This window comes from Bidens hawaiensis, unplaced genomic scaffold (genome assembly GCF_021521415.1).
Source record: "Bidens hawaiensis isolate Kalapana, Puna unplaced genomic scaffold, B.hawaiensis_p1.1 tig00020146_1, whole genome shotgun sequence".
In the NCBI taxonomy this organism is placed as follows: domain Eukaryota; kingdom Viridiplantae; phylum Streptophyta; class Magnoliopsida; order Asterales; family Asteraceae; genus Bidens; species Bidens hawaiensis.
The window spans coordinates 337,944-401,447 of NW_027493068.1; the positions used below are offsets into that span (position 1 = coordinate 337,944).

General features: G+C 34.5%; 4 protein-coding genes across 4 annotated transcripts; 2 read left to right on the forward strand and 2 right to left on the reverse strand.

Annotated features, from left to right (window-relative positions):
- The first annotated feature begins 20,136 nt into the window (after positions 1 to 20,136).
- On the forward strand, positions 20,137 to 23,707 carry LOC143559967 (exosome complex component RRP4 homolog). The gene is made up of 7 exons (XM_077048380.1): positions 20,137 to 20,276; positions 20,343 to 20,444; positions 20,538 to 20,583; positions 20,668 to 20,757; positions 21,563 to 21,628; positions 22,564 to 22,632; positions 23,188 to 23,707. The coding sequence occupies exons 1-7, from the start codon at positions 20,137 to 20,139 to the stop codon at positions 23,641 to 23,643; spliced, it is 969 nt and encodes a 322-aa protein (XP_076904495.1). The 3' UTR covers positions 23,644 to 23,707.
- A 2,648-nt stretch (positions 23,708 to 26,355) lies between these two features.
- LOC143559966 (transcription termination factor MTERF4, chloroplastic-like) lies at positions 26,356 to 28,212 on the forward strand. The gene is made up of 2 exons (XM_077048379.1): positions 26,356 to 27,576; positions 28,149 to 28,212. The coding sequence occupies exon 1, from the start codon at positions 26,359 to 26,361 to the stop codon at positions 27,532 to 27,534; it is 1,176 nt and encodes a 391-aa protein (XP_076904494.1). The 5' UTR covers positions 26,356 to 26,358; the 3' UTR covers positions 27,535 to 27,576; positions 28,149 to 28,212.
- A 584-nt stretch (positions 28,213 to 28,796) lies between these two features.
- On the reverse strand, positions 28,797 to 31,567 carry LOC143559976 (protein RESISTANCE TO PHYTOPHTHORA 1, chloroplastic-like). The gene is made up of 4 exons (XM_077048389.1): positions 31,328 to 31,567; positions 29,882 to 30,092; positions 29,101 to 29,270; positions 28,797 to 28,937 (listed from the first exon to the last, which is right to left on the reverse strand). The coding sequence occupies exons 1-4, from the start codon at positions 31,565 to 31,567 to the stop codon at positions 28,911 to 28,913; spliced, it is 648 nt and encodes a 215-aa protein (XP_076904504.1). The 3' UTR covers positions 28,797 to 28,910.
- Positions 31,568 to 34,689: 3,122 nt separating this feature from the next.
- On the reverse strand, positions 34,690 to 59,508 carry LOC143559968 (piezo-type mechanosensitive ion channel homolog). The gene is made up of 19 exons (XM_077048381.1): positions 59,161 to 59,508; positions 58,860 to 59,046; positions 57,715 to 57,830; positions 57,062 to 57,146; positions 55,430 to 55,645; positions 54,365 to 54,473; positions 53,429 to 53,557; positions 53,163 to 53,336; positions 51,527 to 51,760; positions 49,904 to 50,935; positions 48,548 to 49,018; positions 45,760 to 48,206; positions 44,469 to 44,864; positions 43,368 to 43,526; positions 42,277 to 42,780; positions 41,254 to 41,398; positions 37,840 to 37,842; positions 34,940 to 35,084; positions 34,690 to 34,835 (listed from the first exon to the last, which is right to left on the reverse strand). Exons 1-19 carry the CDS (start codon positions 59,322 to 59,324, stop codon positions 34,700 to 34,702), a joined length of 6,852 nt encoding a protein of 2,283 aa, XP_076904496.1. The 5' UTR covers positions 59,325 to 59,508; the 3' UTR covers positions 34,690 to 34,699.
- Between the last annotated feature and the right edge of the window lie 3,996 nt (positions 59,509 to 63,504).

The following is a 63,504-nucleotide window of genomic DNA, read 5'->3' on the forward strand; positions in this document are numbered from 1 at the left end:
TAGATCTGTGTTTGTATGGTAAAAAACGAATCCAACAAAGCTAAACTTACTAAAAATGGTTATGATTTGATGGGTTAATCGATTGATAAAAGAACCCGTAACCTATATGCCTAAATCGCACCCTTTAAACATCGATGTTAGGTCGATTTGATGGTTGGGGTTTGTAGGCGCTGGTCAGACGATTCCGTGGATACCTAAATCGAGTTATTTGGTTAAGAAACGAAGGATTTAAGAACGAACAATAGCTGCAGCCGACAACTTCGCCTGCAAGCTAAGTTCGCCTGATGAACTTCGCCTGCAAAGCTAAGTTCGCCTGATGACAACTTCGCCTAAAGCTAAGTTCGCCTGATGACAACTTCGCCTAAAGCTAAGTTCGCCTGATGACAACTTCGCCTAAAGCTAAGTTCGCCTAAGGCTTAACTTCGCCTAAAGCTAAGTTCGCCTGATGACAACTTCGCCTAAAGCTAAGTTCGCCTGATGACAACTTCGCCAAGCTAAGTTCGCCTAAGGTTTAACTTCGCCTAAAGCTAAGTTCGCCTAAGGTTTAACTTCGCCTAAAGTCAAGTTCGATTAGAAAATAAATTAAAAACCTAATGAAAAATGTGTTAAGACAGTTAATGTAAATAAAATTTTTCCAAGCTGACCTGGCAGCTCGACCCCAGCCAGGGGCTCTGCCCCTTGGACCCTGCTAGGGGCTGCCGCCCCTAGACCCCGCTGCCAGGGGCGCTGCCCCCGGACCCCCGTTCGTTGTGGGTAGTAATTAAGACTAGAAAGATGATATGAGTAGTGATAGTTAATTGATATGTATACTTGTTATACAGTCAGCCGTGCATAACTGAGGAAAGGGATTACGATTAACGGTGAACGTAACCGTGTTCAGGTGAGTTTCTAGCCTCATTTATGTGTTATGTTTTCGGGGCTGTGTGCATACTCGATATGTTTGTTAATACGCTTATCCTAAGAGATAAGTGTATGCCTTATGTGAATGATGTGATATGTATGAATGATTGCTTGATGGTACGTGAACGATCTTCGGATATTGCACATACTGTCAGGTTGTAACGCTAAGTATAAGGTAGGTATGATATGTATGCTTATGTGTATGAATGTGATAAAGTTAATAAAAGAAGGAAATGATGGTTGTATGGTAACGAAGAGGGAATCGAACCCTACTAATATTCGAGAACTAGGGAACCGAACCCTACTAATATTCGAGGAAAGAGGGACCAGACCCTTATAATATCTGTGATTTTAGGGACCAGACCCTTATAATATCTGTGATGTTAGGGACCAGACCCTTATAATATCTGTGATGTTAGGGACCAGACCCTTATAATATCTGTGAGGTTATAGGGCGAAAGGCTCTTTAAAACGTATGATTATGTATGTAAAGAAAGTATGAAGGTAAGAATGAAAGTATATGCAATTATGTGTGTATGAAAGAAAGTTAAGAGGTTAAGTATGAAATGTAAAAGGGTATTGTATGATTATGTGATTAACTAGAACTCACTCAGCGTAGCTGACTTTTAGTATGCACGCAGGTGAGTAGGATGAGGCAGCTCGCTTGAGGAGACACGTGGCACCGAATAAGAGGCTGGCATCGGAAGACTCAAGACGTTTAAGTTTAATGTTTCGTTAATTTTGAAAGACAAAATGATGTTTTAAGACAAGACGTGTTTTGTTATGAAATGTTTTATGAAAGCTTTTATATTCCGCGAATGTTTTAATTAACTCTGATATTTAGAACTGCGTTTATGAGTAAATCCAACACGAAAGTAGGGCTACCGGTAACGGGGCCTTACAACCAATGATCGAGTTTTACCGGCCGACGCCACGCCATTGGTACACCCCAACTTTTTATAATTTTTTTGTTTTAGCTTTTTCTTGGTTCCGGTACAATAACGCACGTAACCGTAACCGACCGAATTCGCATCGACTTACCGTATCAATGCTATGGTTTTACCGACACCATGATTTGCCGACCTGCCCGGCACGTTACGCCATGAAAAACACTAGTTTGCTATAAAGTTTAACCATGTACTTGCTTTCAAAAACCATAAATCCCGTCAACACCGATGGTAAACACCCTAAAACTTTAAATCTAAGCCTCCCATGTGCTTAATAACTGTAACTTATTCTTTATTTGTTCGGCAAATGTCACTTTAAAATAACCTATTAAATACCCACATATTATTGCCAAGTTCCTTCAAACCACGCTTTCTCGAACCTTATGGCGAAAGATCATTCACACAAAAACTTTGCTAGGAGTACATATGACAAGATATCCAAACTCACCTCCGGTTTTTCACGTGCGCGCTCACACAATCCCGAAACCAACATTCCAATTCAGTCACCATCGCCCACCGATCTGCCATCAGCTGGTGAAGTGATCCTGACTCCAAAACTCGAGTGTTTTTCTGCTCCTAAAGTGAAACCGTTGAAAAAGTTTGTGCGTTTTTCACCTAGTGTCATCAAGAAAAGTGGAGATGGTTGTCACAACGAGTTGAGCGAAAATAAGACTTTTAGTGAAGAGAAGTACGACGGTTATTTTGATCATAAAAAAATAAAAACGCGGACTCCTTTGGATATTTCGAGTGCAAGTACCATTTCTAGGCAAGAAAGCGACATGTTTTCAAGTTATATTAACCGAACAAAATTGAGGTTCATGACTTCATCTAATGTCAGTACCTCAGAATAAGCCGATTAATCGACACACCAACAACGTGAAAATAAGAATAAGGTGGTGGAGTGGTGACCATTGTTGGAAAATTAACACATTCTCTCTTGTGTTTTTTCCAACTTTCTCCTTAAAAAATTCCAACATTCTTGATCATCTTCATCATTTTCTTTTAGGTACTATTTGGGTGCTAGAGCCCTCCCCGGCAGTACATATTGCTTAGGCCGTTGTACCCTGGGAAACAAAACGGGGAGAGACCCAGAATTTGTTTTAAGGGCCCCGTGTAAAACCCGATCCTCGGCCACAAAGACTACGACACCATTCTTCTTCTACATCTTTCTTGCATTATTTTATTTCAATTGTATTGTAATTTTGATTTTTTCCGGTGTAATTCATATTGTAATTTACTTGCTTTCCTAGATAGGTTTGATTCCTTGTATTGTATTCATTTTATTAAAAGTGTTTTATTTTTATACGCGAACGGTTTCTTACAATTGTTGGAAAATTTTTGTGAAAAAAAAAATATATATGTTTAAACTTTGAATTATTTTATTCTAGGTTGTTAGTCAATTAGTCAAAGCCATTAAAATGTGCTTTAATTTGGTCAAAACAAAGTTTGTGCATTTTTCACCTAGTGTCATCAAGAAAAGTGGAGATGGTTGTCACTGAAAGTAAACTGTTTCCTTGTCATTGCAATATTACAATAGTGTATATATATAATACAAGGCTAATATTTAGAAAGCTATAAACAGGGAACTAACCAAGGAAAAACCAATCATGCTTAACTATGTAAAGATTACAAAATATATATGCCAATAAGTTTGATATTATCGGCTATTATTGAGGCTAACAGTCACAACGAGTTGAGCGAAAATAAGACTTTTAGTGGAGAGAAGTACGACGGTTATTTTGATCATACAAAGATGAAAACGCGGACTCCTTTGGATATTTCGAGTGCAAGTACCATTTCTAGGCAAGAAAGTGATATGTTTTCAAGTTATATTAACCAAATAAAATTGAGGTTCATGACTTTATCTAATGTCAGTACCTCTGAATAAGCCGATTAATCGACACACCAATAACGTGAAAATAAGAATAAGGTGGTGGAGTGGTGACCTTTTCCTCCTTTGTGCAGGCTTATTCAAAATTTAGGATATTGTATGGTGGGTTGTATTTATCACTTCGTGTGCCAATTTTGTTAGTAATCATATAATGTGTTATTTAACTACATAATAAACTTTTAATGTTATGTATGATAATAGTTACATAGGACATATATAAAATGAAAATCTCTTTTAGATAAGAAAACTCTAGAAACTTAGCAAGTGGTTTATAATGTGTCACATCTTCTTTCTTTCACATTAAGTTAAATAATTAAAAAGGGTATTAATGTAATTTGAATTTTCATTTACTCTTTTTCTTCTCATGCTTCCTACACATTCCCCTATTCTTTGTCAAGTTTTTCATTATTTTATAAAGCCAATTCAAATGATCATTCATTTATACCCATCATTTAGATAAATAATTATGTCAAGTTACAATTGTTTAATTAACCTTGTAAAACTACTACAGTACTACGTACAAAGCATGAAACATATTAAAGAGATTAATATTAAAGAGATTAATATATTATATGCTTCAAATAAATATCAAAACACTTTTTACTCCTTAATACTTTCAATTTTGTTTTCATTTATTTTTTTATGTTAACTTAGCTTATAAAAAAGTTATGAACATATATTAAATATGTAAATGAACATACTTTATGTTATATAAATTATGTTAAATATATAAATTAATATAAAATTTTAAACTTTTAATATGTAAATTATATTAAATATGTAAGTTAACATAAATTGTTAAACTTTAAAATATGTCAGATTTATTAGAATATTTAAATTATGTTAATTAACATAAACGTTTAAACTTTAAAATATGTAAATTATATTAACATAAATTTTTAAACTTTTAAATATGTAAGTTAACATTAATTTTTAAACTTTAAAATATGTAAAATTTATTAGAATATGTAAATCATGTTAATAAACATAATTTTTTAAACTTTAAAATATATAAATTCTATTAAAATATATAAATTATGTAAATAAATTTGCATAGCTTTTAAATATATATATATATATATATATATCTAAACTCATGTTTTGTTTTATAAAGTTTCAAACTTTGATATTTATAAAAAAAACAAGATAAATTATTTGTTATTATCTTTGAATTGGAAATTAATTGATTTGAAAGATTTAAGAATAAGGTTGAATGAGAATATATATAACGGATTTTCTACAGACACCCCATTTTTGCTAAAAAACCAACTAATACGCCGCACATAGTATACGCGGCGGCGTATTGGTGGGTTTTTCTAGAAAAATCCATCGGTTTTGTCTTATTATGTTTTTTTCCTTGTTTTTTCTTTCCTTTCTTTTCTTTTGTTATTATTATTGTTATTTATGATTATTATTATTATTATTATTTATTTATCAATAATATGTTATTATTTAAAATTTGGCAAAGGGCGTTCAGAGGGCTTATTTAGGAAAATTGACATTGCGAAACGAACTTTCAATTTATTGGCTACTTTTTTTATGGGCATCTTGAATCAGTTGCAGGGCTTATTTGGGAAAATTGACATTGCCAAACGAACTTTCAATTTCTTGGCTGCTTTCGTTATCGGCATCTCGAATATGGCTCTTCGATTTCTTCAAACTCCAGCTGTCTTGACCGTCGGCTACCACCACCGACCATAGTTGTCTTCACTTCAACAAATATCCGTTGTTACTAAGCTTAAGCTTATTATTATTTTTATGTTTAGATGGGGGTTTTGTAAGTTGATCATCTTTGTTTATATTGAAGAATTATCGGCTTATATATATATATATATATATATATATATTAACAATGGTGTTTTAATATTCTTTTGTAGTAGATGTGCAGTAGAAGAATTCATTGCTCCAACATAACCAGCACCAGATTGAGATATTAGTTTGAATCTCTCGGATCCATGGTATCCGTTAACGGTTGTGATAACGAAGTCCATAATTTGAACAGTGAAATGGAAATTTGATCATTGCTCCAACATAACCAGCACCAGATTGAGATATTAGTTCGGACTTACCTGAACCGGTTAACACGTTTGCTGACGTGGATTTAGGTTTGGTGTTGAATGATAATATTAAGAACCAGTGTAAGCTAACGTGTTAATATTAAGAATCGGTGTAAGCAAACGTGTTAATATTACCATTCAACACCGAACCTAAACGTGTTAGAAATGTTAATCTGCTTATTGTATTTAATAACATAAATAAGAATTGTCTAAACTCTTAAGTGTCTGGGATTGCTTCTCAAACTGCTTACAACGAAATATATTTCAACAACAATACGCGCTTATAAATAGTTTAAATAAGCAAATCATAAACACATGATGAGTTACATTACATTTTCGTGCGGTTTTCCTGAAGTTGAACAACAGATGATGCAACTATTTCGTGCAACTGGTTTTCACAGATTCATCATCATCTTCCGCAATATTTACATGCTTCAAGAACTCACCTTTCTTCCCGGTTTCACTTCGCACGACATGTTTTTCCGTCATCATCCCCAATATCCCCAATTTCATCCCACTTCAGATCTTCATCCTCCTGCAAATCTTTACCATAATTTTCGTAATGTTCATCAGTTTTTGGCACTGATTCAACTTACACACTGTAGTCATGATTTCACCAATTGTTGGCACACTATTCATATTATCACCCGCAGCATCAAACTATTGATAATTTAGATCAACTGTTCACGCATTGTCGCCTTGTTCATATTCAGTGACGGATCTAAAAGAAAAATTAAGGAGTAACCTAAAAATTTTTTTAAACCTAGCAGACTAGTGGTATACGGGGGCAAGAAATTTTCTTATGGGGCCAGAAGTTTTGGAAGGTCAATTGTCAACCATTATATATTAATTTTTTTGGCCCACTCAGATCACGTAGGATAGGTCCGGGTCGAGTCACATAAACAAAAGATAAAAGCAAATTAAATTATAATACATAGCAAAATTACGTCAATCGTGAGAGACACCAAGGCAACAATTCGACAAGGCCCAACGCCAAGGAGAAAAAGTACAATGGTTTACGTATGCAATAAAATATAAATAGGTTTTGTTATGATTTAATATAATATATATATAATCTCCTTACACAACTTACTTATAAATATATAGTTGATGAAGATTAATGTTGTTTCCGTTTGTAAATTCGAAACCAAAAACTTTTAAACTAGGGTATCACCGTATATATTTTTCACATTCCATATAAAGGTAATAAATGAAATAAAACATCTAAAGTAATTAGAATTTTATTTAATATTGTTTTTTTAATTTCCAACAAAAGTAGAGTTGAAATAGGAGTACAAAGAAAATGTTCGGCATTTTTTTTAATAAATATTAGACTTAAAAGGATATCCAAATAATAAACTTTAATTCATTCTATCATCTCCTACCTCAAATTAGCCACTGTAACTTCTCCTACCGTAAAAAAACCAAATTTGATGAACTTATTATTATGTGGAAATCTTTAGGGGTATCCTAATATTAGCTCAGGGGTAACCTAATGCATAATACGAAGAAGCAAAAAAGGAATTTTCTACTAATTTTGCACTTTGCCAATAAAGTTGATCCACCTTCATTTGGTGAGCTTGCAAGTACCTTCTCAGCCTCTTGGTTGTGTGAATAAGTTCAAGGATTAGCTTCTCAATGGGCGTATAGTTGAGCTCAGCTTCCCTTAGTACCCTACTGATGAAGTATACTGAAACTTGGACTTTGTCACGTTCAACAATAAGCACTGAGCTAATTGCTTCCCTTCTTGCAGAGAGAGAGAGATTGTTATTGCTTCTCCTACTTGAGGAGTTGCTAAAGTAGGCAAGGAAGCTAGGTGCTCTTTAGAGCTAGGGAGGCAGCTTCTGCCTCATTAGTCCATTCGAAGTCCTTATCATTGCAATTTTTCAAAGTTATAAAGAAGGGTAAAGATTTTTCTGTCAATTTCGAAAGATATCATTTAAGGGCAGAAATCTTGCCATTGAGGCTTTGGACCTCCTTCTTTGTCCTTAGAGAGTGCAAGTCAAGAACAGCTTGTACCTTACTTGGGTTAGCTTTTATGCTTTCCTTATTGATCAAGTGGCCTAAGAATTTACCTTCTTCGAAACCAGAAGAACATTTAACCAGATTGAGCTTCATGTTGATGCTCCTAAGGTTTTGGAATGTTTCTTCGATGTCACTAATCATAGCTTCTTCATCTTTGATTTTTATGACCAGGTCATCGACATAAGCTTCCATGTTCTTTCCAATTTGCTTAGAGAAGGTATTGTCTATCAAACGTTGGTACGTAGCCCAACGTTCTTCAAACCAAAAGGCATTTTTTGTAGCAGAAGATCCTTTTGTCTGTACGAAACGATGTCTTCTCTTCATCTTCAACCTTCATTAAAATTTGATGGTAACCCTTGTAGGCATCCAAGAAGCACTTGTACTGGAAGCACGTAAAGGATGCCACCTTCCAATCAATTTCTGGCAAGTAGTAATTATCCTTGGGACAAGCTTTGTAAGATCCTTGAAGTCCACACATAGTCGCCAAGATTCATCATATTTCTTGACCATACCCGGGTTTGAAATCTAGGAATGGTACCTTACTTCACGAAGAATGTCGGCTTTGACAAGCTTATCTACCTCATTGCAGGCAGCTAAGCTTCTTTCAACAGCCAAGCTTATTTTCTTTTAAGAGAATGGTTTGTGTGTGGGTGAGATGGTCAAGGAATGTTCAGCATATTCCCTAGGAACCTCTGTCATATCATTTGGACACCATGCAAAAACATCTTTACTTTTTTTGTAATAAAGTGATGAGCTTCCTCATAGTTTGAGAGGGAAGCTTACCATTGACTTTGATAGTTTGTACAGGGTAAGCTGAGTTGATGCTTATCTCCTGTAAAGGGCTATCCTCCATGTCTTCATCAAGCTCCCATAACTCTTCAGTAGAAGCTATGAGTAAAGCTTCTTGCGTTGGTACAATCGTAGCTATTCCTCCCGTGGTTGGGAACGCAAGAAGCTTTACTCATAGTAATGTTATAACATTACTATAGTTATAACATTATGGTAGAATATGCATAAAATTATGTTATAATTTTACTATAATTTAACATGGATTTTTTAATAGAAGCTATGAGTAAAGCTTCTTGCGTTACCTACCAATACTCAACCGTACATATATTCTACCATACCATGAGCTGTAGAAACTACTGCATCGAAAGTAGCAATTTCAGTTTTTCCGATGAGTATACTATAGTTGGAAAGGTACCTGACCACTATAAAGGTAAGCTATAAAATATTATTTAAATCATCTTTTCTTATTTAAATTCATATTCTCAAACTATAAATTTCTAAGTGCATTTAAATCCTTACCCTCAATTTTAACTATAAATATTTTATTACTTCTTGTCTTTCCTCAACTTCATGTTAGTTTTCATAACTTACTTTCCATTTTATAAATCTTTATTATTAAAAATTCAATTATGGTAAATTTTATTATTATCCTCTAAATTTAATTTTCATTTTCTAAATTAAAAATCATCCATTAATTAATGTAACTTTATCATTAAATTGACTTTTTGATTAAATCTCCATAGAAATCCATTTAGTGATTAAGTTTCGTTATTTAATTGAAACTAAACGTTGGTTCGTAAATACTTCAACCACTACTTTGATTTTTGATACACCTTGAGAATCTTGAACGTTTTGAATGATAAATTCGTAGTTGTTAGAATAGTCATGGTGGTTCATGCATTTATAGCCTCGCATTTATCTTATTTCTTCACTTTAAATTAAAATTTGGTATTTACTTAAATTTCCATTATCGATAATTCAATTTACTTATTTCCTAATATTTATAATGATTTTGTGAAAAAGGAAAAATCCACGAATTCCCAATTTAATCTAATTTAATATCTTCAATTACCTACTTTATATTTTATCTAATTTTAAAGATTTAATTGGAATAGGACTATCTCGATGATTCGAGAATATCGGCTTCCCAGTTTAATCTATTAACGATTTATTTGAATACGTACATTTTAGCATTTTCATTAATATTATTATTTACTCATTAATATAATATTTTATTTTAAAATCGAATTAATCACATCTCAAAAATCACAAACTAGAAAAGCTATAACTTTATATTAACTTCTCTTCAACCTCATAAGTACTTAAAACTAACCAAACTCGACTCATCAAAATTTTTGTTAACTATGTTTAAACTTATACTCTCGATCTTAAGAACTTCATTCCTAAAGAATACGATCTTTAAAGATTCCGCATTCTATTAACTATTTTAAGATTTGTTATAAATTAACTTTTGTACATTTTATCGCCTGAATAAAATTCCTTTCGTCAAGGTAGACTTATTAGGATCTTATACCTATACCTCAATTTCCTTAGTCTCGATTATCCCGATTCATAAACAGCCTTTATTTCACGAAATTTGCTTCCTTCATAAGCAAAAGATATTTTAGAACTTACCTTATTTTATTAATCAAACTCGAACATTTATTAAATATCTCTTGAATTTAAAAATGTTTCAAAATATTTGCTTCTTTCCAAATAACGGTTTTAAATGTTTTATAAACTACATGATGGAATGGATTATGCGGACCATCTAAGTAATTATGGGTCGACACATAATTACCAAAGTCCTCGCATGGATCATAATACGTACAATTGTGTGTCATGATTTAGAACCTAAGGTAGCTTGGGTAACGGTACGAATGATGAGATGATAAGGACATGGTGGATACGCCGCTAGTACATCCTATATATAAGTGCCCTTATCGGATTGTTATTTGAAGTGTTGCTTCGGTTATTGTTAGTTCTATGTTTTGATATTTTCTTTATGAAGTTTAAATTGTTTTCAAAACGAGGATGTTTTGGTTTTCCTTAATTTCAGGACGAAATTCCCTAAAGTATGGGAGACTGTAACATTTCCGATTTTTCCAAACCCGTAGTCGTTTACGTTTGAACCAACCGAAACATTTTTAGACCTTTACTGTTATTGAAAATTAAGTGTTTATAAGTAATTAAGTTTATTTGTTTGCTTTAGGTCCCTTATATCTTATATGTTGTTCAAATCTTAACATATGCATAAAAAGTTCGTTAAATGACCTAAAACCAAACTATAGGGACTAAAGTTGACAAATAATGAAATTCTCCTCCTTTTGGCCGGAGCACCACGTGGTAGGGTGGCCTAGGCCCACCATGCGGCGCCATGGGCTACCTGCACAGCTCGTTTCGTTTATTATTGATTCCTATGTCACACCCCGACCAATGAAGGCGGAAACGTCGAGGCGTGACATGGTTGCTCATTGCATAATGACACTATAAAGTTACAATATTTAAACAACTCATTTAAATCCATATCATCATAAATAACACAACAGTTGTTCATACAAAATGCCAAATAGATAGATAAACAAATAACTTGTTCTTTTATTTTCTAATATCCTAAAGCCAAGATAATAAGTTTCTTCAAGTAATCCAATCAAGCTAACATCAAACCTGTAACATTGCATAAAATAGAGTTTGTCAACACGAAGGTTGGTGAGCAATTTTCATAGTTTTGGATAATAAGTATATAGTATGAAATCCACAACTAGTATATGAAAACAATAAATAATAGCAACAATTTAGATAATAAAACCGTCAATAAGAATACATTGACGACAATAATGAAATCGTCAATAAGAATACATTGATGACACATTTCTATATGGGGATACCATATATACTCGGAATTAACGTATGATCATACTTTGATGAGGCTACCCGCCTTAGCATTCAAGAGGATACCCGCCTTAGCATTCAAGAATTTGCACATAATCATGTAAAACATATAACACCAAATCGAGCATTTATTTAAGTAAACATATACAATACGTGTTGTGGTTAAGACTCAAGTATAAATCATTTGAATTTGAATAAGTATGCAATGCCACCCCCAAAACGAAAGATGGAAAACAGGGGATGAAAAAGTACTCACATTAACAAGTAACTTGAAAGATAGTGTCGTGAATAATCGGAGAGATCGGTTTAACGAGCAAGACCTATATTAAACGGGTCTTGTGTTAGTAGGTAGTCTTGGAAGGGTTTAAAATAAAATATATGACAAATAAAGTAAATAAATAAAGTTTAGGATTTAAAATGTAAATATTCGAGAAATTAAAGAAACGAGTTTTGTAAAATAAGTTTACTCGAAACCGGGTCTCGGTATTCTATTCATTAGTTTTTTTCTTTTTTTTTTACTCAACCTATGTTAAGTAATGATGTGGGTTAAAATGCGATATTGCAAAACCCTTGGTTATAAGAATACCAAAACAAGGTTTAAACGAGTGTTCGGGTTTGTCGGTTCGAGACTTGATAATTGACCAAGCTCACAGTTAACTTCCCAAAATAATAAATGTTATGAGATAACTCAATAAAATCAAAATAGACTTAACCAAGTACGTAGTTCTATTGTGAAGAACCTTAACGCTCGTTAAGAGAGTATACGACCTTATCGGTTCGAACTTGTTATAAGATCAAGTTGGTTACCGACATGCCAAGTATGTTTAGAAATTAACTAAAATTGATTTAAAATATAAACTTGAAGAAAAATATGAGTTTTGGTGGCTAAAAACACACTTGTGTGTCTTAAGCGAGTGAACTCGGTTTAGTTCGGTTTTTGGTTCGGTCCTTGACTCGGAATAAGACCGAGGATGGTTACCACATACCCAATTACCATGGAACTTGTAAAATAACTTATAAATAATAATACTCAAGTTTTACATTCAAAAAGTTAACAATAAAGCTTTTAAACAAAAGTTCGGTTTTTGGTTCGGTTTTTGACTCGGAATAAGACCGAGGATGGTTACCACATACCCAATTACCATAGAACTTGTAAAATAACTTATAAATAATAATACTTAAGTTTTACATTCAAAAAGTTAACAATAATGCTTTTAAACAAAAGTTCGGTTTTTGGTTCAGTTCTCAACTCGGGATGAAACCGAGGCTAGTCACCACATACCCAATACCATGGAACTTGACAAATATGAACAATAAACTAAAATATGTAGAAGTTAAGCAAGTATAACAAGTTATATGGTTAGATTTGTTAAATATATAAACAAGGACTACAAAGTCCTCCATGTAACCTTGCCTTACTAGCCCGACATTTCAACCGGCCGAGACCGGAGAAATGAAAGACCGAAGGTAAACAAGGAGTGTATATTATATATATGTTGTAACATCAAGCTTTAAGTATTGAGAAGTTAGTTAAAATGAAAGATTAGCTTATGAAGAACAACCTTAGAATTCAAGAATTTGAGAGAGAAATGAAGAAATGATCAAGCACAAATGAAGAAGATGGGTGTGTATATATAGGGTAAGTTGAATGAGTCTTTCATAAAGGGTGTTTCATGAAAATGTGTTGGTTATAGACCCAAGAAAGCACAAACTACAAATGGGTCCTTAAAGTCTCCATTTTGGTAGTTTTAGTCCCTGGAGTTCGTTTTGAGCGTTTTCGGGGAATTTTAAGAACCGAAAAGGGTGTTTTTTTATCTCACAACTATAAAACAAATATTTAACATACAATTCATCATTTTGATAATATTGAAAGGTTCGGGATACAAAACGGGTCGGGTTTACATTAAGAATACAAGTATAAAATAACCCGAAATTGACAAATGTCACATCCTAGTTCGTTTTTTGCCCGAAATCGCTTATTTTAGGACATAATCGAGTGAATTAAACCCCAAGAAATCCCCCAAAGCTTAGATACATGTCCATATTCATTAACCGTTGTCCAAGAACGAATTTTACAGATTTTAATATTGATTTGGTCATTAAAAACATATTCGGTTTCCTAAACAAGTAGATTTACTAAATATGGTTCATTTTTGCTTATTCTATATAAACACATCATAATTCTTCTGCCACAAACTTCCTCATACCCTAATATACCTTCTCCAGCCGTCATACCCTCTGTACATCATCATTCATCTCGGTTTTTGCTTATTTGGTTGAAGACATACTCTTAGACGTTTGACTTTGCATGCGTGTGGATCACTGACTCGTCATATCTCTTGATTCTTTCACTTTTCGGGTAAGTTGTAAACTATAAAATCATTCATATATATACTCCCTAGTCAATAAACTTCAATCAATTTTGGTGGTTGAAGGGTGTTGACTGGTCAATTCGCTTAAAACTCGTTAAAAGGCAAATCAGTTAACAAGTTTGACTTAACGTTTTCTTATACTTCTAGTCGGATTCAACGTTCAGTCCAGAAGAATTTTATTCTCGTAACATAATTTTAAGGCTACTGACCAAAATCCGACTTCCGACTCGCTGTTCGGATTCTGGTCAGTACCAGCTCGCTTAAATCTTAAAACAAACATAACTTGAATTCTAAACGTCCGCTTGGATTGATTCTAGCGGCAACGAGTTCGTTTTTATTTATATTATCATATCCTAAAATCTCAGATTCTGAATTGTTTATATCGTTTGACGTGTAGTGGACGACTCGCTTATTCGTTAGCTTACTTATTCGTATTTATATTCGTTTGTCGTTAATCTAAGGTGAGTTTATCATTCCCCTATTTTACCAACTTTTCTAAACATTATGGGGACATATGCGTACCTATCCGTATTTCTTACTATATATATATATATATATTAAACAAATGCATACGTGTAATTGTGAGTGACTTAATCAAATATGCGTGTTATATGTGAAACACCCAACTTTTTTTTATTATTTTAATACTTTTTCAAAATACATATCAGAGTAGGTCCCAGATTACATCCAAAATATGTCACTCGTGGTGACGTATTATTTTATGAAAATATATATTATACAAGAAAATATATATGTTTAACAACAAACTTTATTATACAAACTATTAAACACGAGAGTGCGGTTCTCATGTCAGTCCAGTCATGTCCAAAAAGCTTCAACCATCTAGAGGTGTTTTTCCTGAAAATATTTTAAAAACATATTTTTATTAGCTTTCGCTAAGTAAGTACACCATTATATAAAAATACGTTTTATTTTCATATGGAATTTAACACCCAAATTTCTTGGGATTTCAACACTCGAATTCCTTATTTTTACTCTTCATTATTCTCTGGGAATTCAACACCCGAATTCCTTATGAGCTCATTTTTAACCCATGAGGGTTATTAACTCCCCCTTTTATTTGGAGTTCAACACCCGAACTTTTTGAGATTTCAACTCCTGAAATCTTTTTATATATAATATCAAAATTTTGGAGTTTTAATTACTAAAACTCTCGGGACTCGTAACCCATATATATTTATTAGGGGCTTACCACCATATTTATTTTCAAACTATAGTTCCCTTTTTAAGCCATCAAGTCATATACTTGGAACCATAATCTCATAAAACATTTTTCAAATAATCATATATTTGAGTATTTAAATAAGCACGTATAACACGCTATAAAATAACATGATTATGGTTCCGTATACTTACCATTTAGTGTTACTAACTTGAGTATTGATGATACCCGTTACTTTCCTCCAACATATATTATAGACACCGTGAATCCATGCTTAAAATTTTGTGCTCATCAAAATATAGCGTTCTACTAATTTCTTTTGTTTCTTAAATCTATGTATGAGTATATTATACTAAAAATTTTGCTTGGGAGTTACGCTAGCTTCGTGGTTAAGATTTTTCAATGTTATCACAATATGACGTAGAAGCATGCCAGCATATTTTCTTGCTTATTAAGGATAGCATAAATTATCAAATTTTGATTTTGATTATTATTATTATTATTTTAAACCAAAGCTACGGTGTGTTTTCTAACAATAATATTAAAATATTAAATTAAGTACCTATTTTATAATTTAAATGTAAAAATTAGATACTATCGAACGTTCGTCGTAACGCCTCATATCTTAACGAATCATTTTATTCGTTGCCTACTCGTCTACTAATATTTGAAATATGGATTTCAAATATTTTATTTTTATCCACAAAACAGGATGTTACAATATGCTAATTGCTATTTGCTTATGTGTATATTCTATCATTGTCGCAGAGGTCCACCGTATTCCCTTTTAGAGGGTGCTCATTAGTATGAACATACGACCATCTTAGTAACCGGAGCCCGATTCGCTTGGCGAAGGTAAACCGACAAATTTCAGTCATCGTAATCAATGCACGATTCGCTTGGCAATGATTCATTAGCACACTAGCGCGTTTTGGTTTGTTTATGGTTTGATTATATTTACCGCTTTTATCACGTTATGCTTATTTATATTGACATGCAAAACTGGTGATATTCTCACTCAACTTTATGATGGCAAACTCCATTTTCTACGCATATGCAGGTTGCTTGTATTGAAGATTGAAGTTTGGACACGTAGACAAGATCTTATGATATAATCAAGATAATCATTATTTGAGCTTATGTTCATGCATTTAAATTGTTTGTTGTAATTGTATGATGTTTGTATACTTTGAATAAAATAATTAATTAGATATTGTCACTTATATTCATGATAGTATCTTCGAGCTGTGAACAATCGGATCACGCCCTGGCATTTCCGCTTTAAGTTGGGATGTGACAGATTCGGTTTTTCCGGTTTTGCTAACTAGGCTATTAATTTTCGGGCTAAATAAATTTGACCCATGATATGTAAAAATCAGCCCTAATATTTTATTTAAAAAAATTAATAACTAATAGAATGTTGTATATTTTGGCCTAGAATATTAATTGTTAATAAGAGATACTGAGAGTTGATTTGGTTTGGTTTCCTCCAAAATCAGTAAAAAATTAATTCGATTTGTTCTCCTCCAAAATCGTCAAAACACAAAACGGTTCTTTTTTTTTTATTGGTATCGAGTCGATTTTTTTGATTTCTTATGCACCCTTACAAATCATCGCTCCTTAGCTCTCTATTGGTGCATGTAAAATATCAAAAAACGCGACTCGAGGTTTCCTAGAGGGCCATAAAAGGATTGTCGATGTATGTTAGGAATACTTTGGATCAAGTGTTCATGCAATAAGCTCACATGACAATTCTAGCTGTGAAATTATGGTCGTTACCTCTAACTTTAATATTTGCTTAGAAGAGATTCTGAACAAAATTTTGGCAGTGAGATATCCTAAAATATTAAAAGGGTATTGATGATGGGTGTTGGATTCGGACGGACCGCATATTCGGACCGGCCAACCTCATAGTAAAGGACATGATTATAAGGAATCAGTCCCGGACGGGCAACAAATCCAAACAAACAACAATGCAACGTGACATTGGATACCAAAATCAGTTAAACACAAACACAATTACAATATTTTAAAACCTCGATCATCTAAAATACTCATTAACTCGAAAAACCCACATGCTCAGGTTTATATAGAGTTACAATATTTTAAAACCTAATGTGATTTGCACAATAAATCCCTATCACGTACGAATATTAATTAATTAGAAAAAAAACAAATAAAATATATAACTTGCAAACCATGACATAGGCTAGTCCTTGGCCACCAATCCGCCAATCACTCATTAGCTCGGCTGGGCTGGCCCAAACCTGAATTAACGGGCTAATAATCACCCCCTTAATTTTGGTTTGGTCTTTGAGATATCCTCCACTCCAAGTTGCTCTTGCATCTCTCAAAAATTTAAACGAGCTAAAGCCTGTAAAATTATTGTTATGCTTTTAATGTTCGAAATCCAGCATTGGTAAGTTTGTTTATTACTTCATTTGACTAACTTTCAACCTGTTTGACTCTTAGCTTAATATTTCTTATGTTATTTGTAGGTTTCGCCCGCGAAGGAGCTTAGGAAAATGTTGAGAATTCAAGCTATTGGTTATCACGTTATTTATTGGTTATCGCAAACTTGATTTATAAGTAGCCAGGCCTTGATAGATGACCCGTCTGGAGATGCACAAAAAAAAGCCGAAACGTTGGGTTGAAAGCAAGTATACTTTGAATCTATTTAAACCCGGTCAAACCCTATTCTTTGTCTTTCTTTAATCTGTTTCCAACAAAAGCCACTTATGACTTTTTGAAACCGGTCAAACCAAACAGAACGGTCAAAACCCAGTTTTAAACAGGTCAAACCATATTACTTGACTTTCTTTAACCCGCTTCCAACAAAAACCGCTTTTGTCTTTTGGAAACCGGTCAAACAAGACCTAAACCGGTCAAAGTCCAGTTTCAAACGAGTCAAACTCTAGTGATTCCAATCGAAGCTGGTTTTGACTTTTGTATTGACCCAAAATTTTGCACCTCTAAACCCGTTCATTAAAAAGTTACCAGGTCTTTCTAGGACTGCACAGGCCTCACGGGTCTGGCAATAGGCCAGGTTGGGCTTGACAAATCCAATTCATAACGACACATTTTTATCATCCAATAATATGTTTTCAGGTATTTATATCTTTGTTGGGGCCGGTATGGACTTAACAAAAGTGGTGGTTTTTATCGGTGAAAGCGGAGACAAAAGTGGTGGTTTTTATCGGTGAAAGCAGAGACACAAATTATGAAGGATTTCTTGGTGGTGTTCATAAATCCGTTATACTTAAAGGCGTTAGTAATATTAACGACCAACTTAATGCCAACAGAATTTACCCCCTTTCAGACGGCTGGCCCAAAGACAGCTCTAACATTATTCACACACCCGATCAGTTTAGTGTCACCGACATTCGCGGGTCGTTGGTAAAACTTGGAGTTCTCGATGAATAAATTATCAGTGACTTGTTTTTCTTGTTTTTTTTATGCAACTTCATAGAACTACAAGAAATCGGGAAGTGTTAGGGTCCCTTTTTAGAAGTTGTATTGACCAAATCTTGAGGAATAAAGCTATTATTAGTTCTTGAAATTTGCCCCACGGTGGGCGAATTAATTTACGCCCTGCTTGCGGTGCGCGCATATAATGTATATATGTGTGAACCCTCGGGTGGGCAAAAGTAAAATTGCACTAATTTTGACGTTATTTTACTAATCTCGTGAAAATAACGTTAAAAGTGGCGGAAGGTTAATCAGGCATCATGTGGTGGCGTTGATAGCCGAAAGACAAGGGCACATGCACCGATCAGCCGGTGTCCCGATGATTGAGTGTTATGTGCCTTATGTCCAAGGCTTGATGCAAAACTACTATCGAGCCGGGGGTCTCACCGGAAGCAGCCTCTCTATCCCTATGGGATAGAGGTAAGACTGTCTACATCTTACCCTACTCAGACCCTACCATAGCATTGCTATTGGTGGGATATACTGAGTACGATGATGATGATGATGATGATGATGATGATGATTAGTTCTTGAAATTTTTTATTGTATTTTTTTATTTATTTTTATATATTTTAACAATTTTTTTTTGGATTTTTTTCTATTTTTTGGGTTTTGCTTATGAGTTTTTTTAACCCTTTTTTGCATTAGTATTATGTTTTTTCTTTCTTTTCATTTTTAAAAACTTTTTTTCATTATATGAAAATTTTTTTAATGTTTTTTTTGTAATTATTTGAAATTTCAACTAGAAAAATGATAAGTTTTGAATTGGTTAATATATGATCAGTGAGTTTAGTCGGATTTCTTTAGAAAGAATATAAAAAGAAGAAAGTAACAAATCAATCACATACCAATGGTACTTTATTTTCTCTTTAACAAATACCCTGCTTGCGTGCAAGAGCACACACATATTTAGTTAAGTATAAAAATACCTTGCTTGGGTGCAAGAACACGCACATATTTAGTTATGTACTATGTTAACTAAATTTGTAAAATGTGGTTGTAACTAGGTATTACGATCCGGTGTTGCGTAGCGACATTAAACCATACAAAAAAACATAAGTCAAAACGTTGAACCGCGCATGCACAAAATATAATCCAAAAGTATATCAATCCATAACAAAAAATAATCAAAAAAGTTAATCCATAATAATAATAATAATAATAATAAAAGACAAAAGTCTTCATTGAGAGTAATTCAATTCAATGGCAAAATACTAAATTTGATCGAACACTGCTAGGTTAAAACTTAAAATCGGAAGGTAAATGGTTCAGAGATTGGCCAGTAAAAGCCTTTGGTTTAAAGTCTACTTAAACCGATATAAACCAGCATTGCCGATAATCCGGTGGTGCAAACTATAAACCATTCACCCAATTTAACGGGCTAAAACATTCCAGGCTAGTGAGCGGCAACATGTATATATGGCATTAGAGATGCACAAACTAGTTAACCAAAAACCGATAAATTTTAAAACCGAATAGAGTCAAATGGTCAAATAACCGGTTAATCGGCCCGGTTTTGTGTCAAGAAACCCCGTTCCATTATAACCGGCCCTAAGCCCCTAACAATGTTAAAATAAAAAGAGGGGTTTAGGGTTTATGAATTGACACAGAGATGAGAGGCATGGAGGAGCTACCGTTGAATCAGACGCAGAAAGTGAGGCTGCAAAGAGCACTCGAGTCTCTCTCCGCCGGAACTAATTCCGTCACAGTCGCCGACACCATTCCCGTCAACCAAGAAGACGCCATTCTCAAGTAATCCCCTAACTTTTATTAGCAAGCAATTTGTGTTGTTTCTTCACTTATTATTATTATTATTAGGGGTCATGGGACTACAGTGCTTGATGGTGAGGTTGTCGCAACTGTATGCGGAGTCATCGAGCGCGTTAATAAACTCGTCTATGTTCGCACTTTGAGAGCCAGGTAGGTATTTGTCAATTTATGGTTCATTAATTATTAAACTATATATATATGAAACCTAATTGTTTGGTTTGGTTTGGTTTGGTATTGGTGTAGGTATAAGCCTGAAGTCGGTGATGTTGTTGTCGGTCGTGTTATTGAGGTAAGACAGACACCGGATGGATATGTTGTGTTTTACTACTAGTGATGATATATTTATTAAACATGTATGTATTTATATGTGAAGGTGGCTCCAAAGAGGTGGAAGTTGGAGGTTAATTTTAGCCAACATGCAGTATTGATGCTTTCTTCAATGAATTTGCCTGACGGGATACAAGTACGTACATCTTCAACTATCTTGTGTGCTCATATCATATGATTTCTATAATGCGTTTGTTATATCCAGTAATATTATAGATGCACAAAAATAAGGGTAAAAAAAATACTCACAGAACTCATAGGGAATCATTTGCAAAAAACTTCAGGTCTGAACATGACCCTGTTTCCATAGCTCTACGTTAGCTCTACCACATCAAACTGCTTAATTTTTAGCCATTATTTCCTTAAAAATACCACTCGAACTCAATCCATCTTATGCTCAAAAGATATGTCAGTTGCTGCTGATTTTTATTTTGATTGAAGATATGCCTCTAATGATCTCGGAAAGGATCCTGCAGATATATCTTCTGATGTTTTCTATGTCACAACCCCCTGCCAATCTGCAAATTTTCTTTCTCATATGATAAGTGCCCGTCTTCCTTTATTTGAACATGTAGCATTCATACATATCATGGGATACATAGACAACATAATGCAATAAGTAAGCACAAAAACACAAATTTTTAGCTATAAGCAAAATAATAATAATAATAATAATAGTAATAATAATAATAATAATAATAATAAATCAACCATCTAACCATATAGCATGTGAAAGTGGCCTGGATGAGTTCAACCATTTAACCCAGATGATTTATACTGTTATGTTGCTCTAAATATATATATTGAATAATAATGTTATAACGTATGTGATCTGTATATTCTGTGAATCATGAGTATTTTCAGCTGTGTATCTGTGTTTTCTTCAAGATTGTTTATATTTGTGTATATTTAACATCTCATTGTATTCTTTTAATTGCTAGAGACGGAGAACTCAAGTTGATGAGCTCAATATGCGTAGCATTTTTGAAGAAAATGATGTCGTCTCTGTAAGTTTTTGACCTCCTTTCTTGAAACTAGTTTATGGTTTTTTAAATTATTTTCTCTTGAGAATTTTGCTATGCAAAATAAAGTTGAAAAACAAATCAGATTTTCTTTGATTTTGACTTTTGATTTGTAAAACAGTCCTAAAATGGTAATAGCGTCTAAAACGCTAGGGGCAATTTTCACCCATTACTTTAAGATGAGTTGATTTTTGTTATATTTTAGGGAAAATTTCACATATATCGTATGTGATATCCAAACTAAAATATCATATATAGATATCCAAACTAAAATCAAAACTAATTAAACATGTATTTACACACACACACACACACACACATATATATAGGGGAGATTTCAAATGAGAACCCCTTTTGAGTTTTAAGAACTCAAAAGAACTCAGCATAACGATTTTTATTTTCGAATTTTTTTTACACATGCGTAATATATGTAGGTTACATATACGTAAAAAAATTATAGAATTTTTTACGCACCGGGTCGACTTATTACATATGTGTAACGGACGTTTAAAGTTGTGTAATCACTATACATAGTTATTCTCTCTCCTCTTTGACTTTTTTGCCACATTTAATCTTAACCACATATTCCAATCCATTTAATTAAATGTGTGGTCAAGAATTGAGTTCTTAAGTTCTTAAGACTCAACATGGTTCTCAAAAAACCCCTCCTTATATATATATATATATCCAAACTAATTAAACATGTATTTAAAATGTTTAATGGGCTAATGTTTAAAAACTTAAGCATGTGAACAAGTATCCCTCTACTGAAGGAATGGATTGTTTCAATTGTATATTCAATCATGAATGACATATTAGTTAGAACTAAGAGTGTTTAGAAATGGCACGGGTTGATCGTGTCCTGAAGTTTATCTAAATTCTTGTAAGTTAAAATAATATGATTTATTTTATTCTTTTAGGCTGAGGTTCGTGAAACAATGCGAGATGGGGGTTTGCAACTGCATGCAAGGAGCGAAAAATATGGAAAGGTTTGAGTTTATAAATATAATAACATAATATATATTGTTTAGTTATCTTATCCCAATATATGCATATATACATATTATTATTTTAAATATGCACGTATATACTTAGAGCATGCTTGGGATTGAGTTTGAAAAAATCTTATTGGCTTATTTGTGTTTTCAAAAAGTCAATAAGTTAAAATGTGCTTGGCAATCACAAAAATCTTTTTTATTTTAGCTTTTTAAAAGGGAAAAGGCAGTTTTTCAAAAGCCCCAAATCCTGGCTTTTCAAAATGGCTTTTTGAAAAGCTAATAAGCCAATAAGCATATTTCAAACTCAATCCTAAACATGCTCGTATTATTATATAAATAATAGGCTTGTTTGGTTTCACAAGCCTAATTGAGCTCTTTAAATGAAGCTCAAGCTCGGGCTTGGGCTTGTTTATCAAGCGAGCTTATTTTAAGCTTGAGCTTGTTTAAGCTCGGTTCGGTTCGAGCTTTTATTGAGTTGATCGCAAATATGTTTGATGTCATGATTGATAGTATAATTATTTAAGAAACTAATATTCAGTTACACAGCTAGAAAAGGGTCAAATGCTCACGGTATCGCCATACCTAGTAAAAAAGCGCAAGCATCATTTCTCCCACCTAGAAGAATATGGGGTCGACTTAGTACTTGGATGTAACGGGATCATATGGGTCGGTGAACATGTTGAAGTCAAAGATAAAATGATTGAAGATGAACCGATACCCACTAAACCCGAATCAGAAAACAACAAATCTCAAATATCAATAAGCCTTGAAGAACAAGAAGAAGCTTACACTCCATTGAAAACCCGAGAAAACATATGTAGGATTGCGAATGCTATAAGGGTTTTGTCTACATTGGGATTTACTATCACAGTTGAAGTGATAACTGAAATCATTGATATGAGCATTAAAATGGGTGTTGATGTACATGATATGCTTGGAGCTGAGTTTTGCGTTTTGGTTGCTGAAAAAGAAGCTGAAAGAAGAACGCGAAGGAATCGGTAAATTTGGGACATGCCATTTTATGGTTGTTATTGTTGGATTGTTTATTGAGAGAAGTGAAAATAGTTTATATAGTCAGTCTTTGCTGGAGAGAATTCTGGATTAAATGTGATGGGTTTGTTAAGTTGTTGACTAGTTTGGTTACAACTGTTTTCATGATTTGCTTTAATGGCTTTGTTTGTTTTCTTTTTGTTAGCATTACAAATATTAAATAAATATTTGGGTTGATTCTAATATGAGGATATTCTCTAAGGTCTATAGAGGTGCACAAACCCGGTCTTCTTAAGAATCAGTTCTGGGTAAGGAACTGGGTCTGATTTTGGTCAACATAAGTAAAAAAAATTGGGTAGGTTGGGAGTTGGGACTGGATTCTAGTAGTTTTGGTTCTATTGGATTAGTTTAGCGGTGTTTTTTTTTTATCGGTTTTCGGCTGGTTTAGGTTTGGGTTTTGACCGGGTATAAGTTGAACGGGTTATGGTGGTTCCTATTTGGTCTTGGGTTTGGTTATAATTCCTTCGAGAAATTGGAACCCAATTTGTACCTGGTGAGTCGGGCAGGGCGGGTTTGATTCCGGTTTGGGTACGCCGGGTTGGGTCTGGAACTGGGTTTTTTTGTGCATTTCTGGTGGTCTATATACTTAATGCATTATGTATTTGTGCTTCTAAATGTCCATGAGGAAACAATTTTATGTTCGTTACAAGTTAGCGATAAGAACAGAAAACAACGATAATTGATATATGTAACCGAACATTTGTTTTCTTCATTAAGATCTGAATGGTTAATAAAACAAAAATTAAGGTTATACGTTGAAGTCTGAATAAATCAGATGTAACAAACAAAAAGCCCCTTAACGTGGCTCATGTTTTTAGAAACTATTTATGCAGTATAGTTGTGTGTATCTTTTTTTATCTCAACCCGTCATATCTTCTTCAACTATATATTCCCAACTCTTTCCCTTTCACTTTATCTTCCACCAGAGCCAGCCAGCGATTGCTTCCTCTTCATTCATCTCGATTGCATCTTCTTATGTTTCTTTAACCAACATCTGCGGTGTTTTAGTTTCTGATTTCAGTTTCATATCAATCCCCCTTTCCAAGTTGCGAAAAGAAATAAATATTGCAAATAAATTACAACTTTTTAACGGAAAAAAAATAACATCTTTACAAATACGCAAGTATAGGCCTGCCTGCATTATGTGCCTCGCAGTTTTATCGAGCCTTTTGAAGTTGATGTAAGGTGCACAGAAGTCTCTTGTGATTCATTTAATGTTGTAATGCCTCTATTGGTCAAACGGGTCAAAATATGAGCCCCTCCAAAGAAAAGAAGCCTGGTTTGGACAATCTGCGAACTGATGCGGCTGAGGGTATGCTGGTAATTTGCATTAAGGTGGTATCTCTCTTAAGGATCCATAATTTTTTTTCCGAGAAGAATAAGTAGTCAAGTATATTACATCTTTATAACTAGAACCATTAAGTTAAAGACAAAAAGATTAGCAGAGCTAATGAATAATAATATAGTAATATAATTATGACCATCAAGCCAAAAGCTTTTATAAGACTGATTTATAATGCACCAAGAAATCTAATCTTTTAACGCATAATTTCTAATATGTTACTATAATCTTATGCATTATATATTCATTATACTTTTAAAATCTTGTGATCTTTGGCATAATTCGGTGCCGGTACCAATCGGTACCCGTACCGAAAACGCTCATCCATAGTTGTAAATGGGATTAGCCTAATGAAAAGTTAAGTTTTGTAGATGGAAAAGAGAGATATTAGTGTTTTAATGAAAAGTTAAGTTTGACTGGGTTGTGAATGGTAGTAGCCTAAGCCATTTTTCTATTAAATAAAACATCCTAGTACGCTCTTATTTGCTACTGTTAGTTTCATAATAATACATTAATTACTTTCAACTAGGCAGTTTGATGGATAATCAGATACACAAGGTAGTTGAACTTGTTCGTGCCAGACAGTTGCAAGCAGCTCACCTGATTTGCTTATTGGTGGCTTTTGTTGCACTATCATATTCTGGATGTGCAGCAACTTCTAGTAATGCATGAACAATCATCATGGATTCGTTTGAACCTGTGCATAAAGTCAAATGTTAAAATTAAAGTTATAATGCAAAATGAGTAAATTAATTTTTCAATATCTAGAATGAATAATCAAGTATCATACCAGTTGCAATCAATTCAACATAGGGTCATGGTTGGAGAAGGTATGCTAGTAATGTTATAACATGGATTTTTTAATTATAATTTAACTTAAAGGGTATAATAGTAAAACTGTAATTTTCTTTTCTTTTCTTTCCTTTCAAACTTGGGAACACATAAAATGTTTAATTTTCTTTTCATTTCTTTTCTTTCATTTTCATTAAACTCGGGAACACGAAATAAAATCTCATATTTTCCTTTCTTTTCTCTTTTAATTTTCCTTCCTTTCTTCTCACTCTTTAAATGGACTTGGGAACATATAATATCTTCATTTCATTCTTTCTAATTTACTTCATAAATATACTGTATATTTACAACCTGTTTCTTGTAAATAGTTTAACTTCTTAACAACACTTGCAATATTACAGGCTGCAGATTCTTTTGGATGCACAACAAGCATGAAGATCATAGGCTATAACTGCATACCCAAATCAAGTATGTTAATCGTGCACCATGAGATATCTTCCCTTATGTTTCTCAAGCCAACAACCGTTGATGTTATGAAAGAACGGGTCGATTTTCTTCACACATTAGGGTTAACAATTGAAGATATAAACAACTACCCTCTTGTTCTTGGTTGTAGTGTCAAGAAAAACATGATTCCGGTTCTTGATTATTTAGGTAAACTAGGCGTCAAACGGTCAAACTTAACCGAGTTTTTAAGACGATACCCTCAAGTTCTTCACTCGAGTGTTGTAGTCGATCTCGCACCCGTTGTTAAGTATCTGGAAGGTATGGATATTAAACTGAACGATATTCCACGCGTTCTTGAAAGGTACCCGGAAGTTTTAGGGTATAAACTCGAGGGTACAATGAGCACGTCGGTAGCGTATTTAGTTGGAATTGGGGTTTCGAGACGGGAAATTGGTGGAATTTTAACGAGATATCCTGAGATTTTAGGAATGCGAGTCGGGAGAGTGATCAAACCGTTCGTTGAGTATCTTGAAAGTGTAGGAATCCCGACATTAGCGGTGGCCCGTTTGATTGAAAAACGACCTCACATACTTGGGTTCGGGTTAAACGATCGTATCAAACCGAATGCCAAGTTTTTAACCGAGTTTGGTGTCCGGGAATCGTTTATTTGTTCAATAATCGCACAATATCCTGAAATTATCGGGCTCGATCTTGGCCCAAAGCTATCTAAACAGCTAAGTTTCCTTACATCGCTCGTTAATCTGACCCATGAAGATTTCGGGAAAGTTATTGAAAAGATGCCACAAATTGTAAGTTTAAGTAACGCGGCTGTCGTGAAGCATGTCGAGTTTTTGAAAACATGTGGGTTTTCCGAAACACAAGTGAAAAAAATGGTTATTTTGTGTCCACAAATTCTTGCTTTGAATATGGATATTATGAAATTGAATTTTGATTATTTTCTTAAGATGGGTCGGCAGTTGGATGAGTTGGTTGATTTCCCGGCTTTTTTTACTTACGGTTTGGAGTCGACTATAAAACCGAGGCATCAAATGGTTGCTAAAATGGGACTTAAATGTTCACTTGCGTGGCTTCTTAATTGTTCAGATAGTAAATTTGAGGAAAGGATGAGATATGACACGATAGATGTTGATGAGATGGAAACCAACTCATCATTTGACATGAATAGTTTGATGCGGCCTATGAATAATGAGTCAGATTCTGAGTATGATGATGATGAAGATAGTGACGAGGAGTATTTGTAAGCAGGTTTAGTGGAGCAGTCTGGAAGAGCAAAATATTATCCGGTATGTAATATGTTTCGGTTTCAGATTATGTTTGCTAACTTTTGTTTGTAATGAATTGGTTTTTTACAGTTTGTGAGGAATGAGTGAGTATTTAGGTGTTGTTTAAGGATGAAGTGATGTTGCGTGTAAGAACTAATTATGAAAAGCAACAACTCGTGAGCCGAGCCGAGCTCGGGTTTATCTAAGCTTAAGCTTGTCTATAAGAGTGCCTGAGCTCGGCTTGTTTTGAGCTCTATGTCTTAAGCTCGAGCTCAACTTGTGAGTAATTATTCAAGCTCGAGCTTGGCTCCGTCTCACCTTTTTTTGTCATTTATTAATGATATAATTATTTTATGTATATATATTTACAATTCTTTAATAATCAAATATTTATTATTTACTTATATTATCGTAATTTTATATATAATATCGAGCCTATTATTCATATAAATGTAATAATTATTTAGCCTCGCGAGCCTAGTTTGGCTTGATATGTGAAGCTCAGGCTCGGGCTTGTTTATTAAGTAAGCTCCAATGCAGGCTTGGGCTTGTTTAAGCTCGACTATGTTCTAAAACGATCTGATTTTGAGTAGGTCAAGAGTGGCCCGGCTGGTTTACGTCATGACGAGATGATGTTCGTTTTGTTGAAAGTGACGATCTAGAGCCAGATCCTACAAGTTCCTAGTTAACCCTGCAGGTCATTAAGTGGTCCAGCATTTTGAATAGGAAGGACTGGTTAAAACCCTGTTAGATTATAAATTGTTGTTTTGTAGCGTGTTCTTTTAAGAAAATATATTTAATACATTTTGTTTGTTATATTTGTAAGTTTTGTTAATGCTATAATTTATTCGAGTTATTGCAAAACGAGCAACGAATATCATATTGAAACATTTTCAAATTAGACGTTACCCGAAATAGCATTAATACCACCTATCTTTGTAAAACACGAAGAGAGCCGAATCAGATTAGGTCTTGGTTTCTGGTTTTAAGTTCTTAATTAACAAAGTTTGTGTGGACAATGCCCTTTTCCGGTTAAAAAATATGTACTGCAGAAAACCTCCCTTGCACCTCAACCGAACCATCTTGTACCAAGGCGTGCTCTGGTGCGCTTTTTATAAACCAGGCCTGATTCAGGACCCAAATTGATTCAAACTGCTAGCTCAAACCTATCTTAGCAGCCTCAGCAATGACACTTGGATTGAAGGTTTGAGCCTTTAAATGACAATTCATTTTCTTCATAAATAAATTATAAAAAGTATACATCAATACATAGGCTATGAAGATCCATATACATTTTCCTACCCTGTGCCCTTATGTAAACTATTAAGCTCCAATCCAACACCATTTAGAAAGAACTACTCATTTTTCTGTGGCCACCCTAGCTGCAAAAAACATCAAACAATCATAAAAGGCAAATCAAGAAATAAAAAGTAGGCGGGACAAAATGGGTGGAAACGGTTTTTGGTTAAAACAGTTCAGTTTTTAGGCAATAAACGCGTCAAATTTTCGGTCTATAAAGTGCAATTAATAAAAAAAAAAATTTACCTTCCATGCATACATAGCAAAAAAAGCTACTGTGTCTGCGGACCAGACAACCGCAAAAGATTTCAAGAAAAACGGGATTATAACATTCAGCAACGGGATAACAAGAAACAGATAGTTGAGAGCTTCCTTTTCATTTTTTGAACAGTCTCGTGCACGAAGGGATGGAATTGCTGTAAACAATTCAACTTTTAATATCAAAATGAAAATTTTATAACCTAGAGGTGGTTAGAGGTAAAAAGATGAATTGACTCTGTAAACGGGTCAAAATATGTTCCGGTTGAGATGTGTCAATTCTTTTAGCACATATTAGAGGTGTACAAAAAATCGGTTTTGGAATCTGAACCAAAACTGCTACCGAAACCGGCAACCCTAACCGGCGTGTATAATCAAGTTGGGAACCTAAACTTTGAGACCCGTTAAGAACCGAAACACGGTTTAGGCAAAAGCCAGTTTTGACTTTCGTTGACCCAACTAGTTAAAAGCCCGGTCCCTACACCTCTTAGGAGGTTGTATGACGTAAAAATTGAACAAATTTTGACCCGATCTAATCATTCTGATTTGACTTCTTTGAGATAAAAATATAAAATAAATCAACTAACCGGTTCATTAACAAGTAAATGGATCAGTTTTGTTACTACCCATTTAACCGGGCGTCAATATTTAAACCTTCTGGTTTGACCCATTTGAGTCGTTTGAGATAAAACACAACTCGTTCAGCAGCCTGTTTTATTTTAAGCAGAGGGTTTAAAAAGACAAAAGTAGAGAAGAGAGTAGCGCTTACTAAACATCCAGATTGACCACATGCCCATTAGTCTCCAAATATCAGGTTCATTTGATGGGAATATGAGGTTATAAGACAGGGCTCCCCCCAACAACATTGAAGCATATGCTTGAACCTCAAAAACAGTGTATAACGTTGATCCAGGTACGGCTGGATTCTTTGAAGCTGTTGAAGCCCTGGGAGCAAACGTAGCAGCGGTTTTCTGCACAACCTGTTGTGACAGTAGACATTGTTCAAAGTGCTAAAATTAGAGGTGGCAATTCCTGACCCAAAACAAACCTAACATGAAAACAACTAGGTTTTGAGTCGGCTGACACTGTTAACCATCTAATAATAAACGTCATGGGTTAGCTTGTCTAACCTTTTTAATAAACGAATATTTAAATAGAAATGAATATTAGAGCAGCTGCTAATGGGATATTTATAAATAGAAGAATATCAATTAAGCGAGAGCATTCATGGCAGCTTCTCTATCTTTATCTCTATAATTACACTTAAAAACAATACATTTTTTCTCTTATATACAATTAATAATAATTTTTTATATCTTTTTCATTATATTTTCTCTCTCCTCTACTCACAACCACTTTCAAATATATTAAAAGAAAAAAAAATAGAGGATGCCCTCTCTTCCGGGAGGTGCTCATTCCCTCCGGTGGTATTCCACTTGGGCCCTAAAAAGAGTAAGCAGGGCCCCTAGGTCAACACAACGGAGAGGCTAGCAATCACGTTTAGCCTCTAATCACTACGATGACCTGGTCCCTCTTTTAGCAAAGTAATAAAGTCAGTCTAGCCTCGAGTTCGCAATTCATTTACGAATAGAGTAATTACGGTCTAACGCTTGCATCGTTCCTCCAAATTACTCATTATATTTTTAAATTTTTCTCTCTCCTCCTCCGCTCACAACCACTTATAATCCTCTAAAAAAATCCGTATAATTACAGAGGAGCTGCCCGGAACGCTCCGAGTGAGTGTTTACCTCAGTGTTTTAAAAACCGGTTCAAACCGGCCGGTTGAACCGGTTAAACCGGATTTCGCACAGCAGGCCGGTATTTTGAGTCCGGTATTTTTGACCGGTTTGCTAGAACATCGTACCGGCGGTTTTTTCTAAAATACCGGTTTTTACCGGCAAACCGGTTTTATGTCCAAGAAATTTTTGATATTTGCGGCACATATTTTATCAAAATTACTTTTAACCCAACAATTAATATTCAAAGGTGTAAACTTTAGGACTGTTTTAATAAAAAATTGAGAGTTTTTGTATTAATTTTTTAATATGGATTAACTTTTGGATTATTTTTTATTATGAAATCATTTACTTTTGGGTTATTTTTGGAGTTAAAGTTGTATTTATAAGAATTATAAGGTAAACTATTCAACCTGTTATACCATTTTCTAGCCCAATCCGATACGAGTAAAAAACTGGTTTTTAAAACATTGGTTTACCTTTTTGAGGTCTTTGTCGATGGCTGGCGTGTTCTTCACACCGTCGCTTGATGATTCTTGTTTTTCTTTTTCCTTTCCATCATCATCCTCTTCCTCTAGAACTGTTTCGGTATCCAATTCATTCGAAGATGCACGAAGAAGATTGAAGAAGCGTTTTGAAGGAGGAAATCGAATTGAATTACAAACCGGAGCTGTGTAGATGGACGTCGTCGTCGGCAGTGGTACCAGTAAGGTATTCATCACTAGCTGTTTATTATTATTATTATTATTATTATTATTATTAATGGAGATGGATAAGGAAGGAAAGGTTGCAACAAGATTTTGTCACACACACACACACACACCCCCTTGTACTTTTACAAGCTTGCTGAAAATTGCCTCCTCTCAAAAGCAAAACTTATTAAAAGAAAAACCTACTTTTGATTTAAACTTTCCTAATTTATCTAAACTCACATCTACGAACGCCCGGTGCACGTCACATTGGACTTGCCAATATGAACGTTATGTCTTTTGTGTGGTTATTATCTTCAATTTTTGGCTTGTAACGTTGACCAACACATGTGAGAAGACATCTCTTCACTTGCCACTTTTCCACACAACACAATCCAAGTACTTCAACCATTTTCTTCTTTAAGTTTGACTTGCCAATTTGGTGAGTTTGGTTGTTTAATGTATGGTTTGAATGAAAGACTTACCAAGAGTGGAATAAGTCTTTTAAATATTATTCGATTCAAATATTAAATATTTAAAAAATTGTGTTTAAATATGATTAATCAAGTGTTAAGGGATATGTGTGTAACATAAAGCATCAATGATGAACTAATATAAGTTTATGTCACATTGTCTTAATTAAGTCATTATCAAAACATTAAGGTTGATTAAAGTTTAAACAATTGTTTTTACAATACACCCCTTTACAATAATCGGGTTATGCGTAATGTATATGACACATGTGTATATACTCAAAGTTAAGGAAATATACATGCACTGTAGCAACAGGGCGTAATCAAAAGTTCAATGCTAGTTATAACAACAAATTACTTGTAAAAATTTGAGCATACTATTGAATGCGTTAAACGCAGGGTTGTAATTGTGAATGCCTCCCTTCAGATAGAATCTAGATCAAAATCGAAAATATGAATGCACTTTTCCCATGGTTGTTCGTCACGTAATGGTCGTCATAACAACTTGGACACGTACCTTCCAAGAAATGCGTGTGCCTAAAATATGGCCAAGCTAATGAAAATAACAACAAAGTTACAAGTTTTTTTTTAGTTTTTTTACGGTGAATTTATTTTAAAGGTTAGATTAAACAAATTGGTGATTAAAAGAATACATGAAGTCTTTCAGAAAAAAAAAAAAAAAGAATACGTGAAAAATATTTCTTTTAAATTTTTTTTTTTTTTTTTTTTTTTTTTTTTTGTTTGAGAATTCATAATTTTTTTTTTTTTTTTTTTTTTTTTTTTTTTTTTGAATCTTTAATTTTACCTTTTATTTCTACTGATGAAACATAGATATTACATCAATATAGCAGGTAGGCGGGCAACAAGCTGCGCCGCCACCCCTTTCTGAATTGCAAACCCTAACCTGCTAAAGACATACCCCTGCCCCTTTGGAGTCGACACATTGCTATGCACAACCTTTTGGACCCTGGTTAGAAAACTCTTTTAAATGAAAAGCAAATAGCTGCATTTCCTTTTTGAGATGCATTTTAAATCCAACTAATTACAATTTGTTACTGTATCAATTTGAATCATAACCCAAGCCAAACTTTAAAGTCAGCATGGCCACGGTTAAAACAACAGGCTAGAGTAAGGCATCGGGGGTCTCCAAATTTAGAGAGCGCAACAGCCTAAATACAAGAAAGTCCCTGTTTAAAAAAAAAAAAAAAACTAAATTGGCATCCAAAACTCTTTCAATGATTCTACACAAAACCTTGGCCGTGAGTACATATATATCAAGTCATAAAGCTTGACACATTCGAGTTGACTCAAGAACTTAGACTCTTTATAGGCTTCCAAACTCATATATTGGTGTACTCATCATCGATACATTTTAACTTGATCTAACTTGATCGTTAACAACTTGACTCATTCGTATCCCTATTGATCTTTGAGATTATACACAAGGATCAAAATACTAATTTACAGACAATAAAGGCATCACTTGTGTTTCATCATAGCCCAAGTCATGTTTAGGGTATGTAAGACCACCTTGTACTCGTTGTAATGCTACTCCACTTTGCGCGTTGGCGCTCTGGTCTCTTATCACCTTTTCTCAAGTTGCAAAAGCTATCAAGAAAGGGTAGATAAGTCATTTCAATAAAAAGTAAGAAAGAAGTAAATGATATATATACTACAAGTGTAAACAAGCCGGGCAGCTTGCGGGCTACTTGAGACAGACTTATTTAAAATCTAAATTTATTCGAGCCTAAACCCTAAATTGAAGCTCATTTATTTAATAAATGAACTTGAGCCCAAGCTTTATATATTGAGTTTGAATAGCCACACAAGCCTATTATTTATACAAATATATTAAAATTTATTTAATATAACAAATACATAAATTCATAACAAATATATTATTCGTTTTTTCAATTTTAGAAAATTTTAAAATACAAAAAACGGCTAAAATGAAATTTTATTCATCTATTTTAGGAATATAAAAATACATAAACAAAACTTGTTTGTTTATTGAACCAACACTGTGTAGGTTATGAGTATCATGTGTAAGTAAACTTTTTCAACACATACCTACACGTGTAGGCAAACGTTTTAAATTGAAAATATAAAAAGAAAAACATAGTTTAATGGTTTCATATGTATATAATATAACATTTGTATGTAAGATGTAAAAGTTTTAAAAAATTATAACCATTGATATAAAAGATAAACAATTTAGGTTTCTTCTTTTTCTTCTCATAGTAATTTAGTGTTATGTAATGAATCTCATCCTATACGAGAGGGTTCATGAGAAACCACAAAAAAGTTACGAGAAAACTACTACCAATTAATAATTTTTTATATACTTGTTTTCATTTCTTTTAATTATAAGGTTAGTATTGTAAAAAATAATTAAGAAAAGCTTAGGTAGCTCATGAAGCTACATATATGTATCTCATACAAGATACATATGCAGCTTACGAGCTACATATATGTAAGCCGCTAACTACATGTAGTTATTTTATTTTTGTATTTAAATGTGATTTTCTCATATCTTTTACGTTTGCTAATGATCCCTTCTCTCGCTATATATTTATTTATAGTTATAAGTATATATAAAATAATTAAATAGCAAACGAGCTGAGCCCAAGCTCTCCCATATTAAACGAGGCCCTGCTAGAAAAAACTTGCCTTAAATATTATTACAAGGCTAGTCCGCGTTGGTGTACTCGAGCAGCATGTGTGGTGACCTGTATATTTTCACCAACGTCCAATACAAAACCTCCTCGACTACCAGCTCCCCTTCGGCTCTAGCAGCATATATATCCTCACATATGGCAATTAACCTAGGCACAAAACACAAGTTTTAAGACCATACAAATAAGAAAAACAAATACAATACATTAATTATTATGAACTCATTTATTAATTAGTTGGTAACAAATGGTACCTGTCACAAGCCGGAAGGTTTTCATATGGAATTCTCATCCTCAAGTCAGAGCATTGAAGCCTTATGAACCGCCCGACTGCTAACACAAAGGTAATGTAGAGACCCCATATACTTGATTTGCTAAGTGTCTCACCAAGAAGACCCTCTTAATTTGAAAAAGAAAAATAAAACATCATCAAAATTTCAAAATTTTGTATATGGATTAATTCCGTTTATACCCTTTGACAAGTTCATAATTAAAAGTATTATGGTGAATAGTATTATGGTGAATGATCAATGATCTTGATTGATAATAATAATCCCTTTATATAGGGAGAGAATACAATCACAACCTACCTATAATTAAGAAACATAATCACCATACAATTACAACATAAGATAAATACTATCTATATATTTAATACAGTATGTCGGCTAAGACTCCCCCGCAGTTTGAGCAGGCGTAGGACAGACGTTCAAGCTGGAACGAAAAGACTGAAACAATTGACAGCACAATCCCTTGGTAAAAATATCCGCATATTGCAAAGGTGAAGGGACATGTAGAACGCGAATATCCCCAACACGAACTTTTTCACGAACAAAATGAATGTCAATTTCTATGTGTTTCGTTCGTTGATGTTGGACCGGGTTATCTGACATGTATATAGCTGAAACGTTGTCGCAATAGACTACTGTAGCTCGACTTAGTGGGAGATATAATTCCAGCAATAAGTTGCGTAACCAAGTAGCCTCCGTAACCGCATTAGCGACGCCCCTATATTCTGCCTCAGCACTAGAACGCTTGGAGGACCATGAGATTAAATTATCCCCAAGAAAAACACAATATCCACTAGTAGAACGACGGGAGTCTTGGCAACCTCCCCAATCAGCATCTGAATAAGCAACCAAAGAATTGGTAGTAGATTTGCGAAGCCAAATGCCATAGTCGATAGTGCCTTGTAAATACCTTAAGATGCGCTTTAAAAATGCAAAATGTGGATCACGAGGTGCGTGCATAAACAAGCAAACCTGCTGGACGGCATAAGAAATGTCGGGACGAGTAAATGTCAAATATTGTAAAGCACCTGCAAGGCTTCGATATAAAGTAAATAGGAGACCATTCGAAGCACTAAGTTTTGATGATAAGTCAACAGGGGTGGTGCATGGTTTGCAAGAGGACATAGATGCACGGGAGAGAATGTCCTTTACATATTGCGATTGATCCAAGAATAACCCGTCGGATTGTTTTGTTACCTTGATGCCCAAAAAATGATGCAACTGACCCAAATCGGTCATGGAGAACTCTCGTGAGAGCATACGAATGACTTCCTGTAAGAGGTCATTGGTCGAAGCGGTTAACACAATATCATCAACATATAAAAGAAGATAAGTTGTTTGAGAACCTCGTGAAAAAGTGAACAAAGAATTGTCACAAATGCTGCTTCTAAAACCTTGCGATAATAAAAATGTGGCAAATCGGGTGTACCATGCACGAGGCGCCTGCTTAAGGCCATAAAGAGACTTCTTCAACCTGCAGACAAATTTGGGATAACGCCGGTCCACAAACCCAGGTGGTTGATGCATAAATACAGTCTCACTTAACGTGCCATGCAAAAAAGCGTTCTTGACATCTAACTGATGAATTGGCCAAAAACGAGAGACAGCAATGGAGAGAACGGTGCGTATTGTAGCCGGTTTTACCACCGGGCTGAATGTATCATCACAGTCAAGTCCCACAGTTTGTGACTTACCATTAGCCACTAGTCGAGCTTTGTAACGCTCAAGTGACCCGTCAGATTTAAATTTGTGGCGAAAATCCACATGCACCGGATGACTGGCCGATCGGCCGGTCTGGGGACAAGTTCCCATGTCTCATTTAACTGTAAAGTGCTAAACTCAGCCTGCATGGACATCCAATTTGGGTTGGCAAAGGCTTTGGCATAAGAGGTTGGGATCGGGGAGATCGTTTTGGTCACAAAGGTACGGTGGGTTTTGGATCGGGTGGTCATGGGGTGTGTGTTTGTGGGTTGGAGGGGTACGGCTGGTGGTGCATGTGACGGCGGAGGTGGGGGCTGATGTGAGGTTGTGGCTGCCGTGGATGTGTTAGGATTGTGGAAGGTGGTTTTGGTGGTTTAGGACGACGAGTGTACGTACATCGGAATGGGGAGGTGGAGTGTAAACGAGCGGGTGGGCAGGTTGAGGTGGGCAATTTTCAAGCTGACCTGGCAGCTCAACCCCAGCCAGGGGCGCTGCCCCCGGACCCTCGTTAGTTGAGAGTTTCATTAACTTAGATGTAGGAAGTAGTAGTAATGGATAATTGACACGCGTAATGTATTGTACAGTTAGCCGTGCACAACTAAGGAAGGGCATTACCATTAACGGCGAGAGAAACCGACTCCAGGTGAGTTCTAGCCCCATTTCCTGGTTATGTTTTCGGGGCTGTGTGCATACTCCTATGTGGCAGTTAAAATGCTTAAGTGATAGGTATATGATACGCGTATGAGCGTGCATTGAATGTTATTACTATATGATGGTTATGTGAATGAATGTGTATGTAAATGTTATATACATAAGACAAGTAAAGTATGCGCTTATGATAGGGACCAGACCCTTATAATATCTGAGATGATAGGGACCAGACCCTTATAATATCTGAGATGTTTAAGATAGAATAGCTTATGGTATACCATAGGGTTTTATGAAAGAAAGTATGTAAGTACGTATGCATGTATATAAAGTATGTGTGAAAGAAGTAATAGCAAAGTAAGGTATGAATACGTATCTTCGGACGCGTATGAGTAAGGATAGGAATGTATTGTATGTTAAATTGATTAACTAGAACTCACTCAGCATAGCTGACTTTTAGTATGCACGCAGGCAGATAGGTTGAGGCAGCAGGCTTGAGGAGGGACACATGGCACGAGCTAAAGAGACTGGCATCTATGAAGAAGTGTCATGACTATTCTATGTTATGCTATGAAAAGACAATTTGTATGTTAAGACAAAAATGAATGTTTGTAATGTGATGTTTGAAGTTTTAAATTAACTATGATTTTAGAACTGTGTTTAGGAGTAAATCCAACACCAAAGTAGGCTTACCGGGAACGGGGCCTTACATGGGCTAAAGGTGAACCCGGGGGGTATGGAATCATCAAGGAATGAGTAGCGGGATGTCGGTGCAGGGATGGTGTATGGGAAGGTGTGCTCGTCAAATGTGACATGACGGGAGATGGAGACCTTTCCAGTGGTAGGGTCAAAGCACCTATACCCACGGAAATCAGGTGGGTACATACACCGCACGGCCCGGGGGTGTAGTTTATGTGATTGGGTGGCTGATGTGTTAGGGTAACATGCACATCCAAACACTATGTAGGGTGGCGAAGGTACAAGGCAAATGTGGGAGTGTAAAAATTTAAACGTTTAGTAGGAAGTATATTGTGTAAATAGGCGGCGGTGTGAAGGGCTTCTACCCAAAATAGTGGTGGGAGATGGGCATGAATGAGTAAGGAGCGTATAATGTCATTTAAGTCGACGAATCATTCGTTCCGCTCGACCGTTTTGGGAAGAGGTTTGAGGACATGAAAAACAGAAGAGGAGGCCATGTTGGTGAGCAAAGTCTTTGAAGGCATGGTTATCGAACTCCCCCCCCCCCTGAAAGGTTTTGATGTATCGGTTGAACTGGGTGGCTATGAGGCGGTGAAATTTGGTAAATGTAGTGAAGGTTTCAGATTTATATTTTAAAGGGTAAACCCACACGAAATTTGAAAAATTGTCTATTAGTACCATGTAATATTTAAAACCTGTTTTACTTGTAATGGGAGATGTCCACAAATCACAATGTATGATATCAAAGGGAGCAAACGTAAATGAATTAGATTCATAAAAAGGTAAACGTTTACTATTGGCTAAATGACAAGAATTGCAAAAGGTAGAAAGCTTGTTCAAATTACATGGTAAATTAAAATTTCTAGACAAAATATCAAAAACTTGTTTGCCAGGGTGGCCAAGATGGCATGCCAAGGTAAAGAAGCAGCGGTGATGGAGCAAGCTTGTGGTGGTAATGCTGGAGGAGTGACTGGATAAAGATCGCCCGTACTATTGTGGCGGGAAAGGAGCCGTCCCCGTTTTGAGATCCTTCAAGGAAAAACCAAAAGGATCAAATTCAATTGAAACATTGTTATCACGGGTAAACCGGTGGACGGACAATAAATTTTTGATAATATGTGGGCTATAAAGTAGGTCAGGTAGAATATATGTACGGTTGAGTATTGGTAGGTAACCAATGCCAGAGCCCTCAATCAGTAACTATTGTCACTTGCCGACTAAAAGTTTAGTGTTAACAGTAAATAAGTCAGGGCGATGAATCATACCTTGGTTGTCAGTGACGTGACGCTCAGCACCTGTATCCATATGTGGAGTCGGGTCCGTGTAGCCGAGATTAATGTTGTTCATGGCAGCACTTAAGTCGGATGGACATAACGCATTGAAACCAGGAGGGGCTGCCATTTGTGGGCCGTAGGTGGCAGGATACGGGTAACCCGTGAAGTTGGCTGAGGGTGGCTGCTGAGGTGTATTGGGCCGCCAGTTGGGCTGGGTCGGGTATGGGCAGGGCGGGGTATTCCACCAAGTCCACTGTGGGTAATTTTGTTGGCCCGTAAAGTTTTGAAAAGCCTAATTAGCATAGTTACCTCTGTAGCCTCTCCCGCGTGAACCTTTGCCACAAGAAGGTTGATTGCTGCGTCCTCGACCACGACCACGGTACGGAGTGCTAGATTGTGGGTGCGGGGTGTTGTTGTCTCGGGGCTGTTGATATGGATTTTGGGTATCAACCGGGTGTTGATTTTGAGGCGCAGCAGAGGTTATGAGTATCGTGGAAGACTGCTGTTGCCGTGCTGCCTGTCAAATGACTTCATCATTCAGCATTGAGATGGCCGTGTCCCAATCGCCTGCTTGAGAGTTGATCAATGAAGCGGTTGTGTCGAATTCCTTAGATAGGCCTACGAACAAGTTGTAATACAAGACGCTCTTCGGTTATTTGTTGGTCCACATCAGCGAGCTGATTGGCAAGATCTTTGAGTTGTTTACAATAATCATCAACGGAGCTGCAGGCGAAAAGCGTGAGATTAACAAACTGAGTTTCGAGCGCAGCAGCTTTGGCGCGCTTATTACTAAGAAAAATCTTTTGTAGTTTCAGCCATGTTTGTCGAGCCGAAGCATCGGTGTCCAAGATGCGCTGTAATAAATCATCTGATACGCAGCTGTAAATCCATTGCGAGACCAGCGCGTCCAACTCTTTCCAGGCTGGGTATGTAGGATCGGTGTCAGCCGGAGGAGGGGTATCATCGAGATGATTGAGCACCCTGTAAGCGGTCGCATGGAACTTGAATAATTTGATCCAGGCTGAGTAGATCACCGTAGTGCCATCAAGGGTTCGGATTTTGGATTGAATATTGTTTACTGAATATGCCGGGTGTAGAGAAGGGTTCGGGTTTGAGTTGGAAGAGCTTGGCGCATCTGTTTTTGTCATGGCAGCCGATTATGGTTTTTGGAAGAAGAAAAGAAAAGAGAGGGTATTCAGAGACCATAAAAGTATTATGGTAAATAGTATTATGGTAAATGATCGATGATCTTGATTGATAATAATAATAATCCCTTCATATAGGGAGAGAATACAATCACAACCTACCTATAATTAGGAAACATAATCACCATACAATTACAACATAAGATAAATACCATCTATATATTTAATATACTATGTCGGCTAAGAATAATGTCATATATATCCTTTTAAATTCATAGTATCATATTTGCCCTTTCAAAGCACTAAATGCATCATATCTACTCATTTTTTAGAAAATAAAATAAAAACATTTACTAACACGAGTTAGATTTATTAAATAAACAAACAGGAAAATAACATTAGTACTGTGAATCCCCTTAACGCATAATGTTCTCTTCATAACACATGAAACCGAAAACCGAAAAAACCAAACCGAACTAGAATTATGGATTTTAATTTTTTTTTTCGAATTTAAATATTTTACAACAATTAAACCAAAATATTTTAGCCCAAATGTATTGTTATCAGTTAATCATTAACTAGAAAAAAGATTTAGCCCAAAGTTTTAGGCCAAAAAGTTTCAAGCCCAAATGGTAAAACCAAAAAAACACTGAAAACATGAAAACACTCGTTTTGGTTTGGTTCGAGCCCAAAACCCGCTCATGCACACCCCTACCCAACAATGTATAGATATGATATTTTTACTATTCTGAATGGATTAGTGTGATCCTTATAAAATTTAGAAGGATTTATATGATGAAATAATTCTTACGTGGCGTTTCCTCGGAAACAACGATGGCCCGTGGGCCCGACAAATCTCCACATACTATTGAATCCAACCAACTAATATCATAAAAGGACCACCATGTTGAATTATCATCATGGTTTAAAAGAAGCTTTGCGTCCACACCACCTTCCTGTAACATAGTAACATTCATAAATCATTTATTCAAAAGTCAAAACATTAGTTTATGAATATAATAATAACTTTTGTAATAACATTGACACCTAAATTATTTATACACTTTGAGCCAAACTCGATTTTAAACGTTACACCACCTAGTTTGCCACTTTAAGGGATAAACCCCCAAAATCATTTTTTATTTAGATAAAATTTGGAGAAAAAACAGGTCAACCCAATCCGACCTCATTCAAATCAAACCATAATTTACCCTCTTTGACCCAATGCCGCTATGACTAACTTGTTACTCATAGGCCTGTAAACGAACCTAACATTTAGTGAGCCATTCGGCGGGAAGTTCGTTTATTAAATAAATAAACGAATGAACATGAACGAAAAAAATTGTTCATTTAAAAAAACAAACGAGAACGAACACAGATTTCGTTTATTTATTTTCGCTTATTTACATTTGTTTATGCCCGTTCGTTTATATTCGTTAACTATTAATAGAAAATTTCAAATATATAATTTTATGTTTGCTTGTGTTTGTTTACGTTCTTGAACTGTTCGTTAACATTTCTGAACTGTTTTTTAGATTTTAACGAACAACCACAAACATATTCATTTTCTTAACGAATGAACATGAACAAAAAAATTTGTTCATATGACTGTTCGTGTGAATTGTGTCGGTGTTTGTGTTCGGTTAAAGTTAAATGAATGAATATGAACATCTAGCGTTCGTGTTCGTTTGCAGGCCTAGTTACTTAACCTGCCCATTTTTCCGCCTTTGCCAATAGTTCATCAAAAACTCATTCACCACAAGCCCGTTACTCAACAATGGCGATGTGTCTGTGTGTGTAAGAGAGAGAGAGTCAATACAGAAGAATCGTATACCTTTTGGTCAAAGAGTCTGACATCCCCAGAACCGGTGACCCGAAAATATCTAGGATAAGTGTTGTTTGTCCTAAAGCTATTACTGGAACCATTAAATACTTTCTCAAGTTCAGACGGATCAGGAAGATCCGACCGTTGAATATTTTGTTCATATTTCACAAGTTCTTTATTCTTAGGTCTGTCACGTGTGAGCACCCAAGAAAACTTCATATCCATTTGCATATCAAGAGACTCAACAAATCTAGTCTGAATGGCATCTGGAACAATCCACCTACTAATCGCATCGGCGTGACAGCATATCATTTGAATATCATCAACATTATAGGAATCAAGATAATTATGAGGGTCAAGATTGGTGTAAGACTTTAACACATTCCATGGTTTGATTGCACATAGTGTTGTCTCGTATAACATTAACCGTCCACCGGTTGTCTTTATGTGAAACTGAACACTGGCATCGTTTATAGGGTTTGCTATGTTAGTTGGGTTACCACTACTATACATCTGCAAAGAAAAAACCACAAGTTTGCACCAATTAGAAAACTTTTATTAATATTACATTACAGGTTTATATTATAAAAAAGAGTTAACTACATAATTGTCCATGTGGTTTTGCCCAAGTAACACCTTTGAGTAATAGGTTTATAAGTAACAAGTTTGGGATTTGTGGTTTCAGTTTTGTAACGAGTCTGGGGTCTAAGACTAACTTCTGTTAAGTTTTCTATTAGATTTGGGTAAAATGACAAAAATGCCCTCTAAGTTCAAAACATAAAAAAAAACAACAAAATACTAGACTAATTGTGCAAATTCTTTAATTATAATATAAAAAACAAAACCTTATCTAGTTTCCTTAATGAGTCCTAGTTTTTTCTATAAATTGAGGTGAGTCCCCCACAATCAAATAATGATTACAAAAACAATATAAAATAATAATCCAAATCTTTACACAAAACAAGTTGGGGGTTGTAAGCATTATAACAGATTTAGGGTGACTTTCAACTCATTCGATTCATACTTCTTTTAACTAATTTTTTAATTTGACTGAGATGAGATGTAAAGACTCAAGGGGGAGAAATAAAGAAATATCTTACAAGCATTGGGGCCCAGATGACACAGATTAATATAAAGAATAAGCATAATCCATTGCAAAATTTGATAACTTTCTTCTGCTTCTGACCTTGTCTATGACCAGCCCTATTTAAGACGGCATCAGATTTCACAAGGTACAAACTTGCATTTATGTCTTCCAACTATAAGACCAAAATTATAGATATCAGTTTATATACACAACATGCAACATAAGAGCATCATTCAACATGTAATGAAGAAACTGAAATCTTTGAAATGGTTAAAGTTTCTTTGGATAATAGTAGATACATGTGTAATTTTAAGCTATAGACTTTGAAATCCACTAAACATGATTAAGTTTATTTCCAAAAGGATAAATGCCAAAAAATAGAAATATACTTAAACTGGTGGCCCACTTAGTATTTATAATTTTTTCGACCTGTTTCGGTACTCATAAGTTTTTAGTGAGTCCACATGGGTAACTACAGCGTAAAAAACAATAACCATATATGAACATAAAAACTTACGTAATAACTCGATCCGGGCAAGAAAGAACTTGCATGGACAAAAAGTATTTCAATTACCAAAGTAGGCCTACCAAAAAACTTGATTACCAAAATGGATAGAAAAAAGCTATACAATTTAGCTTGTAAACGAACTGAACGAACCGCTTAACCTTAACCGAACAAACAGTTGAAGATGGTCAACTAAACAAACAGGGTTTCTTGTTCGTATTCGTTCATTAAGAAAATGAATATGCTCATGTTCGTTCACTAAAAGTATAAACAAACGGTTCACGAACGAAATAAATGAACATAGATGAACGAACAAAACTGAGCTAAAACCAGTCAAAAGCAACATGAAGAACAATGATTTGGGGCTCAAAGGTTATTAAAACTAGACTAAGTTGTAATGGCCCAAAAATGTAAATGAACGTTCATGAACATAAATTAGCAAACGAGACATGTGCTAAGGTTCTTTCTGTCAACTAAATTAACAAAACTTTGTTCATGAGCTGTTCACTGAACACTCTATTCATTGGCACGCCTATATACAATGGATGGCCATCAAAAGTATATTACTATTTATGATATAGGAATGTGTAGAGATGTGGGAATACTAACCTTTAGCCAGTCATACATGGTTAAAGACGTGGTGGTGCACGACCAATCAAGAACACATCTTAACTCGTATAGAAACGGTAGTGCGCGATATAGTCGGTAACCCAAATAATTTACTCTAGAAATACTGCTAGTAAGAAACTGCCTATACAGACTGCTTTTATGTGGGATCCCTGATCTTATTTGTATTGCTTGAAGAGCCAGAGACATTGCTTTAGTAACATATATAGCACGGAGTGCTAAACCTGCAGCATTGTGCTGTGAAGGGTCCATGCTCCAAGCATATTGGGTGACAAAGTATGTGAAAATTACTAAATTAAAAATGAAAAATATTACTTTCCCGGTGGCAAATGAACATAAGTATAGAACACGATCAAGCACAATCAAGAAGAAGATAGCCTGCGAAAAAAGATTATACTTAGTAGAGGTCACGAAATGGGCAGGTAGGGATGGTTGAATAATGGTCCAAAACGGGTGGGGCCTGCCACCATCACATTTGTTGTTTGTTATTGAAGTTTGTAAATAACTAAGGGTAAATACCAAAAAAAAAATGCTTTCTTTTCTTTTTCTCCGAAAAGTCCTTTAACATTTTGCACATTAAAGTCCTTATACATGTTAAATTTAAACAAAACTGTGATTTAAGGAAAAAAAACAACTTGAAACCGATGTATCCGGTTGTTTCCTAGTTGTTTATTAAAACAATTTGGATAAACCGGTTTCAAGGTGCTTTAAGAAAAAAATTCACAACTGTGATGAAACTTAACATGTAGAGAAATTTTAATGTGCAGCAAATTGTTGAGGGACTTCTGCGAGAAAAAAACATAAAGTAAGTCGGTTTTTTATCGTGTTTTCCTTATAACTAATGTATTAAAAGTGATTGATAACTGGGTGCTATTAAAATTAGAGTTTTCTGCATAAAACACCAATGCACTTTGCATCTTTATCATATATTAGTCATTGCACTTCTTTTAACATTCAGGTAATTAACAGATGGTTTTTGCCCCGTAAGGGTCATTATGTGGACTTGGTCTAACATTTGGCCGATGATTAAATAACCTATAATGATCCAAACGAGACAAAAACTATCTTTTTGTTACTCAAATGTACAACAAAGCACAAGACTAAAATGTGTGTGTGTGTTGGGGGTTTTTTTTTGGGGGGGGGGGGGTGTTGAAAGTAAGTTAAGAAAACGATTAAAATCTTTTAAATAAGATGACTTATGACCCATTTACATATAAAAAGGTTGAAATTGGTACCTCAGAAAGTTAATAATGGAATGTGAAACAAAACTTACCATCAAGATGAACACAAACTCCTTTGGAAACTGATCTTCTAGCTGATAAACATCTAGAAAATCATTTTTGTTCTTTATAACAGATTGATAGAAGATGGCGACCAAAAAGAAAACCGCCAAATCAGCACCAAATATATACGCATATAAATCAATTTCACGTTTCCCTCCCCCGATTACCGAGATAATAGAGTAAGGAAAATCTATTTGATTAGGAAGACCCAACTCTTGAGCTTCTGTTATCTCTTTTGCCACATCAGCGGCAGGAGTCAAAGACTTGTACCTTTCTGCTAAAATACATTCATCCTTTAAGGATGCATATGTAACTTCAACAACCGCTAATGCCACATTTGGACTATCTTTACTCTTTTCAATGCTGCGAACTTGAACACTACTCGCACAAGGACACGCTGCAGGATCTGATTCTTTACATCTTGAATTATGAACGAATCTAAGCAGTTCGTTTACTCCAGATTCAATTCTTACTGGTTGAATCCCGTATTCGGGCCATGAATGAACATCTAATGATAACTGAATAAAATAAGGGGGGGCTTCTGCTGCTTGTGTTAGTGAGTTCCAGTATCTAACACAGTTTCCGATTATCGATTTACAAATATTTTTTGCAAGGTGAAGCATTTTTTGTGTAGTTTCACGCCAACTTGAACTCATAAGAATCTCTGTCGTATTGACGACTTTGCCCCTGATAGTGGAGGTTGAGAAAATCCATTCGCTGTCTTTAGCGGTTATGGAGCTCTGAATGAGGGTAAATAGGTAAACTAGAAAAAGTGGTAATAAACTAACTACAAACGAAGAGGTTATTCTTTTTGTAGGAAACCCCCATTCTGGAAGAGAGACCGATTCAATAGTGATACCACAATGTTGAATAATGATTTGATATGCATACTGGATTAAAATATAAAACTCTGTATAGATCAGCATCAGAACCCAAAAGATATAACTTGGGCCCGTGTTAACACAAAGAGCATATAAGTAGAGAGCTGCAAGATACACCATAGAAAGCAGGCTAAAGTTCCATAGAAAGACAAGAAGAAAACAACAGTAGCAGACAACATCGTTGTTTGATTGCATCTGGTTCCATATATGTTGGAAGATTATCCCACAACTTGCTGAGTCAGCGCCAGTTCTACTTTCAGATTGCAGAGAAGATGAACGATTCGATGCCATGTGAATTTGACTTCCGCTTTGACTTCCCATCTCACTATGTCTATAATTTGCTGCAAATGAAGTAGGCTCGTGTTCGTCTAAATCTGAGTCTAAATCTAACTCTTGAGGGATATTTAGGTAATTTGCTAGGTTGGAAACTGCCCGGTTTCCGATCGATTGTACTTGAGAGACACCATCACCTATCAACTGTACAGCAGAAATTAAAGTACTTTCTTTCATATGGCTTTTTTCTTCAAATTCGGTTACTTCAACAGGATTCAAGTTTTCTCGGGGAGAATCAAATGCGCGTAAGCTTTCAGTTCCATGAAATTCATAAGGTAATACCAAATCCATATTATTATCCGAATCTTGTTTCTGAACCAAATCTTCTTTTTGAGGGGCAGGATCAGTATTTAGAGAAATAGCGCGCCTTCTTCTTAAGCCTTCACCATGAGGCGAAACATCACAACCATATCCATGTGCATGATCATGACCAGAACACGTGTGAAGTTGAATTTGTAAATTAAGCATTTCAGACTTCATTTTCTCAACTTGCATATTCCGTTGGCGTTTTTTCTCTTCGTCTTCACAGATATGTTGTAACTGTTCGGTTTTCCAAGCTGCTTTTTTCTCTTGTTCATGAACAATAGCACCGATTTGTTCGGCTTCAAGATATTGGAACACATAATTAAGCTCGGGGGAAGAAAACATGTATGATTGTAATGATACAAGAATAAAGATGACAATCTCAACCAAAGCAGACCTTGAGGTGATCCGAAACCCATAATCATATTTATAAAATCCAATAACCTCATACACATAATCAATCGTTTCACATTTCCCATCGTTAAACACACCCACGAATGGTGATTGATATGCAAGAGAGAGAACAATAACCGCAAAGTTGTAAATCCGCAACCACTTAAAGATTTTGTTCTTTTTCTTTAGTATTGTGAGTCTCAATCTGAAAAGACTTAGGGCAAAAGCAAGATATCCGAGGTGTAAAATGTCGTATTCGAGAGTTCCCGTGATTAATATTAGAGCAAGCACGAGATCCAACAGATGACAGTAACAATATAGTCTTAAGTAGTCAAGAAGAGTCCAAATGGTTTTGGTTTCAAGGGAAAGATCTCGCCAAACAAACGAGTTTTTGCGTCTAGATATCATTTGGCGGTATGTGTGTGATCCTGAGAAACTGCAAAACTGATCGGCTCGAAACTTGAAACATGAAAACATGAAGACTACAAAGTAACTGATCAGAACTCTCGGATCATCGACAGTAAGTCCTACAAAAAAGAGGTAAGTTTGTAAATAATGGAGTTGTTTAGAAAATGAATAAGTTTTCATATAAAAATGCACGGATAATGCCCAAATATCATAAAATGTTAAAAAGATTTTACTTTGTTTTTTCATTAAACTATTGCTTATTGATAGAGCATAATGCAATAGAATTATATTTTAGTGTTTAAAAGTTGAAATATTATCTATAAACAACTTTCTAGTTTTTTTTATAACAAACGCGATGCACGTGCTTCGCACATTGCGCATTGGCTTTTTGGATCAAAAGGCATCAGAGCGCCACATGATTTAGACCAAACACTACTTAAAGGTATCAAAAAGACAGTACCTAACCAACAGCTTCGGCAGTAGTTGAAATGAAATTCTGAAATCCGCCAGCAATCATGGCAATGCAAAGAAGTATCACTTGGAGTAAGTCCATTTAAACTCCCTTCAGTCTTCCATATAGAAAAGTATTCTAGTAAAAGAACGCTAGCAAACAATACAACAAATAATGACCATGATCTTTGTACTAGCTGTCGGTTTAGAAGAACACAAGCAGCAAGTGACGCAATATACAGCAATGATACTGCATTGAGCAGAGCAAAGCTTGCAAGTAGCAATGCAATCATGTTAATCTCGAGACCAAAAAGTATGAACATATTCTCCATCCAAAACTTTAAATATATTTTTAAAGAAGTCTTTTGCATTTCAAACCTCTCTTTTCTTAATGTTTGAACTTTCTTCTTCTTCCATTTATGATTCTCATTAACCTGTCCCCAGAAATATCCAAGCATGTATCTTCTGCTGCTATTCTTGGCTACCTCCACTACAACACACATTTGTAAAATATCCAAGGTCAATGCAAACACATATAAATAAATATGTTACGCTTATAAGTGTGTAAAAATATTTCAGGTTTATATGGACTTGGAAAAATAGAGCCTACACTTAAAAAGAGTAAATATTACATAAGACAAATTCTCTAAACCTAGAAGTACAAAGATTTAGGTTACTCGTCCGCACTTTTAACCGTGTCTCCATATTATCACATGTGAAGAAAATCGTGTTTATAACTTGGGCAATTGTCATAGATAGCAATTTGCTCTAGCTGGTGATCTATTATAGTAATTAAAATCTTTTTTTTTATCCTTTTTGGTAAAGTCACTTAAAGTTTTTCTGTCCACCTAAAGTCACTCCACTTTCATTAGGTGTTCCACTCTTAGCTTGTTTTATAAATGTTTAGATTTTTAAAAATTAAGCGAGGCAAATGAGACATATATGAATCTTGGTTACTAATAAGTGATATTTTTTTCCAATTAACTTGAAGCTGGAGGTAACAGTGAAAGAAAAAAATCACCATATAATAACTAAGTTTTATAAGTGTTAAGAATTAAGATCAAGTCAAATTGAAAAAAAAAAAAGAAAAAAAAAAGTAGAGTAACCAATATTCATATATGTTTATTTTGCCTCACTTACATTTTAAAAGTTTTTTAAAATTTATAAAGGAATTACATATAATTGGAACATCAAATGAAAGTTGAGTGGCTTTACAGGAACAAAAACTTTAGTTGACTTTAGTGGAACATTTGGAAAACTTGATTACTATTGTGTAAAGTTAACCCAAAAAATATTGCTAACTCTAGACATTAAAAAATGTGTAGATTTGATTGATTTGTTATTGATGAAAGTGCTAATTTCATACCCCGTTGACCTTCCAATTCTTGGTTGTTTGCTGGCCATGAACTGCTGATTTTCAATCCAAATTTCTTAGCAGGTGAACCAATATTATCTTCATTTGACGTTACAACCGGTAATACATCTTCTTGAGAGAAAAACAATGCGCACGGTTCTTCCCATTGACCAACACCCGAGAGCCAACTAGGCATCTTTTCTAACCAATGAAACACATTATATTGAAGAGTACATGCTGCAATCACTAGTACTTTAGCCCTTAACCCTGCTTCTAAACCCCAAGCCCCATATTCATACACCTTTAAGCCTAGAAAATTAGACGAACTAGAATGCTTCTGTCCAGGAAACATTTCAAATTGTCCCCCACATAACTGGAACAGATATTCTGATGTAGCAACAAATCCGGTGTAAGTCATAAATGATTTTGACGGGAACCGTGAAGCTTTAGGTAAAATCGAGCAGAAAACGGTGCCCAGAAGATATAGTAGACCAAAAAAACTTATTGGAGATATTGATGCGTAAAACATAGCAAAAAACAATATTTTTTGACTATGCCATATTAAAAGGCGTCTGATAAATCCAATAACTCCAAATTGCATACGGTTTGTGTCTTCTAAATTAGGGAACCTGTTTTGTCTCCTTTCATAGCTGTAAAGTTGCATTGCAACTGTTATTGCTAACGATTCTGAAACGTTTTCGAACACGGTTGATTCTGGATTGTAGCCTAAGTATGTGTGAATATCAACTTTTGTAGATATCCATTCCTCAAAAGTTCTGAATATGCTTAACATGTAGATGAGAATGAACATTGTGATTGAATATGTTTTTAGTGGGAACCATAGACGTTTGCTTGATTTTTCAATGAGTTGTCTACCTGTAATCCAGAAAAGAAGAAGAAAGAGGTACCCGAATGACACGTAATTCGGTCTACTCATGTAGATTGTCATAAGTATAGTTATAAACGCGATGTAAGTGCCAAATGATCTGTAGAGTGAGAGAAATTTCTGCCCTATTGCACTGAGATATGATGCCACTTTTCTCTCTGTAACAACAAGAAACACAATTATGTGAAGTTATATAATAATAGAAAATGGAATGTACTAGTCACTTGAAACCCTCAATGCAATAAACTTTACTATTTCTTACCTAAGTATGCAATTTGTAAAATTCAAAAAAAAAATATTACATGTTATATAACATAAATATGTGTGTGTGTATATATATATAGATATATTATATATACATACACACACAGCTCACAACTCTCATTGCCTGAAACCACCGCCATCTCTTCACGCCATTTTGTTCTCTCTAACTAGAAAATATAATTTACTTAAACTGACAGTGGGTCCCACAATTTATTATATTATTTAGTTTAGATAATTTTATTTATATTTTTACTCATTTCACAACACTTAACAGAAAAGGTTAACCATTCATCCATGTTAGGGGCCATTTGTGTTACGTTTATGCATAAGTTTAGACTTGTAGTGAACTTTCCATACTTAGGAACCAAAAGTAAAATCTAAGTATACCACAGGGACCATTTATGTAAATTACTATAATAAGTATAAAAAGTATAAGATCAGGTGAATATATTGCAATATAAAATAGAATTTCCATCTATGTATACCTTGGGAAGGATTGCCATTGTTGTCTGCAGTGTTCTCATTGGCATAAACAGATAATAAAACTGATTTGTTTAAACCAGCTTTCAAAATGCTAAATCCAACCGGAGGACGAGGTGCATGCTGCACGATTGCTGAGAATGAAAACAAAAGTTTGTGACCATGTTTCTGAATGGCACAAAAACACGCAAGCAAAGCTATTTCCACAAAATCCCGGGTGCTAACACATTCAACGAAACCTGCATGAATTTGGATAAAGCTCTTATTAACAAAATGCAGAATAAAACAAGAAAGAGGAGTGTGACAAAGCTCTTATAAATTCTAGATAGATTTCTTTTACGTTTAAAACTAAGTGCCAGAGCCTGTGAAAACATGTCCCATATTGGTTTGTTAATATGAAATTGTATTCAGTAGTTTGAATAGGAAACAATTCATATATATATATACTAGGCGGGTGCCCGCGCGATGCAGCGGGAAACGGGGTCTAGTATCATCTGGTTTGAAACCGTGAAACCGTTCAAACAGGTAACTGATTTGATTTCACGGTTGATTTTTTTCTTTTTGGTCAGCCAAATTTCAATTTTCAAAGGGTTGGTTTTCTGTTTCGAAGACAAAAACGTTAGTAACGGTCTAGCTCACGGTTTAATTTTAAAAACCATCAAAACCGGGCCACAAATATCTCTACGTAAAATGTTGTTTTTTAACTGAAAAAACTATAGCAATATCATACTCAATTTAAAGATAATAAAATGCTCGTTTTTATGGTGCAATGTCTTTTAAAAAATATTAACGTATAAAAAAGTTATGACCGTTTAAAAATAGTGGGGGGAAGTTGGGTTAAAAGTGAAAATAAAAAGAATATATAGATAAAAGATTAGGGTTAAAGTTGTAAGAATTGTTTATATTTACAAAATATGATTAAAGTTAAGGGATTAAAATTGTAACTATTTTTAACCAATTTTAATTACACGTGATATTTATATGCTTTAAAGACTATATTGTCCTTCTTGATTATGCTTGGTATGTTGTACCATGTGTTATAATATTTGTAAATCCCTTAAATCCTAAGTGTCTTAATTTGCCCATGAGTTATGTATTATATATAGTATATATATATATATATGCTATAAAGCTAACAAACCTACATAGTGCAAAGACTAAAATACCCCTAGATAACTTATAAAATCATTTTAACTATTATTATAATCTTGACAGTTAAGAATTAGAATAGTTAATTCTACATTATCTCAGAATCAACTTTATTATAGCTTCCTGCTTCTCTAAATTTGATTATTGTAACGTTAATTAGTTAAAAGATTAGTCATAGTCACTGTATGAAAACTAGGTCTTATGACTTGAAATCATAACAATCATTTTAAAACAAATCCACACACCCCATAAGTCTGTAGTTATGTGCTATTAATAGGGTAAATAATTTAAACTGTTCTGAAAGTTATTGGATATGATAGTTTGAAATATTACTGGGTCATTTCACAGTGAACAATTCATATCAAACCTCAACAAGTAGATTGGAAGAATTATTGTTGTACGTGGGCTCAAAGTTAACATAACTAAAGGAATATTAATATAATAATAACAATACTAAAATAATATCATCTAATAATTAGAAGCAGACAATACCTAATTGAGATAAAATTTCAGAACTTATAGTCTCCCTTTTCTTCAAGGCTTCGGAGACCAAACTAATCCGAAGAGTGTACAAGATTGCAAAATGAATCTCACACAGAAGAAGTAAGGCCCCTTGCACTCTCGTGCTGATGCGGTGGCTCAACAAATACAGAAAAAAGAATATCACTGAAGATAAGATAAATATTAGCACTTAAGAAGCTAGTTCCATAATTAGATCAGATATAACCTACATGATATAATTAAAAAAAAAAACTTACTATATACAGCATGAATAAAACCAGGCTTCATTGCAAGGAGAAATATTTGTACCAGCATTAAAGTACGATTAAGTTTTCTCAGTACCCAAGCGATTGTTGCTACAATCAGCACTTTTGTTTCTTCTTTGGCTGAAATTAAAACAAACTATAAGACGAGTGTAATCCTGTAATCATACCAGATTCCCATAGTCCACATATATATTAGATATATATAACATAAAAAGTAAATATAAACTATCTAGTGAAAATTGATGCAAATATTTGGTTCATCAATGGGAATTCAAATAAATTTGGTGTAGACGCATTTAACAAGGATATGCTCTCGCCTCCTTTAAAACCAAACTGGTGTAAATGTTATTAGTAGAGTGGCAGGTCGGGTAGGATGTGTAACAGGTCAATATTAGTAGAGTGGCGGGTCAAACCAGAGGTGTAAACTAGTCAAACTGCTCGTGAGCTACTCGAGATTGGCTCGCTAAAAGCTCAAATCAAGCGGAGCTTAAATAAGCTCAAGCCTAAACTAAGCATGTTTAGTAAGCGAGGCTGAGCCCAAGCTTCACTTATCGAGCTCATATACTAATTATTATGATATTATAATTATAATAAAGATAACTAAATAACATATATTATGTGATATATAATCACTATAATTAAAATATATATATAAATAACTAAAAACTATATAAACTAATTCATCATCATCATCATCGTACTCAGTATATAAACTATTTATTAATTATATAAACTAATTAATAAATAATAAACGATCCGATCCCGAACCAAGCTCAAGCTTTAGAAATAGAGCTTGAAACGAGCCGAGCTCGAACCTAGTCGAGCTCGGGCTCGGCTCCTTTACACCGTAGATAGGACATGCTGGGTTGACCCCAAACACTGTTTTGTCTATTTTGTAAAGTTTTCTATCAATAAGCATCTACTCACCTTTAGGAGTATGCTCTACATTGGATGCATTGGAGACCTCATCAGAGATGTAGAGGAAAACAGAGTTGTTGACAAGATTAACAAGTGCAACCAAAACTCCAAGACCAAACTGAGCAAGGATAAAGAAACCAGGAAACGAGTAATGCCACAACCCCACCATTTCCCAAACCTCAGTGTCCTGCTTATGCAATTTAGATCAAATATATAATAAAAATGAGTAAGATTTCTCAAACAAGGTAACTAAAATAGGGAGTGAAACAGAAAACCTTAGTAGAAAAATAGGTGGGTCAGGGGTGTGCATGGATAAGTTTGGGTCGGTTTTGGCCCAAAACCATAACCACAATGAACTTTCGGTTAATTGGAGAATGATAACCGATCGAATTCGGATAAGTCAGCTATGGTTAATCAGTTTTTATATGTTGGTTCAATCTGATTATGGGCCGGTTAACCGTGAACTGGATTTGGTCTTGAAAGTTTTGGCGGAACTAAATGGCCAAAATATGTAAATGAGCCTGAAACTTTGGGTGTTAAATTTAACCACTAAATAAATTGTTATTGCACATATGGACTTGAATAATTTACGGTTTACCATTTGACATTATTTTATATCAAAACTTGGCTTGCGTTGGTTATGGAAATACCCATTGGCTTTTGAATAGGCTGGGTTATATCGGTTCGATTTCATCGGTTAATTCAGTTACGGGCCAGTTAATTTGGTTTTATGACATCCCTAAGTGGGTCATATGGGTTGGGCAGTTGGGCTATGGGTCAAAATGGTCTCAAGTCACAATGTGTGGGTCAAAATGGGCCAGCGTAGCTCAGGCTTTCGTGCCGCAAACACAAAAATTGGACATTTTTTCAAATATGTAATAACTAATGTTTTAATATGAATACAACAATAATATTGTTAAAATATTAATAATAATATGTTTACCTTTAAACAAAACAATTTAGGGCATCATATGCATATGAATAATTATATTAGGAGACTATGGCAGCCCATGCAACCCACCCCTCTGGCCCTTTATCAATAAAATGCATCCTAAATTGAATGAATTAAATTACCTTTGCAAGCTTGCCGTTCAGATATGAAAAGGCTATATTGAAAGTATATGTACTGACAGCCCACAAGAGAATAAAGACTAGGAGCATCCCGTTTAACCGGTGCAAATGAAACAAAGATGGGAATGCAAATATAATGTAGCCAACGTATCCAAGAAATCCAAACGCGCACACACTTGCAAAATAGAAGCTCCATAAAGAAAGAGCAAATAAGGACACCTGTTATAATATCATCACTTTAAAGTTCAAAATAAATCTAAAGATAATTCGCTAGGCCTTAAATGAAACATGGAAAGATTATGCTCGTGTTTGTTCATTTAACTTTAACCAAACAAAAAATCAAACATGTTTGTCCTTTAAGAAAATGGATGTGCTCGTTCATGTTGTTCGTTAACAGTATAAACGAGCATAACTGAGCATACATAATTTGCGTACTCAGTTTAACCTGAAATTAAAATATGGTATCTAGCTCAAGGAAGCAACAATCATTTGAAATATGTTACAACCATAGTCACATAAATCGTGGTACGCTCCGGTACGGGTACGCGGTTTGGGTACGCGGTTCACTTAAGGTAACGTATTCGGTACAGAGGGGGTAGGTTCATTTCGGCACGAACTGGTACGGTGTACCATGTAGTTCGGTTTGAGGCGGAATTAATAAAATTTATATATCTTATAAAAATAAAATTATGTCTTAAAAACTATTTCCAGGCTATTGTATATATATACACATATATTTATCAATAATTTATGAAGATTATCTTGTAAAAATATGTATTTGTGTAGTAAAGTTTAGGGTTAAGTTTTATAAAAATAGAAAGTTGAGGGTGAAAAATGACATATTGTTTGAAGAAAAGAGTGAAAAGAAAAGGGAACGACGCTTTATGTTTTAGGGTTTCATAGATGTTTCAGTTTCAGATTTGGGAGGGCCACTGTTTCCATAAATCCGGCCAAATCTGGAAGGAGGCCAATCGGAGAGACGTTCCATCAGTCCTGATTTTTGGTTCAATCGGAGCGACGGATTGGTGATTTCTGGTTCACGATTTAGGGTTCAATCGGAGCGACGTTCCGGCGATTTGGATCGCGATTTCGCCGGCGACCAGCACGCTTGCGAATTGCGATTGGGTACAAAACGTACCAATACGAAAATCGCGGCTACTTGAGCGATTTATGTGACTAACTAGAACATATAAGCATTCATCTAAGATATTAACACACACATACCACCGCAAGAAATTGCCTCATTATCCTGCTATTACCATCTGAAAAACTTAACTGCTTATCAAACATCCCTTGTAAATATGTTACAAGACTTGCTTATTTGATTTTGGAAAGCAAAAGCAATTTTGAAAATCTCCATTTTGAAGCTTTTGGAGGGCTTTGCCAAACACTTTTTGCTTTTCAAAAATCAAATAAGCAAAATTTAAAAACTCACCCAAACACACACGCTTAATAATGATTTACTTAAAACACTCCCCATGCATAAAACAGGACTTGGTTCCGTTTCATGAAAATTTTAAAAATTTGAAACCGCCATGCCAAAAACCAGTGGCAGCATATATTAAAATATTTCGATATTAACATATTCTAACGCTTGTCTTTATATATATATATATATATATATGAAAGAAGTACCGGGGCACCATAGGTGAAGAAGTTGATGCTGAACGCTTGGAAAATTGAACCTCTTAACAAAGCGTTGGTGTCCCTTTCACCAGATCTACAGAACCAAATATGTGTGAGCAAATTAATTGGCATGTTTACATTCCCTTTTAAATAGCACTGAAATTGGACAGATAAGTAAATTAGTGAAATAAACCGCCTCATGAAAACTGACAAATGATGCTTGCTCGAACTTTGCATAGTTGACTGCACGTAGTTTTATACGGTTTTATATACATAAATGCCTCATGATATCTACTTTCGGAATTCTTCATGACTAACATTTTACTTGGCGCGTTTAAACATAATAAACTAACAGTGCGCGCAGATATAGTGATACTAATCCCATCATTTGGTTAGTAATCTATGCCAGCCGTATCTAGTCCAGTAAGGCAATAGTAATAATAAAAATGAACCAGAAAATAAAAGAATAAAAGGTTTAATCAACAAAAGCACTATTTTTAGATTTTTTTAGCTTGCTGCCAGAGTTATCATGTTTGCCAGGTATATCCATAATTAAATAGCTATTTAACCAAAAAAAAAAAAAACAAAAAACAAAAGAAAACTATCTAACCATTGAAATAATAACTTCCATGATAAAAATAATATTAATTAAAATCGATTACCTTGATTCACGGATGACGGAAGAATTCGTTGATGGCAGAAGATGTTCAGTCAAGTCGTCTTCTCTCGTGGACACTATGAAATTCATTTCCTCTAAATCAGGCTTGACAAAAGATAACTGCGTAAATACTAAACTAATAATTAACTGTAGCAAAGTTAGTTACAACAAAGTATTATAACTTTCAGTCATCTACATGGAAGTTTATGTATAAATACACCATAAGATAAAGACCTGTATGCTGGAAAAAACAAAAGGTGGGAATTTTAACCCATTTGCTAATGAATGGGTCCATTGGGGATATGTTTCATCTCTACTGGTTCAAATAAAGAAATAGCCTAAAAGGAAACGAACCGAAAATAAAAGTCACCCAAAGTGTATTTTTAATTCATTATACCGAGTAAGTCATTTTATTTTAGAACTTTGTAATTATAGAAATAACACTTGTCTTGTTATCGTGTTTGACACGGTAACTGTTCATAAAGCTTTGGGCAAAAAATGTTTTGGGTTAACCCGGCCAATTATGATTCGCTCCATAGAACTACCATTTAATCTAGGCCTGTAAACGAACCGAACGTTCAGCTAACCGTTCTGCGGGAACTTCATTTTTTTAATAAACAAACAAACATGAACAAAACGTGTTGTTCATTTAGTTAAACGAATGCACATAAACAAATGTCGTGTTCGCTCATTGGCGTTCATTCATTTATGTTCGTTAGTTTAAGTTGTTTAAGTCCGTTCGTTTACGTCGCTAATATTTTCATTTAAACTTTTTGTGCACATCACAATTGAATTAAGTTTCAATAAATTTTTAGGTCCACAACATTATTTTTCACTTTTGCTTGATTGGTTTTAGCTCAGTTATGTTCCTTCATCTATGCTCAGTTACGTTTGTTGTTGACGTGCATGAACCATTTGTCTATACTGTTAACAAACAAACATAAACAAACACAAACACATTCATTGTCTTAACGAACAAACACGAACAAGAAAATCCTGTTCGTGTTCGGTTAAAGTTAAACGAACAAACACGAACATGCTCGGTCCGTGCTCGTTTGATTCATTTACAGGCTTAATTTGACCTATTACCCAACCTGCCTGATTGAAAACTAAAGAAAGCGTTCAACAAGTTCTCGGAAAAAGGTGTACCCCAAAGAAAAATATGATCAGTGAAAGACCAGAACAAATGCGGGCCCAACCACATACTGAAGAAATTTTGTATAAGCCAATGAAATCACCAAATTCACTAAATAACTTAGGTAATCCTGTGGGAAGCTGATATGCATAGAGAAAGAAGATATTAAAGCCCGCATAAAACCAAAGAGGTCTCCACCACCTTCATGACAATGTAAACAAATGCAAGAAAAATCATTAATGAATAATGATACTTTATGCAGCAAGAATCAACAACATTATTATACTAGGATAATATTGTGATATACAATCTCACCTGAAAAGGCCACGGAAGTTGCTTGTTAATGACCAATCGACAAGACCCACACAGCTAGAAACAAAAAATGGTAAAGATATCCAAGAAGTGTTGCTGATACCCACAACCAACTGAACAGCTGGCAACAGCAAGAACAAAACAACCTTCAAATGTGAACCTTCCATAACAACAAATCAAGCAGAAAATTTTCAGTCAGTAATGTTATTAAGGGGCCTTTTGGCTCACAAAATGCTTTTGGAAGGAATCTGATGAAATTTGTGGCGTCTGGTTTGCAAGAAATGTAATGAAATTCACAGTAGTGATTAAATTATGAATATGGTTTTGGAATTGAACTAATAAATTAAAATATAACTTAATACTACTGTAATAATAAATCAAAACAATATAATACTAAAAGTTATCAAGAATGTATTTTGCTCAACTCCAACTGTTTGGATTATGACTAAATATTTGGAAATTAGAAATAAAATTGCAACAAGGTGCAATGCCATAGTAAAAGGGAAACTTACTTATGTTCTAAAATTCATAAAGATATGCTTAATCAATGTCAAAAAATAATGCAATATGAACTACAAGATTCAGTTCTTATGTGTCAAATTTAAAGGAGATAATGGTGTGTTAAGTATATGCAGGAAATAGTTAATATTCTGTACCAACCTATTAGCTCTATGGCTGCTGCAAAACTCCTCAAAAATGAAGCTGCCCATGTAAACAGACCTAATCTGATCTCATGGAGTTCAGTAAAAGCAGTGAATGCTGCTAACAGTTGCAAGATCAAAACATAAATTACTGTTGGTGATCTCCATGTTTCAACTCTGCAGAAAAATAATTCATTAGCATGCAGAAAATCATTTATTATATAGCAAGAGTAGTTGAAGCCGATAGCACTTAAGAAACTGAAAATGAAACTCAATCGCACATCATGAATCCTATAAACTCTGCCCACAAAGGTTCTTCTAAGCTACATCTTCCGCACCAAATGGCCCATGCAAATAGAAAAGTCACTTGCGAAAGGGTAACAAGTAGTGAGAAAGTAACAATAGACCATAGGAGCGCTCTGCCGCTTGAGTGACATCCTACAAAAGCAAAGCAAAACGATACAAGTAAGCTTGATGCAATATCAACTGCTGAAAATGTTAAGTCAGACACGTTTGTTTATAAGATCATTAAAATGCTTAAACAAAAACATTCTTATCTTGAATTGGTCTCAGGATATTATTATTAATTTGTTAAATAAATAGGCCAAAATGGAATTCATTTCCTACAACATCAATAATAAAACTTGAGCATACTTGATCATATGGAAAACGAATATAAACGAGAAAGATTCTGTTTACCTCTTTCCTGACAATCCTGATAAACAAACAAAACAAGTAGAGAAGCTAGCAAGTTCCCAAGAGAGATCAGACTGCAATTCAGTACAGCAGCTGCAAGCAAAAACCAAAAGATAACAGAATCATCAAAAAGTACAGTGAAATAAAGAAGAAGTAAAGTATATTATGTACCAAAAGTTTAAAAAAGTAATTCCAAAACTTGAATAATAAAAGCGTTGAAAAAGTAATAAATAGTAAAGGTTCGGTGTGGTCAACTTGAAGAGAGGGCCTAGGAACTAGAAGTGCATATATTAGGCGTAGACGCAAGAAGCAAGGGCTTTTAGTTATAATAACTATATATATAAGTATGCTGCATCAAACACATTAATTATCTATATCTAGATATTCACACAGTTATCAACTCCTTCAACCTAAATTGTTTCAATATTTAAGAGAAGTCACTGAATATCAGTCAGCCACGTAAATCAACAATAAGCTTACATAATCACCAAAATTACAACTACGAAGATCATCTCATTGTATTGTAATCTGTAAGTAACCTAATTCTAGAAAATGAATTGGTAATTAGGTTTAATTGAGTGAATATGCAAGCAATTTTGCCCTAATTCATACTCGATTGATTACGAAAATGAAACGTTGTTGGTTACCTGCAAATAGTAGTGATGATAAGAGAAATAAACCCCGCATTATACGTCCAGATCAGATCATCATCATCACTTTCATTGATTATTGTTTCAATTTCTTTGATTTTGGTTCAACGCCCTTGTAATTGTAATGTGGTCTGCGTCACCAACGAAAAGTTGATATGACACATATATACATAACTATAACTCATCCTACGTGTTAACTTATCAGCTTTTTCATAAGTCTATTTTAATATCCAAACTAGGTAAACAACGGCGGCGCGAATTCAATCGGTATTAGTTAAGTTCGTTATGACATCGGAGTGCTAATAAAAAAATAAAATGTAAACGTCAAAAATAGTATGGCACACGTGCAACTTTTAATCAAAATGACGAGAACTTGGAAACGATATTGACACTCGTAAGCTTATGATACAAATAACATACTTAAAATGATGTTTACTCGACCATTAAAATTCTGGCATTGCGGCGATAAGACGATGCGAATTTGGCCGGTATCGGGTATGTTTGTTACGGTTCTAAAAATAAACCCAAATAATAAATTCAAGTTAAAATATTTAAAACAAATAGAATATTAGAAAATGTGTATATAAAAAAAAGAAAACAAATAAAAAAAGATTGGTGCTCCACCAAAAATCACCAAAGAAATACCAAATACTAAGAACAAAAATACCCTTGACTACCTGCTTGATATGGGCCTCGAACCTGAGTTAAAACATGGCAAGCGACAGAACAAATGGAACAACCATCAAGCTACATATTCTACTTGTTTAAAATTCAAATTATTTGACTAAATATCTACTTGAAAAAAACTTTTGTGGGCACACCAACATCCAACTTTTATCTATTATATATAATATATAATGTAAAGGTGAAAGTCATGTGAATGACATTCGCCAGATTGTTAGAAGGGCTTGTAAACGAACTAAACGTTCAGCGAACAGTTATTGAACCGCTTTGTAGGTAGTTTACTTATGTTCGTTCGATTAGTTAAACAAACGAACATAAGCAGATCCCCCGTCCGTTTAATTAATGTGTTCGTGTTCATGAACGTTCATTCATGTTTGGTTGTATATGTTGTTCATGAAAATTTATTATACATTTATTTATTTTATCTAAACATCTAATATTCCTTAATTTATTACTCCTAACACAAAACTAGAAACCAAAATTTTTGATGAATACATGGACCTCAATCACTAGGCTACCTCGACTTTATTTGTGTTTGTTTATGTTTATGAACCGTCGTGAACACGCTTATTTCCATAATGAACGAACACGGACATAAAATCTCGCTCGGTAAGTGTTTGTGAACACATTATTTCCATAACAAACGAACACTAACGAGGCCTTGTTTATATTCGTTCGATTCATTTAGAACTCTAATTGTTAGTATGAACTAATATAAATAAATAATGAGAAGTCTTTTGCACTATTAAAATCTAATTTGTCAAAATGTTCTTGATGATATAATTATATAGTGAAGCGTTTTTTAATAAATAAAAAATACAACATAATTTATTTCATGACCTGTTAAAAAGTTACATAAACGTTAATTTAATTTATATCCAGTTTCTAACATATTATCAAAATTATAAAAAGGTAAAATTAATAAAATACCAACATATTTTCTAGTTTTGCTCACAAAAGTCACTCCACTCGACTTTTGCATATAAAATGACCTTCCACTTGTTGAATTTGAACATAAATATCCTTCAACTCAATTTTGCATATAAAGTCCCTCAACTTAACTTTTATATATAAACCCCTATTAAACTGAAACAACAACTCAAGGTTATGAACTTGAAACGACTATGATCGGTAACTTTTTGCAACTTGAAATCAACACGAGGTATGTAATCGGATTATATATTAATAAATAAACTTGAAATCAAACCACAAGAATGAACATATATATATCACCGTTTATTTTTCTCGTTCGATATCACCGATTTGTGTTTCTTGATTTTTCATTCTCTCATGTTTTTTTCCCTTTTGATACTTACATTCCTGTTTGATAATATTCATATATTAAGTTTTATAGTTATTAAGTTTCATGTCATTTGATTATTTGACCGTATGTATGTTTGTTAATTTCTAGTGTATAATGGCTATCTTAGTATCAAGTTAATATTAAATTATTATTAACGATAAGTATAATATGGTTTCTTCATACATTCCTTTATTTTTGTATTACTTTATTTTTGTAGATGTTATTTATTTATGGGTTATGTACGTGTTTTTCATAAAATGGAGCAATACCCAAATAATGAAGAGGATGATTATAGTGACAATACTTATGAAGCAAGTCATGAAGATTAGGAATTGTTAGACTCGTTATCAATGGACATTGAAGAAGAAGATCT

Coding starts and splice junctions, on each gene's coding strand:
- LOC143559966 (XM_077048379.1), top strand. CDS start 26,359: ATGAAAGAACGGGTCGATTTTCTTCACACATTAGGGTTAACAATTGAA.
- LOC143559968 (XM_077048381.1), bottom strand. CDS start 59,324: ATGGAAGGTTCACATTTGAAGGTTGTTTTGTTCTTGCTGTTGCCAGCT. Junction 50,936..51,526: donor CAATGGCAATCCTTCCCAAG/GTATACATAGAT, acceptor TTGTTGTTACAG/AGAGAAAAGTGGCATCATAT. Junction 48,207..48,547: donor CTGCCGAAGCTGTTGGTTAG/GTACTGTCTTTT, acceptor TCTTTTTTGTAG/GACTTACTGTCGATGATCCG.
- LOC143559967 (XM_077048380.1), top strand. CDS start 20,137: ATGAGAGGCATGGAGGAGCTACCGTTGAATCAGACGCAGAAAGTGAGG. Junction 20,445..20,537: donor GTTCGCACTTTGAGAGCCAG/GTAGGTATTTGT, acceptor GTATTGGTGTAG/GTATAAGCCTGAAGTCGGTG. Junction 22,633..23,187: donor GGAGCGAAAAATATGGAAAG/GTTTGAGTTTAT, acceptor TCAGTTACACAG/CTAGAAAAGGGTCAAATGCT.
- LOC143559976 (XM_077048389.1), bottom strand. CDS start 31,567: ATGAATACCTTACTGGTACCACTGCCGACGACGACGTCCATCTACACA. Junction 30,093..31,327: donor TCGACAAAGACCTCAAAAAG/GTAAACCAATGT, acceptor CTGTCACAACAG/GTTGTGCAGAAAACCGCTGC. Junction 28,938..29,100: donor TTGCTATGTATGCATGGAAG/GTAAATTTTTTT, acceptor TGTTTTTTGCAG/CTAGGGTGGCCACAGAAAAA.